Here is a 60,948-nt window from a genome sequence, read left to right as displayed (position 1 = left end):
TATTCTGTTTGTATTCAGTCAATAAAGATTTCACAATGTAGTGAGTGTGTAGGTCTTCCTTTTAGAACAATAACGAGTGTTTCTTTTTTACACGCAAACTCGTAGAATTATCCTTTTCAACAGCAATACATGAATATTCGCAAATTTATCTGCAGGAGGTTTTAAGACACGCGAAGCGTGTGCAACGTGTACTGAGGCTTTTCACTTAATTGATTTAATAATGGTGCGGCAGTGTTGCATTGAAATATCGCTTATCATGTACATTATTATTACAGCGGAATTATCATTAATTCTTGCCATGACATTATGGTGTTATTCTTTATTTTAACCAGTACTAGTAATCTATTCATTGTACTCTAGCCACTAAAGGATGTAGTTGTTTTTTTTTAATGCGATGATTGTTATTGCCAATACCTGATTGAATGCCAATAGTGTGTTTATCATTTTCGATAATATGATGCAGTGTCCTGCAGCAAGGCGAAATTTAGTAGTAAGTACTTTTGATGTAGCGTGTGGAATAAAACATGCAGGAGTCGCGTTGTCAAACTTGGTGGGTACGTTTTATTAAAATGACAATACCGAATGCCTTGACGGGTTTGTACCATCTTGAATAATCATGTTTTATGTATAAATCATAAATATTTATCAATCCGCCTTGCTTTGATATGATTTTTGCATTTTTTTAATCCTCCGTAAATTCAGTGTGTTTGCACTCCCCCTGGCCTGCGTTATTATAATTATTATTTTTTCTTTCGTTTTCCATGACTGCACTTCGTAATTTTCTTTTTTTATGTTCACCTGTTCTTTTCTCTTTTGCTCATTGTGTATTGGTCTTAGCTCTTGTGTTATCTCATGAGGTACTGAACTTAATACTATATTCCCGATAGTACTCGATAGACTTTTACGAAGCTCAGGGAAAAAGAAAAATGCAATGTCCGAGTCATGGAGGTGTTTTTCAATGTTAACTCACTTGTCGTTCATCGTACGAACAAGCGCGGATTGTGGCGTACAAGGCGTCTATACTTAATCAACTGTGTTTGCGTAGTATGAGATATTATTCGTTTGCTTGCTATTGTATTATGCTTGAGACTTTTTATTAGCGCGCCAAATCCAGTGCTGGTTCATGAAAAGAGCGACAAAATGAAACTCGGTGCTTATTTCACCCTCTTTCAAATGGGATGTTGCGCACTGGCTGCTCAGCAAAATAGCTATTTTTGTTTCACCAATTCGCCGTCAAAAATGCAGACTGTAATTATTGTTCCTCGCGGATCTGGAGGAAGCATGAAGCGGATGAACTTTCTACGTCAGTGCATAATATTGTGACGTCATCCTATCATTTCGTCCAATCCTTTCATGAACATTTGGATGTGCGTTGTTGAATTCAGAGGATTTGTCTCCTGCCACATCCATATTGAAACATCCACGGACCCGTACCTTCTGCAATTTTCTTGTCTGGTGTAATGAGAGAAGGACACCATGTTCAAGTTGCTGGCAATAGATATAAGGAAAATTAGACACGAGGATAGAAGTTCCATCATAATCAGACTTAATAATAAAGGTATAGGTTTCTAACAAACGTCTCTGTTGACACATGTTTTCACGAGGCTTTGCTATTGCACAAAGTTTCACTAAAAAACAACAACAAGCAGATTCCTTGTTGCAATGAAAGCACTATCTCCTTCTTGAATAAACGGCTTTTCACATTTTCCTCTTTCATTCATCAAAGACAGGCTAATATAATAATTGGGCCTACGAGGAAACCCACACAGGACGGTGCTATCCTTTTATGTGAACATTGACTTAGTCTTCGTCACTGACCCTCTAGCGCTACTAGATGCCCGGAAAAAAAAAGTAGGATCAAGCCACCAGTAACCATGCCCGCAGAAATTACCAAAATTGCTACCAATTAAAAGGCTTTGTCCATAATACTGACACTCATGCACCTAAACATTTCGCACTGGCTGTTCACTCGCGAATCCTGCGCTTCCATGAGTGAGAGTGATTATAAAAACGGACATTTGCCATTACTGGATTATTCAGTATATAAGAGTGGAGCACCTGTTATTTTTTTTTTTCTGGCTCATAAAGAGTAATTACGTACGCGTCACGTCGCTCACGATAATGAGAGCCAAACTTTAGAAAGACCAAAGAATGACGTAATCTGCCGTACTGGACAACTGCTGAGGTGTGGTGGCGCTGTCACCCAACCTCAAGCAGAGTCCCTTTAAAGGTAGAGTCCCTTTAGGACGTCAGAGTTCCGTAAAAAGAGACTCTCACCTCAAGATTTTTGACGCTGCAGAGGCAAACATTTTAAGAATTCGCGAAAGAAGGATTTTACTGTAAAAGTTGTGAAATTTCTGGAGATCGTAATGCTCGGTGGTACAGGCTTAGGTGTACTGAATCTGATATGTTCCATTGTAAATCATTTTAAATCTACCAATTCATGATCAAGGATTGAAAAGTCCTCTTTAAAGTTCATGGTGAATGAGTTAAGAGAAGAAAAGGAACAAAGTGTAATTATAATTGTACAGACATTAGTTGCAGCAATAAGATCTATAGTAATAGTGGATGTATATAGGAATTTTATCGATAATGCAATAGTAATATTGCTAGGACTTTTTGTATGTCGCAATCTATTCAAGGATGATTCGCAATGTTCAACCCGCTGCAGAGGAAAGGTAAAGAACAAGATACAAGGTTTAAACGATTATTCTCCAAAATAGATCACACATTACACTTGTACTCGGAGCACGTATTTTGGAACTGCGGTAACTATTTATAAATGGATGAAGTCGCCTGACTATACATGACTATTGTGTAAACGTTGAAGATTTGTGGACTTTTGAAACATCAGATTGATGTCATTTGATATGAACCTTTAGATGGGATTGCCATTTTCATAATTATTATCATTATTTTTGTTATTATTATTATTGTTGTTGTTGTTATTATTATTGTTGTTATTATTGTTTTTTATTGCAAATGATGTCAAATTGCCCTTCGTCGACGTAAATAAGCACCGATTATTCAGTGTTTTCGTAGTACCCTCGATTAAAAAAAAAAAAAAAAAAATCTAGGCATAATCATACTCGGATGGTCAGACAGACGTCGTATCGACAGATATACCGAGCTTTCGCCCGGCAGCCAGTGCCGGTTCTTATCCCTTATCAACTGCCAATCAGTTGCAGTAAAAAAAACAACTCGACGAAAGAATTTATTGATTCAAATAAAGTGTTGTTGGTATCAATATTACTGATATTGATAATGTATTTTTAGATATCATGCTTTGAAGGCCTTTCTGCTGGCTCAGAAAAAAAAAAAAACATTTTCCCCCTGCTATTGAAAGGTTATCGCCCAACTATATATATAAATGTCACGATGATGATGTAACAGCCTGAAAGACCAGCGACCAGTGACAAATAAGATCATTTTAAAACCTCTCCATTATTCACTCTCTGTTTTCTGCCTTTCTCCCTCTCTTATATATAATCGTTAGTTTGAGGCTTCTTTAACCCTTTCTCGTATTTGTAGTCATATTGAGTGTTTATTTTGCTGCAACTCAAGATTGAATTTCGAAAGCTCATGATTATTGTGATAATTATTATGGTATTGAGACTTAACATGACTGGTTTAATTTGCTGGCGGGGCTTATAGAGGAAGACAGTCAAAAATGCGGTGTCACACTACAAATAAACTTAGCTTTGCTGTGCGGTTATATTCGCGCTAGAGACCTCGGTACTCTCTGATTAATTACCATTTTTTTTTTTGTGCTCAGATAATAATCATTTCTTTCCCAACGCAGACATGTTCTTCCTTTTGGTATTGATAATGGGCCCTACATGCTGCGACGTCGCCTCCATACGCATGAACAATAAACGCTTATAATTATTTCAAGTGATGGGAACAGTGAAATCGTGTCACGTCCTTTGGATTTCTTGTGAGTTAGCACACAGGTATGAATTACGTACCCGAATCGGGAGGTTGATTTGTGTGTTTGTAACAAAAGGACTTACTTCTTTGAAAATGTGAAAATCTGTCGCTTGAAGATGTACCCAGCGGCGTGCAATTTATCAACTGTGAATGATATACATGTACGGTCACCTCTGCTGTAGAGTCAATAGTATACTACATACTGATGGATGTGAAGCTCTGTTTTTGTCTGTTTAGGTGATGATCTTGATGATATACTTTCTCCACTGTTGTAATATGTAAAATTTTGCGTACGTTAAAGCGTGAGTGAAATGTTTTGTATGTCTAGATGTGTCTTGTGAATAGGTTATTATGGTGGTACAGGGCGCCCTCAGTTGTAGAGATCGGAAAGGAATGTTGCATATTAAGTATTACGACTATATTGTATCTCAAAGTATAAAAGTTTATCACAAGTGTGGTACTATTTTTTGATACGATCCTGTAGTGCTATAACCCATGTGGTTCTCTGTAGAGTAATGCCGTAAGTTCATTGCAGATGATGTTATATGGTGAAATAAATGCAATGTTCCAAGTACTGTTTATTCAAGCGTTTTTCAGGTTCCCTTTCTAATGTGTTTTATCTCCAACACTAACAGCATGCAGGGGCGGATCCAGAAATTCCGTAAAGGGGAGGCGCCTTTGCATAATTAAAGGGGGGGGGGGGGTGGGCGCACACACCCCCATTTCCCCCTTTTTATTTCTTCTGTTTTAACCAGAAATAAAGAGGGGTCGCACGGCCGGTGCGCCCCCTCTGGATCCGCCACTGGCATGTAATGACATGACATTCCTTTTTTGTCTTCTTAAAAAACAAAAACTATATCAGGGGCCTGATACTAAAAACTTTCATCGGCTGGGGATGATGATAAATTAAATGACTGAGCTTCAACCAACCTTGAATTGTAGAGGGCAAGCTCTCAACAGAGACTCGGGCTATACCCTTTCACCAATCTATGGTCCAGTGATTAACAAAGACAGGCAACGGCAGCAAGACAACACTCCACTGCATAAGGCTTGAGAAAGTCCTCAGGAGCAGGACGAAAGCTTGTCCTCTACAATTCAAGGTTGGTTGGAGCTCAGTCATTTAATTTATCAGGGGCCTGTTTCACAAAGAGTTGCGATTGATCTTACGCTCGATTTACTGAGCGTAACTCGGTGAATCGAGCGTAAGTTCAAAATTGAGCGTAAATCATGTTTCATAAAGACACTGACGCTTGGTTAAAATAAAAAATCAGGCGTAGCTTACAGTAGATTGAGCGCTATTTCCGATCAATCACGAAGTTACATGAAACGGAATTTTCGATTTATTGCAACTTACGCTCCATCTTTATGAAACAGGCACCAGATCTTTCATTATCTTGGTGCGTGCCTGTATTGAGGGAGCATGATGATTACGTTCTGAGGTAAGTGCTAGTGTTTAAAGTGTCTTAGCCACGAAGGCGAGGAAGACCGAAGAGGGCGTCGAAGTCCGAGACAAACCGAGATGGAGTACTGTATACGCTATAATTTTCGCGTACATAAATTTTCGCGAATTGCCGCTGTCACACATTTTCGCGAGTGGTTAAATTCGCGATTGGGGGACCAGAGAAAATACGAAGTGGCAAAGAAAGTGTGAATTTTCAACTTACTAGCAAATGAGAATGATACTAGTTATACACTGCATGAAAAAAACTTACCAAACTCTGCGAACTAGTAAGTTAGAATTCAACATTTTTGAAGTGGTTAAGTCCATCGCGCTAGATTTCTGACGAGTGGTCCCCTTGCGATAATGGATTGGCTCTCTACAGTATTCGTAAGTAGACGTAGACGTGCGTAAACAAGCTTAGCCAGTATGGTCTGTTCGGTAAGCCGTGACATGGTATACTAGTAACTGAAATGTTCGTATCATCAAGGCAAGGGATTCATTTTGGAAGGTAATATTTTCGCGTGTTGTTAATTTCGCGAATAGCTCCCGACTCGCGAAATTCGCGAAAATAAAATCCCCGCGAAATATATAGCGTATACAGTAGCTTGGAATGTTTGCTTGAGGAAGGAGGGCGCCCCCAATCGTGCGAGATGGAGGGAAGGTGTGAGAGAGGTTGATACAGTGTACCACTGATCTCCCCTCTAAAGAGGGAAGATCAGTGGTTGATACTGTAGTAAGGCAAATCCGGCCACCGCCGTTATATCGGGGCCCGACATATCTGTTATACAGTACCTATAAATATAATATATACAATGTACTTTATTTGCTCGGTTAGGCCTATAACAAAATGTCGATCCCGGCGACTGATCGTTAAACAGGGAGTTGCCAGACACCATGTATGTAGGCCCTATGAATGTATGTATGCATGTGTGTGTGTGTGTGTGTGTGTATGTGTGTGTGTGTGCGTGCGTGTGTGTATGTGTGTGTGTATGTATGTATGTATGTATGTATGCATCTACATATCTATGTGTCTATCTGTCCGTCTGTGCTTTCTTTTAATATGGATAAGCAAGATGGTCCCGGTTCGCCAGGAAGCAATCTTGGCATTTCAGTTACCGAGGAGGGATTCTTTCGATATTGCATGCATCAATGACTGTTCTGCTATCGATACACGAATGTTTATGCCTCGGGGAACTTGCCCTTGAGTACATGTCTGTAAATACAACGCGGAATTGCTAGTGTTCCCATTAGCCCAAAATAGACTAATCAATCTCTTTCATACATACCGAGGGCTAAGGAATCGCACACAGGATACAATACAAAACATAGCAAAAGGGTATGATTTAACATAAAACTCACTTTACTGTGAATCACAGAAATTTTGATAAACTTGACAAGTTCTCACAAATATAATCCAGACGTGAAACAGTTTAAATTTTGTAGCACATTAAACAGTGTTCTCACATACATGAAGTCATGACTTCAAACATCATTACACACGGCTTTGAACAATACATCACTTTTTCATCATACAGACGGTAAATAATATGCTCACCGGCGTGCAATACACATATACATGTATTTTAAAACACTCCTCCGTAACCCTGTTTTTAACATGATTTTTAAAGAATTTAAAACATTCCTTTAACGAGACATAAAGCACTCGGTCAAGCATGGCAATGTTGAATGAACTGGCAATGCGTTTGACATTAAGATGGATATGCAGTAAGGTGGCTATAACACAATACATGTTACAATTTATAATCAATACCTTCCAAACGGCAACTTCATGCAAATGTATAAAATAGGCAGTTGCTGACAATACAGCAAAATGCTGACAAAACAATTTTATCTTCTTTTTTTTAAAAGTGACCCGGACACATAATGTCATCCCTCATTTAGATTATGCTAATTGCAATATATTGTATTATACACAAAAATATAATCACTGGTACAGTATAAAAGAATTAGCATCTTGTGCTCTGTTTCAAAACATGATTTTGGGAATTTAGTTATACACCCACCATGGAACACAGAAAAACTTGGCAGGTAAGACGGATGAAGCGACGATTTAAAATGGCAATGCATTTAACAGTAAGTTAGAGCTGCAGAAAGGTAGCCAAAATGCAGTGCTACAATTATCAGTGCCTTCTTAACACAATGACAACTTAAAATTGTAACTGGCAGTTACTGATAGAAAAAAAAAAGACAGTTGCTGATGAAACGACATAAAAGATAAAACTTCTTTTTTTTGGTAAACCCTATAGAGCAATTGTTTACAAAATTATTTTAGCTTATGATAATCATAATGGCTGTGTGTTAAGGATGTGATGAAAGATGTTTCCATATGATATATATATTTTTGTGTTTTCATGGTAGATGTTTTCAGATGAAGTAGATGATCAGTAACATTTGGCAGGAACACTAGATTTTTAAGATGAAAATTTTCAGGCAGCATTTCAACAAATATGATAACTTAATCATTTGTATCATAAAGCAATAATACTTGGGCTATGTATCATGATATTCAACCCTTCAAATTGAAGAAAATTAAAACAACAGCAACAAACAATCAATTTGACATGTCAACAGTCGCTATCAAGAACAAACACACACACACACATATGTATTATATATAGACACACACACACATATAAAGAACCCTTACAAAAAAACAACAACAAACAAACTAACAATGAAACAATGTCTCTGGCACATTTGCTGCAGACTTTTGGAGTCCCCTCTGGGATGGTTAATACACTGTAGTTTTATCAGAGGAGGTTTGTACACTACGCTAACTAGTATCTCAGAAACTCCAACCCCAAGCACCTTCTGATCTGGAGATTCTCCCGCCTGATACCCCAAGCAAACGGGAGACTCCAACTTGATGTGCCTGAAGCGCACATGACGAGCACAAAGTTCCTTGTGGTCTAGGGTTCTAGATGCTCTCTCGTGCTATCTAAGGCTTATTTTTCAACATACAATGAAATTAAGTAAGAAATCATTTCAAGCGGGAGAACGGGAGATTCTGCAAAAAATGGGATTTTGACGGGAGATCTCCCATCGAAAGCAGGAGAGTTGGAGTCTGTGGTATCTCGTCATGGGAGTAGAGGTTTTTTCCTTCTTTTTTTTTTCTCATTTATTGTGTGGGTCAAGAATCTAATAAACAATAGAGGGCAGTAAACATAATATTTTGTTCCTTCCAAGGCACTGAGTGATATACATATGTATTGAGTATATCAGTGAAGATAAGTGATTTTTGTCAACTTTCTTGCAAGTCCATCCTGTATCTAAAGTTATACAGGTCTTTGAAAAGCGAATGGACATTGAAGAGGACTTGTCATAATTCCCCTGCAGAAAGTGGCTTTACAAAACAATAATATGAACCTCTAAAACTGCTGGACTTTATAATAATGCATATGACCAGCAAATGTATAGTATTACTTCTCAACAAAAGGGCATCAAATACTGAATAAAACTTTGCCAGAATGATACAGGTAATAGCTAAAAATTGCAAGACGTGATAACATTTCACTTTCATTTGCCTACATACAGTGTCTCACCATAGTACAGATCACATAATATCATACATAAATATTGGGATTTTGATTCATTTAACATGAGAACAAGCGTGCATGTAACAAGAACTATGGAAATAAACTTGGCTTCATTGTTATTATAACCAAAATGTAACAAGCAGAGTACGGGATCTCAGCAGTTTTCTGAAAAAAATCTGAGATTCCTGTAGCCTTCATGCCTTCCTCTAGGTCAAGGTAAAAATCAGGGAAATAATATAAAGAGATAAAAAGACACAAAGTGAAATGTTGTAAAATTTGAAAGACAATGTATAACAATTCCATACATGTACACATGTTAGTTAGACAATGTGAGAATCAAACAATATGCCAATCAAACAATATGAGAATCCAAAATTTGGACAATTCCAACACATTTGAGAATATTTACTCCTGTAGTTGAACATGTTCATATTCTATTCTGCCTCAGTTCCACTTGTTCTGCATTCTTAATCCTGATTTACATAATCAATGAGCAAGATATACAAAGAAGATACCAAAAACACTTTCTTTACAAATACACTCTCTTGCCTGAAAAGGTACGATTAATTGCTTTTACCCAGGCACTGGATTTTGGAGTACAATTTCCTGTGATTCCTCAGAGTCTGGTTACTTGGCTACCAGACTTCTAAAATGACAGATATCTACTGATTTTGGTGATGCAACAGAGTCTGAATGAACACATCATTGAGACTACCACTCACGGACTTGATCTAGAGAACATAATGATCTCACATTAGGCAAGCACAGATCATGGATATTCCTTTCTTACACCCCCTCCCCCCCCCCCCCCCCCCACATACATTCACACACACACAAAGTCTTGATGTTTACAAAATATCCTACAATTCTGTAAGAATTCATCACAATATTGTTTCAATTGTGCAGAAACTTCTTTAAAGGGAAGGTAAACCCAAAGAGCAATGTGGATTGAGCGAAAGCAGTAACATTCAAGTAGAACACATCAGTGAAAGTTTGAGGAAAATTGGGCAATCAATGCAAAAGTTATGAATTTTTAAAGTTTTGGTGTTGGAACTGCTGGGTAAGGAGACTACTAGAGGTTATGACGTATTAGTGGACTACAACATGAAGAAAATATAAAGGGAATTCAATAGAAATCCATTTTTCATGAAAATTACACATTCAATCAACTTGATACTGACATATGTTAGGGGTAGCACTTATTCCCCCTGCTTTCTGAAAGCGGTTAGTCAAGTACTCTTTCATTTTGCTATAAAAGTGATTTTTTTTTGGAATTCCTTTTATATTTTCTTTATATTGTTGTCCACTCATACGTCATAACCTCTAGTAGTCTCCTCATCCAGCAGTTCCAACACCAAAACTTTAAACGTTCATAACTTTTGCATCGATTGTCCGATTTTCCTCAAACTTTTACCGATGTGTTCTATTAATGTTAATACTTTTACTTAATCCACATTGCTCTTTGGGTTTACGTTCCCTTTAATGGACAAAGTTCTATAAGTTTGATTGGCCTCCACTTACATTGTGGGTGATCATCTATTCATTCTTCATGGCTATATAAAATAGTTGCTTATGGTATGAATCTTCTTATATAATAAAAACACGTGTTATGCATCAAACTTGACCCTCTCTATTGCAGCATTACGAGTGTACATTATACAGGTATACTGAACTTCCATTTTGGTTTCTTGACTACTAATCAGGAAAGAAGAAAAAAGCCCTGGTAGTTCAACATTTTCACTTGCCTGAGCATTCAAGCACCCTCATATACCTGTGCTGCGATCAGTGGTATTTACGCTGACAAAATAAACTGAGTAGCTTATTGAAACTATGCTAATCTCAATAACTGTTTTCTTTAAGATCAAACATCTTGCCATTAAAAAAAACCAAAAAAAAAACCCCCAAAACTAAAAAGGAATAAAAATGAAATCAATTCATAAAGAGCAAGTAGTATTACCTCATAATTTTTGAATGAGTGATATATTGATCTTTGATTTCAGAAAGTACAACCTAACCAGGTCCTGTTGTATGAAAAAAAAGATACTGCTGTACATTGTTCAGGAGCACTCATGTTTTCCAAACACAAAATGAACTGCTGTTCAGTTGTATCACCCCGCAGAGCAGCAGTACAAAGACTTTAGTTCAGACTAAAGGATTAGACTTTGGTAAGAATGATGTGATATGCCATTAATTATGCGGTGCTTCCATTTTGACGATAAGTTTTGGTTTTCAGACCTATGTCATCGGAAGATAGAAAGCTCATGAAAAAAAAAATATATATATTGCTTCCTGTGGCAGAAATGCACTGTATGATTGTGTATATGGTTGAAAAAGGCTGACTTTTCTCTTGAAAAGGTATAATTTCTAAATCTCACTCTCTTGCTGTGCTTCTCTTGAGTACAAATTCAACCACATGTTAAAATGCCTTTCAAGTCTCAATTCACAAATACTGCTCTCAAGAAATTACGACATAAATACAGTCAAGGAATACCACTTTAATACCAAACTCTACAATCTATGGTTGCTCTGTGCGATAAAGCGACCACATATTTGCACTCTTTTCTTAATCTCAATGGAAAAAAGACCTGAAAATCTGAACATAATACTCCATCAAAGCAGCCTCCTTTTCCACAATTCTTTGTTGAAATTCACAATTTATCACTGTTATCGCCTACTCTGAAAATTTAGTAAGGATGAAATGCAGGCCAACTTTGGGAAAGAGCTACAAATCATGTTCGACCACCAAAGTATAAATGGGTACATAGATTTTGAAATATGATTATGTTGTGCCATAAACACAGGTTTCTTCATTGCTCCTTAACTACTGGTAATTTAAAATTCATTAATGATTATTCCCTCTGAAAGACCCTGAAATCTCAGACAAAAGAAAGATGAAATACACATCTATTTTGAAAAGAAGCTAGAAATCATTTTCAGGGGTCAGACATGATTATACCTGATGTCCAAAAGTGGGCGGATGATAAATCGTCGAGGCTTGTTCGCATAGTCCTTGCATAGAAGCTCAACCTGAGGCGCTGCTAATGACCGTCTGTGCAGTGAGGGGCCACCTTCCCAATAACTCACCATCACATGATCTACACCACCACATAGTGCTGCATATTATGAGGAATCTGTGTCAACATCCCGGTTGCTTCAGATAACGAAAAAAAAAAAGTGAAGAAACAAACAAAACAAAACAAAAAAACACAACAAATCAAACAATCGGCAAAATTCTCACATGCACATTTAGAAAGAGCTGGTGAATTCCCACCTGGACAACTTTTTTTATCTAATTTGTTGGCAGAACACTTTCGGTTTATCTGTCAAAAGTCTCATGTCCAATTTTGATGAAGCTTTTTTCAAACTGTTGCTTAAATTCAATCTGTCTACTTTGAGAAAATTTACCTTAAATATAGCAATTAAGTGAATGCAGTGGATATGTTATTCTATAAGCACAAAAAAGTTTGAGGAAAATTTGATAATTCCTCCAAAAGTTATAGATTTCAACACTAATGAGAAAATGTGTGTCATCATTGCGAGACAAGATTAAGGCTAAGGTATATAATGATGAATATGATGTCACAGTGATGAAACAAGGAAAAGTAGAAATTACGCGGTGCGTAATATATGTCCCCGCCGGAAGTAGCATTTTGTAGCAAAATGTACAATACAGGTCAAAAAATCAAGGTCAAAGGTCAAAGAAGTCAAAGGTCAAAATTCTGTGTAGCAGTGTTGAAGCCCTCACCTAGTGCCATCACATAAAGCAAACGGAATCGAAATTGGGTTAGAAATGGCGAAGGAGTACACTTTGTAGCAAAATGTACAATATAGGTCAAACTAGAAATGTCGCTATGGCGACTGATGCCTCCGCCATAATGCATGATTCTCCCAATAGGTGTATAGTACAATGTCTTCACAATGTGTGATGAGAGTTTCACATAACTGGCAAAATATTGAAGTGACAGGTTTGTCAGAAATATCTTGAATGTTCTTTCCTTGAACTGGGTTTGCTATAATTGTCTAAGACTAAGAGTGCAGGTACACATATTTGGGGAATTGAGAATTTTTACTTGACTTCTGACCGACCCTTTTATAAGTTTATGCATTGAGTAATTTCCAAGGTATGAAGAAAGAGTGTAATTACAGTACAAAATAGATTTTTTGGGGAGACATTGAAACCTGGCCTTTGACCCTAAACCTTTGACCTTTGACCTTCTGGCTGGAAATTTCCCAGAGAATCTCCATTAGGTAATTCATGTATATATTAAGTTTTAAAACTAATAATGCAAGCATTGCATACACTATACAAGTATATGAGGGAAATAGTAAAATTTTGAGGAGTTGACCTTGACCTTTGACCCCCTGACTATTGACCCATGACCCCTAAATTCCCTAGATAATCCCTGCCAGTCAGTACATGCGTATGTACCAAGTTCCATGAAGATACATTGAAACATTTGCGAGAAAAGTGATATTGCAACATTTTCACCCAACCTTTGACCTTTTGACCTTTGACCTTATGACATGAAACTCTCTCTCTTGAGAATCTTTACGAAGTAGTACATGTCTACACTAAGTTTCAAGAAAATACCTTTGGGCACTGCATAGATATGGGGGGAAATAGCAAAATTTTTAGCATTTGACCTTGACCTTTTGACCTTTGACCTCTTGCCGATGTCACTACAATCTACTCAACTAATTGCCCCATCATACATCATCCTTGGACCAAGTTTGGTGAAAGCTGCTTCATCCAGTTTTGAGTTATCACGTAAACAGATAAGTTTTAGGATTTGACCTTGATCTTTGACCTTTGACCTCTGTCCGATTTCACTAAAAAACTAATCAAGTAATTGTCCTAGCATACATCATCCTCCGACAAAGTTTGGTGAAATTTGCTCGATCCAGTCTTGAGTTATCGCGTAAACGGATACAATTTCATGATTTGACCTTGACCTTTGGCCTTCGGCCGATTTCACCCAAAATCTAATCAAGTAATTGCCCCATCATACTTTATACTTGGACCAAGTTTGGTAAAATTCCAGTCAATATCACTCAAGTTATCGCGTAAACGAAAGCGGACAGACGTACGTACGGACGTACGTACAGACGTACTGACGTACGGACGGACGGACGGACAACCCGAAAACATAATGCCTCCGGCACCACTTCGTGGCGGAGGCATAAAAATCAAGGTCAAAGGTCAAAAAAGTCAAAGGTCAAAATTCTGTGTAGAAGTTTTGAAGCCCTCACCTAGTGCCATCACATAAAGCAAACGGAATCGAAATCGGGTTAGAAATGGCGAAGGAGTAGCATTTTGTAGCCAAATGTACAATACAGGTCAAAAATCAAGGTCAAAGGTCAAAGAAGTCAAAGGTCAAAATTCTGTGTAGAAGTTTTGAAGCCCTCACCTAGTGCCATCACATAAAGCAAACAGAATCGAAATCGGGTTAGAAATGGCGAAGGAGTAGCATTTTGTAGCAAAATGTACAATATAGGTCAAAGGTCAAGGTCAAAGGTCACGACTGAAATTCTGTGTAGAAGTTTCAAAGCTCCCATGTAGTGCTATCATATAAAGCAAACAGAATCAAAATTGGCTCATAAATGACAGAGAAGTAGCAAATTGAAGATTTTGATCACACACGGACGCACACATGGACGGACACACGGACGGACGGACGGACGGACGGACGGACGGACGGACGGACACACGGACACACACACGTACGGAGCCCATTTCATAGTCCCCTGCTCGAACTCGTTCGGCGGGGACAATAATGTACAGAAAACATATAGAGCACTCCAAATATTTTCAGTCTAGACGAATGAAAAACAACTCAACTTGATACCTCCATCAGAAAGTGCAATCACGTCACATGCCAGCAACATGTCTAGTTAATGTGTATTTATCATAGAAATATGGAATTCTCTTTATATTATAAACCTATTCTTGCATTGATGACACACACACCTTTAACCAAAACTTTCATTACTGGTGGCTCCTGTTATAACAAAGTCCTTGGGACTTTCAGCTTTCTTTCCATTTTTCAAACTGTTGTTGTAGCCAAGAAAGTAAGTACATAAAGATATTTTAGACTTTGGGACTTGAATTTTTACATCATTGTAACAACATTTTGTTTTAGCTATGATCTTTGTACCAGAAGTGCAGCATATTCATAACTAAAGAATAACTCATCCAAATTTTCTCAAAATTAAATGAAGGTGTGTTCTACTGACTTTTCAGCATTTAATGAAATCAGAAAGTACATCTGGAAGTGGGAAAGTGGACTCTAAGACTTGGATGTCACTCACTGGTAGCAGTATTCCGCAATCCCCCATCCCTTCTTGCCGTTCACGACGACATGAACAAAACCCTCAAAGAGCTTTGCCTCTCGATTCTTTCCCATGTAGAAGACTGGGGCCGTCTGGACCTCCACCTCACAGTCAAACCTCTCTTTGCCTGGCATAGCAAAACAAAATCAAAATTGAAACAAAACAAAAAGAACATCAGAGAGACGAGATAGCACAAGTTTTATGCTTCACACTTTATTCTCCAAAATATTTCAGGAAATACTGCTGATTACACTAAGCCCCCCCCCCCCCCCAAAAAAAAAAAACCAAAAACAAAACAAAACAAACACCGATTTGTTGTCATTTGTCATTTGTCATTTGAAGTATTATAGCATTCATTATCTTTCACTCTTGCATTCATTTAATAATGCATGAAAACTTTAATGACTTGAGACCTCTAAACAGTACCGATTCCAAAAATCCATCTCTCAATGGATCTTCTGGGTGTATGATTCGGAACTTCTTGTACTAAACTTATTGCCACATGGATGGAAATCATTCAAAAGAAAATACATAAAATGTCAGCCTATGTAGCCCACTTGGTTCCCATACACATTGCAGATGACTAAAAAAAAAGAATCAATTAATGTTGCAACCACCACCACCAAAAAAATTATGATAATAATTATAGCCTTGTCTTTGAAATGATGCATAACTCAATCAAAATGGACTCTTCTAACCCATCTAAATATAGAAAAGAATGCACACACTCTGGAAAAGAGTGAACTGAGAAAAGAGGCTCTGAACTATAGGGTCTATTCAAGGACATTTACTAATCTTTACCAAGCCATGCTAGCTGTGTGATTAATGGGACAAAAGAAGTACCTGAGCAACAACAATGAAGGGATTATCAGATTAAGCTGAAAATTGAGCATGCTTTTTTAACAATACTGTCCATGATTAATGTCAACTTTCTCAAGTTATTAGAGCTGAAAAGGAAGAGTGTGTTCTTTTGGGACAATGATTCTGTGGGGCATGACATTTATGTGGGAAGGATTATAACCCACGCAAATATTCATAAAAATAAACACACACACACTACACATACAAGTGAGAAATGGTGTACATTCATTCTCCTATTAAGCTCTTGAGTGATCAACTCTGCCTGGAACCGGCCGCTTACCACAGATAAAGCTAAACTTGTACTTGTCTGGAATGGCCCACTCTTTTTCCCCCGTGGTCACCATGTCAAAGGTGCTGTGGGTCAGCGTGGCTTTGTAGTCCCCTGGACGCATCACATAGCCCGTCGTCAGACTTTTGATAGAGAGAGAGAGAGAGAGGGAAAAAATAAATGGGATTATTCTCACTATTTCAAAGAAAATTCATCTACTTGGGTCTGTGATTAACAAAGGGAGCTGAGTGACATTGGATATTAAAGTAGACAGTCAATATTCTGAATGTGGAAAACAATACATGGGACTACCTTTGATATTATGCATAAATGCCCAGACCTATGTATTGGAAATGATGTTGGGTATTAACCCGTTGAGGATGAGCTGATTTTGCTAGTAACATACTCACATGTTTTTTATATGAGTCTAGGGCAATTACCCGGACCCTTCCAATGACCCTTATCCTAATCCTGAACCTAATCCTAACCCTAACCCAAACTCTAACCCTAAACTTAAACCTAATCCTTACTCTAACCTTGTCACTCACCAGCATTTAGCCAGGGAGTAATTGCCCTGATACGTTCACATAGACACCTGCCCAAGTATACTCGGGACTAGTCTTCAACGGGTTAAACAAAGATGGACATTGCTCATGACTAATTGCTAAAATGCTTGTTATCATGGTATCTCTTCTGAAATAAGAAACAGAGCACCCTAACATCAGAGATGATGTTGGCCAAAATGGCAGCATGTCTGCATTATGAAGCAAAGAGAAAGCTTGTGACATGAGGTCTCACAATGGCAAACAATATATGGGACTACCCTTGATATGTATAATTGCCTGGACCCATGTATTGGAAACGATGTTGGGTATCAAACAAAGATGAACAATGCTTATCTCATTATCACTGCCTTAACATGGTGGCTCTCCTAACAAACAGAGCACTCTAATGTCAGAGATGATGTTGGCCAAATCCAAGAAAATGGCGGCACATCTGCATTTTGTTGCAAAGAGAAGAATTGTGACACAAAGTCTCACCATGAAAGTCGGCGAGGATAGCAGATCTTTCCGGCGTGTATACACGTCCCATCCTCTAGGTGTAGCATGTGGATGGCGTAGCGGTGCAACTCGCTCCAGTCTCGATAATTCCCTGCCACATTGAGAGACAGACTGTGTAAATTTTGCGTGCGATTTGCAACTTTCAGACTTTGAGCTTTGACCTCTAACCTTTCCATACATCATCCCACATTAACATACAAGATTATAACCTACCCTTTTATACTATGTCTACATTCCTTATTTGGGAAATCATGTCAAATGCTTCTGAAATGCTGATTAGAAAGAAAAGTTAGAATTTGATGTTGGCCTTTACCAGGTTTTCCATTGCATCTATGGATATCACTGTGGTATCATATTTCAATATCAATTTGATAAATTTGTTGTAGCTGGAAGCTGATCTTTTCCATAAACACAAATAATATCAATGATATTACACAAAATGACACAAACTATCGCATCATATGTGGATGAAACCAATATAATCATTATCAACAAAAAACATCTGATACTTCATATAATTTCCATACTGCATATGTCACATTTTTAGCGAGTCTAATTTTTTACACATAAGGATTTCCTGACAATTCCACAAGTGACTAAATTTTGTGATCATGGAGTACAGAAACGAATAGAGAAATGTACACATTCACATTATATTCATATCAGGATCACAGTTAACATTTTTGCGTGTTACAGAGCACCCGCCTATTGAACTTCGCAAAAATCATAATGTATGCTGTGCACAGTGACTTTCTATTTTATGTCAGAATTTGATAATACACCTGTCATTCTCTTTGCCTTCTTTCCTTCAAATTCACCAATGTCCCCTTGAACTCTACATGAAATTGCACCTACAACTGTAAATCCTTTGTTTGCTATGAGTGCTACTGGCATAGAAACCCTATAGATCTGCACACACTGTCATTAGTCCTTTGCACAGAAGAGTGTAAGGACTAGACAAAGGGAAACTGAACATCCCCCCACAAATGCAAGCAGATGAAAATATTCCACAGGCAGGGTATTATTAAAACACTTTACAGTCAGAGAAACCTTGATTTTGCCCCCTCCTATTTTTCTGGTTGTGGGTGAAAGGAGCTTACCATATGAATGATCTCGCATGCCAACCAACGTCACCTCACGCTTGTTGTGACCTTCGACCTCTATCGTGCCCTGGAGCTTTCCAAACTGTTCATGGTGAGTCTGGTGAGATCTGTCATGCAGAGAGAGATAAATAAGAGTTTGAATACCTGAAAGAACCTTTCATTCCTACAATATCATCTGCTGAATTGAAAAAGAGAAGGACTGCCGGGTAGAAAACAGGTAAAGGAGTATGGCTGAAAACAATGTAAAACTGAATCTATACGATTGATCATTTTTGTGAAAATCACAGAGACTCCAACCCCAAGCACCTTCTGATCTGGAGATTCTCCCGCCTAAAACCCCTAGCAAATGGGAGACTCCAAGTTTATGTGTGCAAAGCGCGAAGTTCCTAGGTTATAGATGCTCTCTGGTGCTATCTAAGGCTTATTTTTGCAACATACGATAGCAATAAGTAAGAAATCCTTTCCAATGGGAGACATTGAGCCAGGGCGGGAGAAATTAAATCTCAAACGGGAGAACGGGAGATTTTGCAAAAATGGGTTTTCGGCGGGAGATCTCCCGTCGAAAACGGGAGAGTTGGAGTCTCTGAAATCATGGAAAATAAAGTTTTGTGACTTTCACTAGTTTTTTCTTCAGCCATTTGGAGCTGAAGAAGTGACAAGTCCTGAAACTGAACTCTCCAAGAGTTTTCACAAGTAAGTTCTATGGAAAACAATCACATGTTATTTAAATTCATGAAATTCTTCTGTCGAGATGCTTTCATTGCAACTGACTGACAAATTGCCCTGCATTGACGTAAATAAGCACTGAATTGATCAGTGTTTTAGTAGTAGCCATGATAAAAATCATGGGCGTACATACTCGAGCGGAATCACATGTTGTATATATACGTACAGCATGGATGTATCAAAATCAACATTGGTATGGCTGATATCCAACTTCAGCATGAAAGGTCTCTGCACAATTTTTATTGCTAGAAAAGTGTTCTTCTAAAGATATATTAAAGCAAAAAAACAAACTCTCAGAGGAAAGCAAGGGAAGAGACAACTACACAATGTACTGCAAACCTCATAAACCAAATATCTTGTGAGGTTTTCACTGTCACGAATTTCGCGAGTCAGGTGCTATTTGCGAAATTAAAGACACGTGAAAATAATGACTCTGATAATGATATGAATGCGATGCACACGCATATATTTCTCAAATCAGTAGAGCACTTTACGATCGCCTTTTGTTATGGCATCAACCCTCAGCTGCTTGGCGCGCCTCGCCCTAGCACAAACTAGAGCACGCACTGTAGTGCGCGTATGAATACCTCAAACATGCGCAGCTTGAACTCTCAAGGTCATTGACCCTATCATAAAAACCATAGACATTTCCGCATCACTATCAAAATCTAATTATCTGTTTCTTATGTCATTTTCAACCTTTCCGGCAAGTTTCATCCAAATCCGTTGGCAACGTTTTGAGTTACTGTGCACACGGACAAACAAACAAAACAAGGGTAATGAAAACATAACCTCCTCCCTTGGCGGAGGTTTTAAAGGACAAGTTCACCTTCATAGACATGTGGGTTGAGTGAATGCAGCAATATTAATAGAACACATCAGTGAGAGTTTGAGCAAAATCGGACATTCCGTTCAAATGTTATGAATTTTGGAAGTTTCTGCTCAGTCACGGCTGGATAAAAAGACTACTATAGCTTGTGATGTCACATGTGCACAACGATTTAAAGAAAGAATAAAGAAAAATCAACATATTTCCATTTTTCTCGCATAACAAAAGAACTCTCGACTTCTCTCTTTCAGAAGGCAGGGGGAATAATATTACCCTTCACATACGTCAGTAACAAGTTGAAGAAATGTGCACTTTATTAAAAAAGTAAAGTTTTGTGAAATTCTCTTTTTATTTTCCTTATATCGTTGTACGCATGTGACATCATACACTAGTAGTCTTCTCATCCAGCAGTGACTGGGCAGATACTTAACAAATTCTTAACTTTTGAAAGGATTGTCCGATTTTCCTCAAACTTTCACTGATGTGTTCTACTGATATTGCTGCATTCTCACAATCCTTATGTATACGAAGGTGGACTTGTCCTTTAATGACTTTTGTGCCAGCGCTGTCACTCTAATGGGACTCCCTAAAGGAAATCTTTCCTCGACTGCCAAGGACAACTACTAGTCTCTTGAGAAACCTGCTTTCTTCACCTCTTCAGCTCCTCAAAGAACTGCCTGGACCATTTTTCCCTGGCGATGGTGTCGGCCATCAGCGAGGCATCCAGGTCAGTGTCAAAGTCGAAGTATGTGGTCAAAGCCGTCCACCTGATAGGGGAAGACAATGGGGAGAGGGGACAAATGTAACATGGAGACATGAATTGCTGCTACTTACTGCAAGCTGGAATTGTGAGCCCTCTACACCACAGGAAAGATTTTACAACTGAATTTGATTACGTAACAAACTATCATCTGAAAGAACACAACATCCAAAATACATTAAAACTGTCCATAATCATCATACTTTATTGCACGGTGATGTGATATCACAGAAAACAAAATAAAATAAAGGGTACCTATAATTTCAACCACAAAAATCAGGGTATGTCAAACTGTTTGGATAACTTTTTTTTCCCCAGTGTATGCACAATCTGATTGACTGAATATGTGCTTTCAATTCCACTAGTACCCCTACTAATCAATTCATTACCAGCTTATGAAATCCTCACGGACAATCAGGGCCCCCATTTCATAAAAGTTGATATGATAGGAAATCCTGCTGGAATGGCAACTTCACATAGCAGCAGCCAATCAGGAAGCTGGATTCTTGTGATTACCACAACAATTGCCATTCCAGCAAGAGTTGCTATCATATCAAGGTTTTTTGAAATGGAGCCCAGATCCACCATGGTCCTACTTGCAAGGGGGCATACCTGAATTCCATTGACACATCCAGGAGCTCTCCTTCTGTCCAATTTTTCTTCTTGGCATCAACAAGTCTGGAAAATAGAAGAAGTCTGGTCAAACACTACATAAGAAAAGACACACATGCACTTGCAAAGTGTATACTCTCACACAACATTTATTACTATTGGAGTACCATCATAAAAAATGGTGATGGCTGGTACACCTGTAACAGTAAGGAAAGGAACACAAAGGAAAAAGGAAGATAAGAGAAGGGAGGAGTAAGCGGAGAAGGAGGAAGAGGAGGAGGAGGAGGAGGAGGAGGAGGAGGAGGAGGAGGAGGAGTTACAATGTGTATAAATATACTCTCATACAATTGTTATTTACTACTGGAGTACCATTACGAATATGGTGATGACAGGTACAACTGCAGAAAAAGGAACATACAGGTGTATGTGGAAGAGGAAGAGGGGAGTAGGAGGAAGGGAAGGTGAAGTGTCACAATGTGACCAGTTTTACCCCCCCCCCCCCTTCCTCTCATTTGCTTTAGGATCATGCTCACATCTAAGTTTTATATTGAATTCACCAGGTAGGGATTATTCAAAGGAACGGGATAAGTTACCAGTCTGCCTAGCAAGTCAATAACACATAGCCCAGGGTTTTGGCATATTTCACACAGGTGGGTTTAATTGTGTAGGATGCAAAATTCTTTTGTGTTTGTGTATGCAAGTGAGTATGAGAGTGCCAAGATATGAGAGAGAAAAGTGTGAGAGTGAACAGATGACACCCAGAACTTTCTTGCAGAAGTATGTGAGGCTGAGGAGCTACGACCCAGGCTCCTATGTGTGTGTGTGATAGGGATTTGGAGGCACTGAGGCTGAGGCACACGCCCAAACTTGCAAATTGGTTGTGCATGGCTGGCAGAACCAGAGCACTGCAGGCAGCGTGACTTCTGGCAGCACAGGCCAGGAGAAGCCCCCATTTCCCCTAGCTTGACGCACCCCTCCGTGAACTGTAAGTTGTCATACTAATTGTATTTTGTTATGTATTTTTGCATATAGCCTTTATCAAAGTGGAGGAAAATTCTTATTGCTTGTAAAACATTATTTGAGTAAAGTATTTTCTCCTGGAAAGTGTGAAAAGCTGTAATATTCCGAAGAGTTGTAATATTTTGAGCCGAAAGCAGTGTAATCAATTTATACATATATTTCATATAGAATCTGAATTCCAAGAAGGAAGACACCTATAACGTAATGAATACAATTATGATACGAGAATGATTGTTATGCTTCGCTTATTGCATTAAAATTATTGTTTGCAGTATTCTTGAGGAGTATACTTATATATCACTTCAGAGTAAGAATAATAAAAGTAAAAGGCGGTTTGAACGTGAGGAAACTATCAATTTAACAGGGCAATTATTGGTTTATGAAGTTGCAGTGTATAGAAGTTATAATATGAACAATTAAGAGGATGATTTGTTACAATAGATAAGAAAGTAATTGAATAGACTATACAGATACATACCTTTTGTTGATAAGATGAATGTGGCAGACAAGTGGCAGACAAATGGCAGAGGGAAGCTTAAAGGTAGGAATGATAGAATCACCCCCTCATTTTTGAAACCCAATGTTTTAATTACCTCAGGGATGAGCTGGGCTCAGGACAAACGTTCAGCCCGCATCGCTATAACGTGACATCCAGCAGGCATCGATCCCGAGTTGCTATTTTGCACGCAACTCCATCAGCACTCAACAGACATTATACGCCACTCTTTAAAACCCCATCATTATTTGGCATCGGTCTGCGTCGTTTTGTCGCTGGTCGGGTCTCGGAGTCTCGCCTTCGGAACTACTCGCCATTCTCGTCCTACAGGGTGACGCGCCTGCCCATCTTTTTCCACAGGTAAGACCCGGGGACACCCCAACTTTGCAAACTTCACAAGAGTGATCTAAAGGACTCGATAGCTTGATCTGCTCACACCCCCCTCCCAGGTGCTACTTAACCATTAATTAAGTCCTACGTATGCGTTTATGTCTGCCACAACATTGACTTTCAGTATGATAATATTGTCTTGAAGCAATATTGTGTTGGAATACTACCTTCTATAATAATGTATTATATCAATTTGTCAATTTATGCACTCATTGATTTTATTTCATTTTGATGAGCACCAAGCTTCGTCCCTAACAAACAATTCATTTCAGGGTACATGTACACACCCCCCTCCTTTGTAGTTCGTGTACCATCGTACCACTGTAACAGGACTTAATCTATCGTCAGCCAGACTACTCAGAGCCAAGAGCTGACATGGAGGCAGAGCAGAAAGAGTCAAAGGAGGAGGAGAAGGAATAGGGGTACTTTGGAATGGAAACCTATAGTTAGTATCTAACCTCAATTTGCCCTTGTAAGATATCTTCCACTCCTTCATAGCCTGAACGCTCTCGATGGTTAGTCCAGCGATGGAGTGTTTGTCTGGATGGCAGTCTTCCAGGGTTGTGCCTGGATGATCAGGAAGCTGCAGAACACCGACATCTGGCAGGACCAGGTACGTTAGAACGTTTGCCAGCTGGTTCTGCCGGCGGGCGATTGCCGTGACAACGTAGACACCATCTTTGTTTGAACCGTTGAAGTACACTGCATCCACAGCCTATTTACAAGGGATGTAATCGATGGACTGATCGTCATATAATAATTGTAGATTATGAAGAGAAGGATACTTCTTCCACATCTGGAGGGTCAAGAAATCTGCTTTCATCACTTCTTGCAACATTTTCCAATAAAAGTAGTCACATTGTATGCATGAAATATCTCGACAAACTTTGAAGCTCGACTTGTCAGGGCAAAGGGAAGCTGCTTACATGTCATAGCACTTTGTGAATAAAAAAAGCGTCTCGGAATGATCATTGAAAAAGTGAATGTCTGACCTTTGGGAAGAAATATGCTGGAGGTAAAGGCTGTGCCTTATCCATGTCCTGGACGTTGTCGTAGAGCTTGACCCCGTAGCCCGCTTCTGAGGCCTTCATGCCGGGACGACCAGCAGCACCCCGCCTCTTTCGCAGCCTCATCATGAAGTAGAACAGCCAGTACTTGAGGCCGAACCAGCGCCCTCGCTGGGAGTAGATGCCCAGGACTGGTTCAGGGTCAGAGGTCAGGAGAGAGTTGAGGATGTAGAGAATTGGCGGTGCCAGGACTAGGACAGTCACCACCGACAGGAATCCCATGGTGCTACTTTTTTACGCACGCAATAGCTAAAAGAAAGAAAGAAAAAAAAGGACAACAATAATCAATAATCAATTCGCAAATCCCTTGAAATGAAGTGAGAATTCAAAAATTCCATACTAACTGTTGACTAACTATTACGGTGTTCTACGTGTATGTATAACACACAGACACTGAACCTGCAAGTTTAACATCACAACGCACTCATCAGATAGAAATCGATCAAAATGTCAAATGATGACATGAGCCATATAACCATTTGCAATGATATGTTACTGTACCGGTACCTCTTCTCAGAATTCAGTTTAAAAGCACTAGAAGCACAAGTTGCCGTTCACTCCAAAGCACACAAAACCAGGGTACTGTAGAACTACAAATTGTAGTTCTATAATTACCATACAAATACACCTGTAGGTATTGTATGTTATCATCTGCCACACTTTACACTGAGAAATTTCCACCAAGATCCATCTTATCTACACACAAGTGTGTTTGTGTGTGTGTGTGTGTGGGGGGGGGGGGGGGACACACTCTGAACCGCTAAATATAGCTGTCAGAAGAGTTTGCTCACCTCAGTACATGGTAATTTGTGGAGATACTGAGGGAGATAGGGTGTGTCCCAGAATTTGATTCCAAAAGTAACCAATATAGTCCCAGGTTCTGTATTTCTGCAGTCTGATTAACTGTATCTTGATATATGCCATATATTTAGCAAGTCTTAATTTTTGGGAATTTGGACTTTCCGACAATTTTGTGAGTGGTTAAATTCGCGGTCGTGGAGTACCATACTGAATGGAATAATGTGAACTTGTGCGTCACATTCATGATCTGGAGCAGAGTCAATTTTTTTTTTTCCGCATGTCTTTAATTTGGCTAATAGCACCCGACTCACAAAATCTAACGAAATATTTGGCATATACTGTATATGCAGTATTTCAATTAAACTATTCATTCATTTGTTAAAATTTCATAGGGTAGTCCAGATACACTTCTTCTTTTTTCCCCCTTCATTTGGACCCTTCTTGCTCTGGATAATTGACTGTAGACAAAATTTTCAATTGCTGTTATCTTTTTAATTCTCAAATTGACAACACATTTCAGAATTCATCTAAAAGTTTCAGCATATATTTTCTCAAAAGACTTCCAGATTAAAAAAATAAAAAATAAATTAAACCATTCCAATCTAATCTTCTGTGATAGCCCGTTGAGGAATGGACTGATTTTGCTATGTACAACACATATTTCCCATATTAGACACCTTCCCGGAGTACGTTATATACTCAGGATTTGTCCTCAATGGGTTAAGCTCAGGGTTGCCAATTTAATGAAGAAGGAAATCATTTCTGAGGGCTGCAAAAATTTCCCAGGAAGATGACAGGGAACAACTCTTCAGAGTTACAATGTCAGTCATGTGCTGTGCATGTGAGAAAAATATGAGAAAGAGATTATAATCATATATGCATTGTAGGTTTTAAAGTGTATGGGTCAAAGGTTTACCCAAGGCTGCAAAATGGAAATCGTGACCTCAGATGTTGAGTTTGACTTTTGAGCCTCAGCAGCCTAGTTAACAAGATAAAAGGAAATACTCAAGTGCCCATAATGAAGGACGGAGAGAGCATCAACTAATGACACATCCCTCCAAAATCACAAGAAAACAACAACTACTAAAAAGAAATCTTAAAAAAAAAATGACTGTGATACATTGTAACAACTCCAGATGACCACTGGTTATGTTCTCCCACAATTTAGACATTTAAAAACAACCAAAATGAAACATATGAAAACAAGACACAACAAAATTAACTTGTTTCCTTTCGGTGCCCAACATAAAATTTACATTGTACGTTTAAGTTATACGCGATACATTTTTTAAGTACACTTGGTACCTCCAAATAGAGTTGTAATTCCACATACACTTGTAGGGTTAACATTTGGCACATCTGATATCAAATGAAGGTATTAGAAAATAGAATGTGTTGTTTGTTTGAAATGTCTGCTGATATCTCCTCCTTTCTTTTTGTCATATCTTTTTGTCATATCTGATTCATTTTGACTTTAATCAATAGCCATGGACGTTTGTTTTGAGGGTCACTGAATAGCCATTGACACGTACATCCAAACTGAAAGACGGTTTGTCTTTCGATGTTGATCAAAGTTTTGTTTGCTCTCTATCTGTCAAAGCCCATGAACCACAATTGTGCTCGTTATGGACTTTGAGCTGTCGGTGACACCGGTCGACCAACCTGCAGAGCAATACTAATAGCCCTCTGCCACGCCATGGGGTATCTCTACTGTATACTATTGTATTTCTATGGTAACACTAATATCGGCTTGAGAGTGACAGTGACAGGTTGTAATTACTGCACAGTCTGGAATAGCAACTGACATACAAGTTGTTTTGTTTTCCCTTTTTGTCTCTTTGTTTGTGTTTTGTTTCAGGTTGTGGTGTGTGCAAGGAGGGTCAATCCTAAGTAGACTAAAATCAAATTATGTGGAGAGCTTAACTAATTCTTAACAACTGGGCGATTCAAAAAATGGAAAAATATTGCGTCAGCTACCCTAACAGCGTGACTAGGCATTTGAATTGATGGCATAAGCACAGTGTATTGATACATCACCTGATGGTCTACTACTACTACACATATAAATATGGATATAAAACTGTCTGATAAAAAAACAATATCAAATCAAACAGAGAGAAAGGAAAAAAATCTAAGCCTGCTCTAATTGCATGGCATTCAATTTCCCCCTAAAAACCCTCTCTTTGCAATACCTGGAAAGCTTTTTGATCTTTGCAATCTAGGTGAGTACCGTACTGCCTTTGTACTCAGCAACACCATATCTAATGGTAGTGGAAACATACATTGCACAATATATGTACATTGTACATGTATGACATTGTTGTGAGTGACTTAAAGGGAAGATAAACCCCAAGAGCAATGTGGATTGAGTGAAAGCAACAGCATTAGTAGAACACATCAGTGAAAGTTTGAACAAAATCGGACAATCGATGCAAAAGTTATGAATTTTTAAAGTTTTGGTGTTGGAACCGCTGGATGAGGAGACTACTAGAGGTTATGACGTATGAGTGGACAACAATACCAAGAAAATATAAAGAAAATACTACAAAAATCCATTTTTCATGAAAATTACAAATCCCATCAACTTGATATTTACATATGTTAAGGGTAGCAATTATTCCCCCTACTTTCTGAAAGCGGTTGGTCCATTGCTCTTTCATAATTCTAGAAAAGTGAATTTTTGTTGAATTTCCTTTATATTTTCTTTGTATTGTTGTCCACTCATACGTCATATCCTCTAGTAGTCTCCTCATCCAGCGGTTCCAACACCAAAACTTTAAAAATTCATAACTTTTGCATCGATTGTCCGATTTTCCTCAAACTTTCACGGATGTGTTCTTTGCTGCTTTCACTCAATCCACATTGCTCTTTGGGTTTACCTTCCCTTTAATCTCGAAGCATAAAGTAAGATTCAAATCAACCAAATTTTCAGTTTTTATAAGTTTTCATTTTCCATTTTCTGATACACATCATTGTGATTTTTAAATTAACTTTTCAAGCATTTTTTCAATTTACTTCTATTCTCTGAGTCTTACCTGTCTTAAAAAGAAAATCTACAATAACTTAATGTACACATGTATGATATTAATGCAAGCACATCTGTACTTTATCTTTTCTATTTTCATCAAATTAATTCATTTGATCATTAGCCAATCCATTTTTCACCATTTGATATCAGAATAATCGCAAGACACTAAATATCAGTTTTTAATTTTCAATTCTGAGTGTGCATACCTTACAAATTGGCCATGTGAATTTCAACCTACAGTTGTAGGCCTATTGTGCCAAATCAGTATGATTTCACAACAATGACATTTGCAAAATTCAGAATTTAGAATCTACCCTCTCTCAGAAAGTTAGTACCGTATAAATAATGTATGATCGTATGAGCTGTTCTACTATATTTGTGCCATTTTAGACACCGCACTGATTCATGATACTGTTTGTAGTACCTTGAGGTACTGGTAATCGCAATACCCTATTTCAGTGAATACAAACTAGTGCATTTTTAAAGTAGCAAAATTTGTCCAAATCAATTTCGTACAGCATCATCTTCATATTCTGTAAAGCTACAATGTACATGTACCTGCACGAACTGTGAGGTACAGTGTATGTAATGCACAAAAATTGAAATCCATGCAAACACTGAAGAAACTGTTACAATTAAAGCCGATATATCCTGAAAGACATTTTGTAGGGTACCGTACATTATCTTGAAACATTTCAAACTGACAATCTTTTCCACGAATCCTACAATTGGCAATTAAAGTTTTATAAGGAAACAACAAAATATATTAAACATCTTAGACCATACAGCTGTGACAGCTCAAAGTTTCTAATTTTTTTCCCCCTCACTGGGATATTTACAATGTATTATTCTCTTTCATTTATACACATATTACAACATATTTCAAATAACATCATGCTTTTTTTTTCGAATTCAATACAATATACATCAAGAAACTAGATATATCACTACGGCTACTGATATGCCTCCGCCATAATGCATGGTTCTCCTAATAGGTCTATAGTACAATGTCTTGACAATGTGTGATGACAGTTTCACACAATTGGCAAAATATTAAAATGACAGGTTTGACACAAATGTGCTGAATGTTCACTTTTTCTAGAACTAGGTTCAATTGGATGAATGATTAAAATGTCAGAGTGCAGGTATTTGGGGAACTGATGATTTTTACTTGACTTTTGACCCTTTTATAAGTCTATGCATTGAGTAATTTTCAAGGTATTGAGAAAAAGCATAATTTCAGTACCAAATGGGAAAATAGCATTATCTAAACCTGGCCTTTGACCTTTGATCTCACAGTTCCAAAGAGAATCACTGTTAGGTTGAACATGCATAAATATGTAAGTTTCATGACGATACCTTGAGTTACTTTCGAGATATGGAGGAAAAAGTGCAATTTAGCACTTTCACTTGACCTTTTACCTTTTGACCTTTGACCTTTTGGCAAGAAACTTCCCCAAAAATATATATTGGGTAATACATGCCATACATCAAGTTTGAAAAAAAAAAAACCTTCAGGCATATTGCATTTTAAGGAAAGTAGTGATATTTTGAGGAGTTGACCTTGACCTTTGACCCCCTGACCTTTGACCCATGACCCCAACTTCCCTAGATAATCACTGCCCATCGGTACAAGCATATATACTAAGTTCCATGAAGATACCTTGAACCATTTGCGAGATATGGAGAAAAACATGAAATTTCAAATTTTTTTTTACAAAATAACCTGTGGGGCAAGTCCAAGATAACACGCGCGTTACGTATGGGACATTCAGAGACTTTTATGACCTGAAAAATAGTGTTAATGGCCTTTGATCATATTGAACTTTATCATGGTGATGGATATCTAGGAGAAGTATAATCATGTAAAAAATTGAGAAAAATGACCTTGACAATTATATTCTAGAAGAGAAAATATGTGCCGTTACGTATGGGACCAGAAAAATTTTGTTTTTTTGAACATTTTTTTCAACCTCAAAACTCTCTGAAAGTATTTCATTCTACAACTTGTAACTCACTGTGATGAAAGTCACAACACTCAAGATTATCACAGGTAAGTTTCATGTCATTAGGCAAAAAGCTCTAATTACAGGTTCTAATTAAAGACAGACATGACGTGTTACGTATGGGACAGTTACGTATGGGACACTTTGTCCCCCATTCATTTAGTGTGTGGAGAACCATGTTTATGGGTATTTTGCATAATTATTGAAGTAAAATCAGTTGAAACTACTCAAAAACTGATCCAGATTGTCAAGGAAACAATATTCCCCAAATATTCACCATCATAGTCATATTCAATCATATTTTCATATTTTTATGACCGATCTGAGTATGCATGCCCTTTGTCCCCCATTCGTTTAGTGTGTGGAGAACCATGTTTATGGGTATTTTGCAAAATAATTCTGCAAAATACCCATAAACAATTTTTGCATAATTATTGAGGTGGAATCAGTTGAAATTACTCAAATACTGATCCAGATTGTCAAGGGAACAATATCCCCCAAATATCTACCATCATAATCATATTCAATCATATTCTATATTTTTCATGACTAACCTGAGTATGTATGCCCTATTTTTTTATCAGGATAGTTACTACTAAAAAATTGAATAGTTTAAAGTGTTTACTTCCATTGAAGAAGGGCAGTTTGCCATTTAGTTTCAATAAAAAACAACTTGACACAAGAAATATTAATTTCAATAGATAAGCAATACCTGCTGCGTGGAATTCCAGTAATCGAGTAGATGTATGATGTCTGTCTAGCAGTCAGGTCATTGATTTGATTCACACCTCAGTATGTATGTACCCATTAATTTTGTTGTGGCTGCTATTGAAAACTGAATAAGGACAATTTGTGTATCACTTGCAATTAAAAAAAAATCATTTTACTTTATTTTTTTTTTTTTGATATCACAACCGTTTCAATTTGGATCTCCATCAAATTAACTTTGAATTCCTATAGTCTTACAATTGTATGCTCTTTAGTAATTCATATTATTGGTTTCCAGTCATCTCATAAAATGTTGAAAACTGAATCCCCATTTCTACAAAAACTATACCATCCCTTTAAAGCTGATTTTCATTGTGTTTTTTGACATCTTCCCCTCCCCCTTTCTGAAAATTGTTCAGTCAAGTTCATGTATTGTTTCAAGTGTCTATAACTCAAAAAGTAGCTACAAAGTTGGGATGCTTTCTTCAGGATGATTGACCATTTGTGTACAGAGAGACCTTCCCAGCTAGCTACATGCATTCACATGCAATATATATGAGGATGTCCCATACGTAACCCATTTGTCCCATACGTAACATTATTTCAATGCCTTATAAAAAAAAAATTCTTTTACTGTTTTTTCTTTTTTCTATGGTATTTAATTTCTCTAAACAATAAATTAGAACTTTCCAAAAGGGCATTCAAATAACCTTAGCAATTTCAGAAAAAAACCTAAAAAAATGGCCTCATTTTGTTACGTATGGGACATCTTATGATAGGACACGAGCTAATTTGCATAATCATTTGCATAATCCCTAAATTTTCATACCAAGTTAAACTATTTGATGAACTTCTTATGTCCACATATTAATCAAATATCATTTGCTTTCCTTTGGATAAATATGAATTTTTATAAATGTCCCATACGTAACGCTGTGTTTTACATTTATGCAAATGAAGCCCTTGAAATTTGCATAAATTTACGTAATATAATTTTTTCCTCCATGGAAATCAAAACTTCAACTCATAAGCTTCAAAATGATACCAAATATGTCAATATTGAGCAAAGATGAAATTTTGCCTTCTGAGGGGACCTTATCTTGGACTTGCCCTGTGACCTTTGACCTTTGACCCTGTGACCTTAAAATCCACACAAAGTATCATCCCCCAAGGATATACCCTCATACCAAGTTTGATGTAAAACCACCACACGGTTCTTGAGATATCGACAAAAACAAAACGGGACGTACGGACGTACGGACGGACGGACGGACGGACGGACGGACGACCCGAAAACATAATGCCTCCGGCCACTTCGTTGCGGAGGCATAAAAAGGTGTCTAAAAAGACACCATTTTTTCTGAAACACTTGCAACTTATGATTATTTCTTGCGATAAATTTCTCTCTATCATACGATGTAATATACCCAACGGTTATACTATATTTACATAAATCAAAAAATTAAATAAATCAAAGTTTCTAAAATGCTTCTTAGTGTGCCATACATGAATTTTAGATAATAATTATAATGATAAATAAAATATAATCATGTTCCAGAAAGCAAAGAAACAAACAACCAAACAACCAAACAACCAAACACACAAAAAACTAAAAAATATACAAACAGACAAACAAACAAAATAAACACAAACATTGCAAAACAAGAACTAACTGAAAAATTAAGAGTGGACAGAAGAGTTAAGGTCCTGGAATCTAAGAATAGTCCCTTGAAAAAATTAAAAACAATGTGAAATACAATTTAAGACAGCGAGTCATACACAACACTACAAATACAGTACAATGTAGATCTCCAAATGTACACCACCTAGTGTGTACCTCCTTGAAATATAAATGTACCCCTCTCTAATATATATTAAATTGTTTTGTGTCTCAAGCCTGTTTTCACAGTTTTGAAGATAAAAAAAAATGAGCCCTTTTCTACAATCTACACAGAAACACTTGTATTTGACTGTGTTTACATACAGGTTGTAGATGTGCATACAAAACAAAATATGTACAAGTATATGTATGCATCTCTTTGAATTTTGCTTTATTCCCTTTAATCTATTGTTATTAATTTTCATGAAGTCACCTATCTTTATCATGGTTACTATTCTACAATTAGGCCCTATTTGATGTTTTGTAACTTGCATTTGTTGGTTGACTAGACTCTCACTTTGATTTTGTTGCTTCTTCTTGGGACACCATGCCAGGGTAGGGCTCACTGCTTGCTCAGCTCCCCCCTTTAGTTTCAATATCAACTGCTTAATTGCTATTCATTCACTCTTTTCCTGTTCTTTATCCCTCTGTTGTTCCTTTATCTCATGTTTGATGTTGCCTCCCTATTCATTCTTAATTTTAATATCCTCCACAGATTGCCCTCTTTGATTCTTGGGATCATGACTGACCCACCTCTGCCCTTTGTTTGTCCAACTTCCTGCTTTCAATAACCCCCCTCCCCTATGACTTTGCCCATGACTTCCAACCGCAACCCGTACCTTTTGTTTTCTTTGTTCTGTGTCCCTAGCGCTAGCCCTCCCCTGACTGTTCTTGTTTTGTGTAGTGTAGTCCCAGACATACTGTATGATGTATGTGACTGCTTTCCCCTGCCCGTTTGTCATTTTGCCTCTGACAAAGATTCTGCTAGGATCTTAAAGTTCAGGCTCATGATATTAACTCCACTTTTGCAGATCCGTACTTTTACTCACTTGCTCTCCATTTATTTACAGTAAATTAGTGTTGAATTGCCTCTCTTTATTCAAGCACAACTGCTCTGTGTACACTCTATTACGCTACAGCAATGACAACAGTATTAAGCATTGATACTTAATTATGATAGACCTCGCAGCTCAGTCAGGCGCTCGCTTGTTGGCTAGCTCGGCTGCAACTCGGGTTGTACAAAACAAACCCCGAGTAGCTCTACCACTACTGAGTACCACTACTAACATGATCGCGTGTCCGCGTATCGTATTATTAGTCAAAGAGAATACCCGGTAAAGCGGTAGCTATCCTAGCTAGAATTGTACACTATTATAGCGAACAAGTTTAACTGAATTATCTAGAAGAAAGGTCCAGCTGGGTTACCTTGTTGTTCACAGTGCAGTACCAGCTACCATCGGAACAAGATGAGTTTTTTGATTCGATTTAGGCCTAACGACACACCACACCAATCGCACTCTGTTGCGTAAAGCGGTCACGTGAGCAGAAGCAACTGTCAGGTGGTTTATTGCGTGTTGGCGCATGGCCTGCTTGTGTGTACATTTTGTCATTGTACTACATCGCATGCATCAGGGAGGTGAGCGTTCGTAGCGTGCGTGTGTTCGATACTACGAGACCAGAATTCAGAGCAGTGACGGCAGTGTTCAACGTGTGTCATCCCCTCCTTGGCCTTGAATCTTTCTTGGGGCAATGCCGGGAGATAGATGCTGCAAGTTCAGGGTTCAGGGTAGGCCTACCTGATGCTAAATAAAATGGCTGGATGTCTTGGCAACCGAGAGAGAGTTTTCCAGCAAAAAGTGAACAGATTAGTTGGTGATCTGAGCAAATTAGAGCGGAACCAAAGGACCCTGTTTGAACTCAGCATTACGTGTGACGTGATGCCATCACGAATGGTCCAAAGATTCAGCTATCTACGTCGCGATGTTTCTACCACTGGCACTACTTCCACTGAAAGTCCGTCCGACGGAAAACTGCTCTTCAAGCCCGCCAGTGATCCCCCAGTTCCGATGAAAGGGCGACAGACCTATCGCATGTGGAAAGCTATGGTTCAACTCGATGCTTCACCATTCACCAAATCGCGACTTACAACAAATCCGAAAATTCTTCACTTCGTACCTCTTGAGGAGTTCGATGTCGGCAACTTCTGCATGGAGGGGGTTGATTCTTTGGCACATTTTTTAGTGACCTTCTTGGAGGCATTCTTTCCAGGGTTAGAGGTCACACTAGAACAGTGCTTTGACATTAGCAAAATTAATCCTGTCAGCAGGTTCCACAAAGTGACAAAGAAGAAGCAGCTTCTGGTGACGGACATCTACACCAGACTGCACCAAGAGATGAGGATTGACCGCAAGGAGTACATCCTTGGCTTGACCTGGACTGACCTCTATCCATCCGAGGACTTGAACTTTGCACTTGGGGAAGCACTGTACAGTCACCGCTGTGCCATCTTCAGTTTTGGTCGTTTCGAACCAAGGACGTTCAAACAAGACAGCATTGATGGCAGACGGAAAAATGATGATAGAGTACCCTGTATGACAAAATCAGATTCAAATGCCCATGAATCTGTAAAAAGTAATATTGTTTCTGGACATGATGATGCATATCTTTTGACAGGAAAGGATACAGTGACTGAGAGTGCGCAGAAAGAGATTGGCAACTGTGGGTGTGCAACTGTGAGAGTGGCCAATGACTACTGTGACAAGACAACTCACAAAGGGACTGTAATACAAGAAGTAGATGAGGGACATCTTAAAAAAGAAGACTCCAGTATGAAGTTTAAAAGAAGTGAGACTGGTGAGAGATCAGAGACTGCTGTCGACAGACTGGAGATAACGGGAAATCTCCTGTGGAAGTTGATGAGGGTACATTGTACAATAATGTTGTTTACACTACAATATACAGCTGAAGAGTCTCGGGAGCCACATTCCTGTACATTGTAGTTTAATGCTCTTAAAATCTTTTTATTTCATGTTATTTAGTATCCATTGTTTATGTTTTGTTTAGGTAGTGTTAAGAGTTTGTTTTCTTTGTTCCCTCTCTTCATAGTAAAAGTGTAAAAGTGAGCTTGTGTTTAACGTTGCAGAATCAGAAGTTTATCAAATTACAGTGGATTACAATTGCTAAATTTACGACTGATTCTTTAATGGGCAAGATTTTAAAAAAAAAAATTAATTAAATGAAAGTCCCTGTTATCAGACTCGCACAGTGAAAATCAGATGGACTAGTACATTTATCTGACAAAAAGGTAATTATTTCTACGACCAAATTACCACAGGATTTTCATCTTGCAGCAAGTGTTTTTCATCAGTAAGCCCAGGGTGGTAGCCCTTTATTGTATACGACATTTATTTTGATCCACTATGAGACAAGAGATTAAAACTACATATATTGTAGTACACAAATGTACATGTACTTGTACACACTAAATGTTGCTCGCTCTTAGGGTCATACACTGATAACCTTGTTTTTTTTTATAGTTTGCTCGTTTGTTGTTTGTTTTTAAATGCAGGTTTCCAGTCACGAACTGTGCCACCTCTTTGGTTTGTCCCACTGTGTTTTCTTCTCCTGTGCCATGAACGAGAGCAAGTCAGCGGAGGAGGCGCTCACTCAGCCCCTGTCTCTATGCCCCATCTGTCTGAGGAAGGTCCAGAAATTCCTGAACTTTGACCTCCGCTCCAGGTACCGTGCCCTGCTGGACTTGTGCAGAAGGGTGGAGAGGTCGTATCCCCACGAGAGGTTGGCCGAGATGGTGAGGTGGTATGCAGGGGTGCTTGATTTCCTGTCGGAGGATGGTGGCAAATTATGACATGTGTGTATACATGGCATATTTTCATACCCTGTGTTTGTTTTCAAAAAATTTGCAAAAATAGTACCTTGTACAAATATTGTCTCCACAAATGCAAATGTGGTATGTGTTATTATTGTCAAAGTGGGAGATACCTAACTTTTTTCTTGTGATAATGAATTTTAGCAATTGCTCATACTATCACTTTAATTCTGAATTGCAAAGATTCACGTACCTGCTCACAATTTTTATTTCTATTTATTTTTTTTACAAGTCCAAAGTGAAATACAGTGTGTTATACAAGTACATGCTGAAACATAATATATTGCAAGATAATGCATGTGACGTGTTTGAAAGTGTGATGGACTTTTCGCATCTTACAGTGTACCTGTGAGGGTTGTGATGATACGAAGCGAGGAATTATCAAAGGTACAACTGTAGTTACAATACAATCATTTGTAAGTCATGTTTGCAGTCTGTGCAAAGACAAGCAGACATTACTGTTAAAGATTTGCTGATCAATACAAGTTGTAACTGAATGGCAGTATTCTAATATCAAGTTCCAGAGTTACTGATCAATTCATATGGTCTTGACTCTACGGTTAACACTTTTTGTGATGTGGCCACAATTGCTTTTAACATTCTTCAGTCCAAAGAACAGATCAAGAATGTGGTGGTCTTTAAGATACAATTTTTTTCCCTTTTCATTTTTTTTTCCTAATGAAAATTACATATTAAAATCATTGATATTGGCCATGAATTTTGTTTACTTTTTATTCTTTTATATTATTTTCATTACCATCCTGATGGTACCCTCCTTATTATCGTTGTTTTAATTCTTCTTGTTAACCAAAGTAGTGGCAGCGAAAAAGTGTCAAGGTACTGTGTCTGCAAGGTTTCCTGTAAGTCTGTCCTTTGTGCAAAGCTCCCTCTAGAGAGCAAATGAGACACAATGAGACTTACTACCTGTACTGACACTTGTTCAACACAGTTCGGTGTGATCACTGATACATTTACTATACTACAGTGTATATAAGTGGTTATTTTCGCGAGGGATTAATTTATCGTGAATTTCGTGAATCACAGTTGGATCGCAAATTTAACAACATGCAAAAATGTTGCCATACACTAAAGTAACAATACATGCGGGATAGTGTTGGTGTCAGTTCATGAAATCAACATCTCGCAAAAATGTCTGTCACCTTCGAATTCGCAAAAATATCTGTACGCAAAAATAAAAGCTAATATACAATGTACAGTAGTTGGTCTTATCTTGGAAACCAACAAAGAGTGACAGACTGACAACCCACTGTGTAACATTCCTTGGACACTAAATTAACAGTGTAACTCATCGTTAGATAGATGTTGTACAGTACATCCAGTGCATTTCTACCTTGTGCCTGTTACTTAAGATCTACTGGATATTTGCTATGTAAGGGAAATGAAATCATCTCTAGATCTATTGATTGGAGTACCGTAGTCATGTTAGGCCTTCAATTAGCTTTAATGGCTGCTCTTTCGGTTTTCACTGACTTTCAGCAGTTGTTAATGCAGAAAATTATACTATAGTATAGTATAATTTTCTGCGATACCATACTGTGATGGCTGCATCACTGCTACACTTCCCTTGTGCTCATTTTCTGTGGTCTTTCACAATACAAGCCTGACACATCTCAGAGAGGAGGTTGCACAAAACAGATGAACTTCATCCTCTTTCCTCCTTTCAATATGATGCAGGATTCTCTTCCCCTCTAGAGACTCTCTGGTACATTACTTTTGGCACCTTTACTTGAATAGCCTGTATAGCAAGTGAGAATGAATTAATGAGTTAATGAATGGTTCCTCCCTGTAGACAGTGGAAGAGGAAATTAGTGCATCTTCAGGATGTTTTTATTTGGGAGTCTCTATCAGTTGTGTTTCTGGAAGAGTGGAACAAAGGAGGATACCAACACACTAAGTTAATGAGTGGTTCCTTTTGGTAAACAATGGAAGAGGTAATGAATGAATCCTTGGGATGTTTGGATTGGAAAGTCTCTATCATTTTCTTTGTTGAGGAGTACTGTCGAACAAAGGAGGACACCAACAAAAATATCAATGATACCCCTGGATGCACATGACAAAATGCGTCTCCCTTTTTTTTTTCTGATGATGCTAAATACTTCTCTAGTCCAATTTGGACGACACCCCTCATCAAATGCTCGTTTGGCTTTACTAATGGAAACACAATCTCCCACTTTATGCCATTTTTTTTTCAGTCATCTTCTCAAGACTCTCTTCCAATGTACAAGGTTTTTCAAAATGTCTTCTTTATTGTCTTTTGTCATGGGTTTGGGTTTGGTTTGGATCATAATAGTCAGAAGGAGTGATTGTATAAAATATTAAGGTTATACAGTTCAGTCACTGATGTTTTGATGGTATTGTGGATCATGTAAAAAGGTTTATCCCCTTTTTCTTCAGAAATTACTGCAAATTCTGTTGACCAGTACTTTTGGTCCCATTATAGATTCATCGAGATGTACATTTTATGTGTATTGCCTTTTTTTTGGATAAATTTGGATAAGGGTCTGTATTTGTCAAAAGGTACTTGTACTCTTGAGTGGTGTCGTGATCAATAAACAATCCATATATCGATCAAAGTTTCTGCAACACGAAAAAGCAGAAAGAAAAGAAAATAATACCATATTTCCAGACAACAAATTCCTTTAATATTTCACTCATTATTTCATTCAATAGTTTAGCATTTCAAAAAAGAAAAGAAATAACAATTTTTATTCAAAATTTGGTATGAATACATAATGTACTAATAAAGTATTCACTGTGAAAGGGGGGGGGGGGATAGGGTATAATTGTCTGTCATTATCATTCCCAAAGTTTTGGCTTATGATGTTTTAACACCTTGTCCTCTTTTATGTGAAAGTGGAAGGACTCAACTGCCTCTCCCATAGTTAAGTCCTGCTCACCATCAAACATTTCCTTGACCTAGTAGACAGTATCGAAGAAGAAAAGAAAATCGCCTAACGCACTGTGGGGATGAGGGGTGGGGTATATTGTCAAGCATCGTTCAAAAAGTTTTTGCTTCAGGTGTTTTAGCACTTTGTCCTCTTTCATGTTAAAGTGGAAGGACTCAACTGCCTCCCCCATAGCCAAGTCTGCTCACCATCAAACATTTCCTTGACCATGAAGACAGCATCGAAGGAGACGAGAAAATCTCGTGTACTGTGGGGATGAGGGATGGGGGTAAATTGTCGATCATCGTTAAAGTTTTTGCTTCAGGTGTTTTAGTACTTTGTCCTCTTTCATGTTAAAGTGGAAGGACTCAACTGCCTCCCCCATAGCCAAGTCTGCTCACCATCAAACATTTCATTAAACTTGTAGACAGCATCGAAGAAGCTGAAGTATCTTCTTCCTTCATCTTGCCCACTGCTTTCTGAAATAAGATCTGTTCACTTTCTTCTCCCACGACAACAGCAAGCAGTCTGGATGGTCCATCTGGCCTCCATATTAGTAGTCCATAATGCACCCTGTGCAGTGTGTGGACAGCACGATTGTGCATGTTGGATGACGACGCCCTCAGTGGCATCAGGATATGAGCAGCTGGGAGTGAGGTACTGATGTCTTCCTCCTCCTTCAGCACAGGTTTGTCCAACTATCCGTCCTTGATAGTGATAACAGGCAGCTTTCCCTCCTCCATCTTCCCAGCCTCATTTATGACTGGCTGCTGCTGCAGCTGAGAGTGAGGCACTAATGTCATTCCCCTCCTCTGGTAAGAGTTCTTTTTGTAACCGCCCCCCCCCCCCCCCCCCCCTTAAAATTGAAAAAAAAAAATAAACAATAGAAATTTGATATTATACCATGTAAAACTGTAATAGTGATGAGAAAGTTTTAAAAATGTGAATCATTTGTGTATTACACACATTACCTCCTTATGGCCGGGCAAAGTTTTCTGTTTTCTATGCAAATAATGCGCTACTCCTGTGATTCGGGTTGGCGCGACTCGTGTGATTAGGGATATCTGTGATTAGGGTTGGCGTGACTCCTGTGATTAGGGTACGCGGACTCCTGTGATTAGGGTAAGGGTAAGGATAAGGGTATAGGGTAAGGGTTTTAAGGGTATAGGGTTTAGAGTTACCTATTTTGCAGGATTGTACAGTTCAGCTGCATCTTTGAAGAAAACTTGAAATAGGTCCTCTTGAATATGTGCATGTCTCCACATGTACTCACAGAGATGGCTTGTCAAGTTGCTTTGGCGGGTATGTGTCTCAGGTAGTTGTCTTTTCACCTGCCACCACAAGTTCTCAATATTGTTTTTGTGGGCTCCAGTGGTACAAATGTAGGATCTACAAAATTGTGTAAGTGTGGCAGACTGTTAAATGTTCAAATCCAAGTGTGCCCAAGTTATCGTAAGACTTCCAGCAATTGCTAATGATTACTAAGTAGACCCTGGTTTAATATGTTGAAGAATAATGGGTTCCAAGGTATCCCAGTCGCACTTATTATCGGGAAGGGCAACTAGGAATATCTTGCGAGTCTCCCGGCAAATACCATCGAACACCCACTGGCCTTCTACAAAACGTTCACGTCCATACTACGGTTTTCCCAAACTTTGACTTGTCGATTTCAACAGTTAAGCCGGGTCCTTCTATTAGTTGATTGCTGTGCAATTTATTCTCTACTGACCACTGGCAAGTTTCTCAACAATAACTAAAAAAGTCAGCAATGGTTTCTCGACTAGTTGTCAGCACATTGCCATAGTCAGACTCACTGTCAGCAGATGAAATGCTTGTCTTGTGAACAGTCTGTTTGTATTGTAATTTTTGCAGAAAACAATAAACTATAAGTAAACTCTTCCGCAATGAAATGTTGCTTCTACTAAACCAAGTTGCCTTTCTGATTGATATTTGATTTCGCGATTTGTCCTTACCCTTTTTCCTGTTGCATTGAAATATGCGCTCTGCTCGGTCCCTGCCAGCGCGCTTCACAGTGTAGATTTTATCTAACTTCGTTTTTCACGGACACGAAATTTTCCTTGCAATGAGGCCTAGTTCTTGACAGAAATTAACAGTTGACTCTTCACTGGTTTTTTTTTGTGATAGTCTGTAAAAAATAAATCAATTTTTTTTTTCCTCTTCTCCGCGATGTAGATGCAGCTGTCTTGTCAGACATCTTGAACCAGACTGAAATTTGACTGAGCATGTGCGCACAGTACACGTGTACGTTTAGACTACTAAATGTACAGTGAACGGTATGCTGGCTATGTACTCTGCATTGTAATAGCGCCACCTACGACAAAAATATATAGTTATCAAACTATTAGGAGAACCCTCGCTGGCAACTCTTCTTCGCAGGTACATCGATTATATAGCACTACACTGCAGACCAGAATGAGCTCGGTTCGATTCCCACTCGAGGCACTACTCATAGTTTTTCATTTCATTCTTTCTCTCAACATGAAACTTGTAGACAGCATCAAAGAAGATGCAATCTTGTTCCTTCATCTTGTCTACTGCTTTCCTAATCTGTTCACTCTCTCCTTCCACAGCAACAGCAAGCATTCTGGATGGTCCATCTGGCCTCCATACTAGTAGTCCATAGTGCACTCTGTGCAGTGTGTGGACAGCAAGATTGTGCATATTGGATGGCAATGCCCTCATTGACATCACGATATGAGCAGCTGGGAGTGAGGCACTGATGTCTTCCTCCTCCTTCAGCACAGGTTTGTCCAACTTTCCACAATTGATAGTGATGACAGGCAGCTTTCCCTCCTCCATCTTCCCAGCCTCATTTATGACTGGCTGCTGCAGCTGCTGTTGCTGCTTCACGTCATCTTTGTCGTAATTGGAGGTCATCCTCACAGGGTCTAGTTCAATGTAGCTCAGCCATTGGTCCATCAGACTATGGGTTCCCAAGTGTTGGCTTTAGGTGGTAAAGCATCCAGGGTGGGGTACTTTTCATCCAACTCTCATACAAGATGTGAGATGGCAGACTAGTGATGGTATGAATACAGCAGGGATATTTATGTCAAATAGTGTCAAATAGTCAAGATTTTCGTTTTCTTTTTAACAAGTGTGTGTATTATGGAATTTAGTTCTCTGTAGTTCTTGTCTGTTCTTGAATGACCTTGAATTGGGATTTGCTCCACTTTATTGAAATAAACACTCACCAGTATTCATAATGGTCTGATGCGCCTGATGCTGACCAATTTTTAGACAGATTTTTTTTTCCATCCACCTCAGGGGGGTGTAAAATTGTCTGTCGTTATCATCCCAAAAGTTTTTGCCTTGGGTGTTTTAGCTCCTTGTCTTCTTTCAATTGAAAGTGGAAGGACTCTGCCTCCCCCATAGCCAAGTCCTGCTCACCATCAAGCATTTCATTAAACTTGTAGACAGCATCGAAGAAGCTGAAGTATCTTCTTCCTTCATCTTGCCCACTGCTTTCTGAAATGAGATCTGTTCACTTTCTTCTCCCACGACAACAGCAAGCAGTCTGGATGGTCCATCTGGCCTCCATACTAGTAGTCCATAGTGCACCCTGTGCAGTGTGTGGACAGCACGATTGTGCATGTTGGATGATGACGCCCTCAGTGCCATCACGATATGAGCAGCTGGGAGTGAGGTACTGATGTCTTCCTCCTCCTTCAGCCCAGGTTTGTCCAACTATCCATCCCTGATAGTGATGACAGGCAGCTTTCCCTCCTCCATCTTCCCAGCCTCATTTATGACTGGCTGCTGCTGCAGCTGCTGTTGCTGCTCCAAATCATCCTTGTCATAATGGGTCATCCTCACAGGGTCCAGTTCAGCTGACGGTCCATCCGACGATGATGGTCCCAGGTGCTGGTTTTAGTTGCTAAGGCATCCAGGGTGGGATACTTTTCATCCAACTCTTGTTCCAGTTACAAGATGGCAGACTAGAAATGGTATATTTTCAAAAGCAGGCTGGGACAGTCTGAGTGTTAAATAGTCAAACTTTTGTGGGTGTTTTTATGTGTGTATTATGGGACTTAGTTCTCTGTAGTTCTTGTAAACTACAATGTACACTTTATATGTTCTTGAATCACCTGTAAGGGGGAGCATTTTCCTTGGCTACATCTTTAGTATGGACAACATCGCTGATAGCCGTAAGAGATCTGGCCTAATTCCACCACTGATCCAGTGTTAAATTGACTCCCCTAACTGGGCAGCGTCCTATTGTCCCCTTTTTTGGTCTGTCTGTAGTATTCACATACAACTGTATGGCAATGGATTGTCGTTTTTCTGTAATTTTTAACCATCACAGAAATGATCCTTACCCAAATTGAAAGGTTTTGAACCTGATTCAAATTCACATTTTTCCAGACTCTTGTGAGAACTACATGTAAAAATGTGAATATCATGTGTGTACAATGATGAAGGGTACAAATTGTCAACCTTGGTCTTTCATAGATATAGGGGGCCTATAGGCCTATGTAAGCATATCCACAAACAAACACACACACACACACACACCCACACACACATAGAAACACACAACAAAGAGAAATAAAATACAACCTCACTGACATACTCTCATTCACAGACCTGGTGGAGTCATTGAACCAAAGCAAAACAAACTAACTTACACAGGTTCCATGATTCATTTAAACTTACTGGTTTAATAATATGGTGAACTATTTACACATGTACAAAAACCAAGTCAAACAATCAGTGCGATCATTATCTCTCCCATTCCTGCGCATGCGATTGTGACGTCCATCCAAGCTTTCACCGCCCCGTTCGCTCTTCTTAACGTACTGTTGTCCTGCTCTCTGCTCTTTCCTCCTCTTCATCCGCAGGTACTGCGATCGCCCATCGCTGGCCTCCACCGCTGCGCGCCACACCATGTTCCGCTGGCACCTCGGAGCAGGACATACTCTGAAGAAGGCCTCCTGTAGCACCAGGACATGCGCAGGGTCGAACTGCCTCCCCTTGAGGCCGCTCACACATACATTGTCCTAGCGCTCTTTATCTGTGAAGAGCGCCGCCGCCAGTCTCCTCACCACCACACGCGCGTTGTGAGCCACAGACCGTAGTTGGGCGAGGAGGTCCTCTGTTACCCCCTCTGGTTGGTCAATTCCTGCTGCGGTGGCACCGCGCTTGCTGACTATAGGCGTCCTAGGCGGTCCGCTGCCTGCAAATGATATCGGCGAAGGCGATGCTGGGGAGACAGATGGCGTTGCTCGGGGGGTAGCTGGAGTGGTGCTGTAGCTCTCCAACCTTGTGAAGTCCTCGTACTGCAATAGAAAGTAAGAAAGAAAAGGAAAGGAAGGAATGCAAATGGAAAGTAATAAGACGAACACGAAATTAAGTTATTGAACTTAACACTCATTTCTGTAGAGATCAATGCATGTATTCTTCAATTTAGTCTGTACAAATTTCAATAATGACACCCTGCCTCTATGGAAGTTACATCCTGCACAACAGTACAAAGAAAGATTCTACAAAGAAATATACATGTATAAAATGCAGTCTTCAGTGAGCATTTCATCACTTGCTTTGCTGCATGCTTGGTAGCTTGGCGTACAATTTCTCTCGAGAAATGTCTACCCTTGTGAAGAATTCCTTTTAACTACAGCTTCAATGGTATCTACACTCAAAGTGCATCTCTTCTTTTATGACATTGTGAGTCTTGGCAGTGACTTGTGGCATTTTTGGAAAGAAAATTCTAGTTCAAACAAGTGTTCATTTGCAAACTTCTTCTTATAGATTTATTTTTTTTTTATGACTGTCAAGTGGTGTTGCTTGTGTAGCTCCAAAGCCTTTGTTTATCTCTTCTAATTCTTATTCTAATGAGTCTTTTTTTTTTGAAGGACATGTTTGATGGAAGTTTGTCCATTTAGGGACAACTTCTTTTGATCCTTGGCTTAGTCATATAAAAAGGAAATTGTTTCAACTCCCCAAAAGAGTCTACGATTGCATCATATTTGCCTGTTATCTTAGTTTCTTTGCTTCATGCTTTTTAAAAAGTAAAAGAATGCAGTATTGTGGCAAAAAAAAAAATTAATAATATACAGCTGTAAGAGATTCATTGTACATGTACTCAGTACCACAATATGCCAAAATGCCAAGATGTTCCCTGGCAAGGCAGTGTACTGCAGGCAGTGATGGGTTCTCAGCAACACATGGAGGTGCAGAGTTCATACATATGTGCCTACCTGGAAGGATCCAAAGTCATCGTTAGGAATTCTCCATACACAAGGTGTATTCAATGGTGCTGACGACATACAGTAGTAGGAGGCTCATATTCGAAAGATGATGTGGCCATCACATGCCAAGTTGGTAGTAACGCTGGTGCAAGCACTGGTCATTTGCACTAAGTATTACAATGAAATATGAGGTTGAACTCCTCCCACTATAAAAGTCACACACACCCCATCCCCTCTCCTCCAATCAGAACCATCTAGCATTCTGACTGACATCTTGCCCATCCTCATTTCTCATGGGATGTACATTCTGATGCATATCAGACAGCTGGTACTGGTGTGATTAACATAGAAGGCATCTTGAGGATTCAGTGGAATGGGGTTGGAGAAGCTGTGTTTGATTTGTTCAGGAATGGACTCTTCAATATTTGCCCATTTGCACTAACCCATTTACTTCCAGTTCTTCTAATAGTATGTTTTTAACATACTTTTTTTGTGTTTTAGCGTATCCAACTACTGCTCCCCATTGTCTTCTTGATGCCTGGCCTACCACCATCTGTCTTGTTGGCATAGCATTTGAGGCATCCATGCCAGTGATACGAATTGAACTCATACAAGAGTTTGTTTTCCCAGCAATAGCCATCCATAAAGTATCTGCCCACTTTCACTTGGAATGCCTTCATTGCCAGCATAGTTAATGAAGACACTATAATTCTATTTGGTGACATGTGCCAACCACCCCAAGCCTTGTTTAGAGTAGACTGAATGTCTTTGGGTGTCAAGTTTCAAGGTAGAATGGTGACCTGATAGTTTCTTTTGTGAGGAAATTCCTCCAGAATTTTAGGAGATGACAGGCAGCTGTGCTGGTGATGCAGTTCGATAGCATGTCAATTCCCTCATCCTCCCAGTAGGCTTTTATTATCTCTCAAAACAAGTTTCTGAATTTCAAACAACATCTCCTAAATATGTCCACATCACTCATGCAATAAGCATCATTCTTCTTCCATTACAAATTTTCTTTCCCAAGCAACCTCTTTCTCATTGAAGAGGGTTCTCACCAGGATTGTCTTATTACTTATTCATTACTTTGATTCATTGTTTTTTCGAAGCCACAAAATGATCAACAAGAAACTACCTCCCCATATGAATATCTCCCCATATGAATATCTCGTGTTGATGCTATGGGGACAGAACTCTTTGAGTGTGTTGCCACTTGGTATATTTACATTTGTAAAAGGTTTGTGAAATTTCACAATAAAAAAGCAACATTCTCACAAAGGTGTTGAAGCGATCATCCGTGAACATTGCTGCAATCGGCAATGTTGCCATCCAGGCATGGAGATCGGACATGTTGGGACCATGGACACCCCTACATCTCGTTTCAAGATTTGAGATGGTGGCCGTCACCTGGGGAGATGTTGAGGTGAAGTCAATATCCTGTTTCTGTTGTAAAATAAAAATGGTCATGGTACAGATTCTGATCCTTGAACTTTGTCTTTAGGTGTCAAGCCTTGAGGTGGAATGATGCGGATGGTGTCTCTTGTGAGGAAATTCCTCCAGAATTTGAGGAGATGACAGGCAGCTGTGTAGGTGATGCAGTTGGATAGCACGTCACCTCCCCCTCATCCTCCCAGTAGGCAATCGTTATCTCTCGAAACAAGTTTCTGAATTTCAAACAACATCGCCTCAATATGTCCACATCACTCATGCAATAGGCATGGCATTCTTGTTCCATTACAAATTTTCTTCCCGAAGCAACCTCTTTCTTATTGAACAGGGTTCTCGCCAGGATTGTCTTATTACTTTTTCGTTACTTTGATTCATTGTTGTTGTTTCTTTTTGTAGCCAGAAAATGATCAACAAGAAACTACCTGCCCACATGAATTTGAGTCGATGCTATGGGGACAGAACTCTTTGAGTGTGTAGTGCACTTCGCATGAGAAAACATGTCATTATGTGTATTGCCACTTTGTAGATTTACACTTGTAAAAGGTTTGTCCTTACGAAAGAGAAATTTCACAATAAAAAAGAAACATTCTCACGAAGGTGTTGAAGCGGTCATCCGTGAACATTGCTGCAATCGGCAATGTCGCCATCCAGGCATGGAGATCGGACATGTTGGGACCATGGCCACCCCTACGGTATCTCGTTTCAAGATTTGAGATGGTGGCCGTCACCTGGGGAGATGTCAGGTGAAGTCAATATCCTGTTTCTGTTGTAAAATAAGAATGGACATGAAAGTTACAAACAGATTTTGATCCGTGAACTTTGTCTTTTGTGTCAAGCCTTGAGGTGGATTAATGCAGATGGTGTCTTTTGTGAGGAAATTCCTCCAGAATGTTGAAGGAGATGACAGGCAACTGTAGACATGGTGGTGCAGTTGGATAGCAGGTCAAAACCCTCATTCTCCCCCAATCTTTTGTTATCTTTCGAAACAAGTTTCTGAATTTCAAACAACATCGCCTTAATATGTCCACATCACTCATGCAATAGGCATGACTTTCTTCTTCCCTTGCAATTTTTTTCCCCAAAGCAACCCCTTTCTCATTGAACATGGTTCTCACGAGGATTGTCTTCTTACTTATTTGTTACTTATTGTTTTTATGTAGCCACAAAGTTATTGACAAGAAACTTCCTGCCTCTATGAATTTCTCATGTCGATGCTTTGGGGACAAAACTTGTTTGAGCACGTGTAGTGCACTTCACTTGAGAAAACATGTCATTATTTGTGTTGCCACTTGGTAGATTTACACTTGTAAATGGTTTGCCCTTACAAAAGTCAAATTTCACAATAAAAAAAAAAGCACCGTTCTCACGGAGGTGTTGAAGCTGTCATTCGTGAACGTCGCTGCAATCAGCAATGTCACCATCCAGTGTCGTATCTGGCAATACAATGTATGTCAGCCATCATAGCAATCGTCGCTGCAAAGTTGAATGTTTTCTTGAAGAATGCTAGACCTTTGGCCTGTGCGTCTCCGTGATCCAGAGCTTCGTGCTCCATGCTGGCGTTGATGGTAGGCAGACATCTCTTGACTGCAAGTATTGCTCCATGATGACTGAGCCACCACACTTCTTTCTCTTCCTCGACTTATCACTGCAGGCTCATTCAAGACGCGCTGTTTAGAGAAAAACAAAGAGTAAGCCATACAATGTATTTTCTTGAAATGTATGTATCAATCCGACATTACAATGAAATTAATTAGACACCAGGATATACAATGTAAGTTTGTTAATAGTTGACATACATACAGTTGTATATGTACGTGGCTGACGTCTTACCTGGATTTCTCTTAGTCCTGCTGCTCTTACAGGGCTGGCGTTGTAGATAAGAAAGAGTTGGCTGCAATAGCTTCTTGAATTTGACGATGTATGGGACTCCCCCAGCAGCCTGTGCTATGCCAAAGGCCAGGCGATGAGCCACACATTGGGTCTGCATAGAGTACCCTGAATACTGTCCTATGTCCAACCTCTATATAGGTTTAAGTCATGTTAATATCGCCAGAGGAGGCTGTCGTGACCTGGTCAACTTGTCTTTTGCCGTGAAACATGACAAAATAAATGGTTGGGCTGCATGGGGTGCAGCTTTCCATTTCTTTTTTTTTAAATGCAGGTTGTCGTTGATCACGTCCGCAGCAGTGTGATCTATGTCGTAGGTCAGATCGTTCTCTACTACTAGAGTTTCGTCCGCGTCTCTAGTCAGTCCCATAGTGACGTCGGTCATAGCTGTCACCCCTCGTGTATTTCTGATTGCGACTGCGACTAGCGCTACGGCTCGCACTCCGGTCAGAGTCGGGTCGAGTTGTTAGCCTATGTCGATGTCGACTTCGTCCGCGTGAGTCAGTCTAGTCCTGTTTCAGTTTCAACGTCATCAGTTCGTCACTCAGGAGGTTGAGGTTGTCCTGTGTCGCAAAACTAACCTCTTTACTTGTTGTCGGTTCCGTCTTAAGGTCCGTAAAAAGTTGGGCCTTCGTGTTTCGTGGCAATCTCGTCCAACGTCAAATTCGATGTTGGGGACGCCATGAGTATGGCAGCGCGACAGTCTGGGGTCATCGCTGCAAGCGGTCGGTCCTTAATTTGTTTCTCGCCGTAGTTTATATGTGACGCCGTCTGTCATAGTCGTTGGAGAAATGTCTTCAAATTCTCCCCGTCTGTCATTGTCATATTGTTGAAGTCCGTCACCCTCGCGTATTTCGATTTAGCTGGGCTAACCCGTCGCAAGAAGGCCCTCCGGAGCTCGTCATAAGTTGAGAATGTCAAATTTTTGATCCATAGTCGGGCTTGTCCTGTCAAAGTCCGTTTAAAGGTCTTGAGAATGGTCGTCATATTGTCAGTTTTGGTGGAGTCAATGTCATGGGCGTCCAGGTAGTCGTCAAAGTTCAAGAGATGAGCTGTGCAGTCATCCCGGTTAAGTCGGTAGACATTATCAAAATGTCCTAAATACACATTACACTACCATGAGACCGGTTGGTAGACTAGACGAAGGATGTATTAACATGGTAGCAAGGGCTTCCTTCTACACGTGTGAATGAAATCTTGCATTCCAATGTCCATGTGATCGGCTTGTCGCCGCATTTGGGATGGTCAGCCAATGCACCTGTGAGTGGTGTTAAGCATTCTGGCTGCACTCGGGATGAAGCGTGGATAGAAGTTGTTGAGCCCGAGGAATTGAAGTAGCTGTTTGATGGATGTAGAGTGTAAGAAGTCATGGATGACCTTCACTGTCTCAGGCAATGGACTGATGCCGTGCTTTTCCATATGATGTCCGAGGAAGTCCAGCTCGTTCACTCCGAATATGCATTTGATGGTCACTCCGTATTCGGTCAACTGTGCAAACAGAGCGTGGAGGTGATGTTCGTGCTGCTCGGGTGTCTCACTGGTGATGAGTAGATCGTCTATGTCTGCAAAGACGAAAGGCAGACCACGAGTTACCTCGTCCATGAATTGCTAGAATGACTGGGCTGCATTCCGGAGACCAAAGGGCATGCATGTGAATTCGAACATCCCAAATGGTGTTGTGATGGTGGTCTTTGGGTTATCGTCAGGATGAACTGGTATCTGATGATATGCATATGTACTAAGTCGATCTTTGTAAAAACTGACTTGCTTTGAAGTTGCGCTGTGAAGTCTTGCAAGTGTGGTATGGGATACTGGTCTGGTACTGTCTTTGCATTGAGGGAGTGATAATCATCACATGGTCGCCAGTCTCCCGTTGTCTTTTTGGGGACCATGTGAAGTGGGGACGACCATTACTGCTAAAGGGGCGAATGATACCAAGTTCTAACATATGTTCCAATTCAGCTTTGGCAATGTTGAGACGGTCTGCTCCCAAGCGACTTGGGCTGGTTGCCACAGGTGGTCCACAGGTAACTACAATGTATGTGGTGAGTTACCGAATGTTTCGCGGCCTTCTGATCATAGGTAGGGTGGGAGATGGGATACTCTTGAACGATAGTATCATACCTAGAATCGTCCGGCAGAGAAAACATCGAGCTCATGATGGAGGGAGAGTTGTGGTTTTACTGAACAGACTGCCATGTGCAGGTACTTGCTTGCCAAGAGCTAAGTCAAGGATTACATGAGTTTTCTTATTTTCTATATAAATCATAGATATATTTCGACTTCTTCAGTACAGTTGTTGTTGTTGGGGTTTGTGTTTTTTTTTTTACTCTCCTACACCTCGATGTGTAACCAGATTGTTCTAAGCACGCATGTACTCCAAAATGCAAAAATTGTAATGTGGTGATAACTTAACTGTCTCCCTCGCCTAATGACTGTAACCATGGTCGATTTTTCTTCCACTTCTCGTCCAGTTTGCGACTTGTCTTTTGTTTGCATTTTTTGGGCAGGGCATGCAAACATTATGCACCAATGTCTTGCTTCGTTGTCACGATCATTGTCGACATTTGGACGCTTCCGAACCAGCCATTTATCCATAAAATTCGACATCGTGCTTGCAGACTATCAAACTTGTTGACTACTGACCAAGGTTTCATTTTTGCTGACCACACTCCACTCTTTCTGTCAGATCACCCCATAGTAGTTGATGAAATTCTAGAAATTTCCCTTAAAAGTAGATTTTTTTCTATAGAAGATGCAAGCTCATAGAAGGCCTTCGTGGATTCGAGTTTGGTGATTCTGGGCAGCAGTGCGCACTGTTGGCCTATTACATTTTAAGCATTTTTCATGCATGATGTCACCCTTGTCGGCAATTGCTTCTTCAAAGCTCATGCTTGTCTGGGCCGACAAGGGTCCCGGAGAAAGAATTCTTCCAGTTCCCTCTTTTTCGGCTACATGCCAGATGGATGGTAATACTTTGCATCTGGCATAGGTCCTCGATAATGAGTATTGGTCGTTGTATATTGATAAAGTGTTGGGATGAAAAAAAAAATCAATTCCTGCACTCTAGTCATAGTCAATAAGGCAGAAAGAGGCATGACCAGAAAGTTCAGAGTCAATGAACTTGATGCGGTAAAAAGAAACGTCCATATTCATAGAATTTTCCCTCCAGTATAGAACGAGTTTGGGGATGATGTAGTTCATATACATACAGTCTTGAATAAAACCGTCAGTCCCCCTGAAATTATGAGTGTTGAAGCAAGTGCGTGAATTCATATTAAATACGAAAATCCACATCCTGAATTAACGTTTTTTTTTGTCAGGTCCTCTAAAAAGCACTTGTTTCTCCTCCGACTTTCTGCAGTACTTGTGCTCTTCTTCGAACATTGTTTTTTTTTTTTTTGGTGCACAAGTCTTTGTATATGCCCTTTGAGCCACGCAGAAGTTGAACATACATTACTTATTTAAATAATGCTTAAAAATGCATTTCCTGGGTGCGTTAAAAGTTAACATACTCTTTGAGATTTCTTAGACCTGTGGATTTATTGCCAGAGTCCTTGTCATCGTTTCATAATAAAACGTCTGATAACGTTTGACGCTGTAAACATTGAAAGTACATTTCACCTATCCCATCTTGCTTGTGATTTACCAAGCACTATTGATTCTCAAAGTTTATGATGACAATCATTACATCGTTCGTATGAGTTGGATTCACCAGCGGCGGGGCAATTTATTTCTCTTCAGAGTTTGCTCAAGTGACTGCACGCAGGCAGCTCGTGTGCCAGTCTGCCATTATATCCTTTCAAACACTTCTCACTAAAATGTGAATTATTGTACAGAAAGCACTTATTGAGGTTATGAGATCAAAGTGATTGTCATGGACAGAGAGGTAAATACATGTAGTATGTTGCCCTTTCTTCAGGGCCAGTATGTGATGAAATTCAAGTGTTTCCTGGAAAAGCAAGCACCAAAGTGCTCTGTAATACATGTACAGTAAGCCCTGTATTCTCACAGACTTTCATCTCTTCGATACTACATCTGGTATTGACAAGAATCTCAGCCTGATGGAATTCCAATATGGGTGTTCTTCGATACAAGCGATGCCCATCACTATGACCGTTGGAAAACACATGTCTGTGTTTTCGTATAATAAAACTTCTTTTTCTGAACAACATGTTGTCGATTGATTAACACCTCATTGGTGAACCATAAAACCATTTGGCGTTGACATTTTTGCAATTGATGTGAAATGAGACATTTTCATCTAAGGTTAACTTGTCATTAGACGGAATGGTATTCTTAAGTTTTGTTGCAAATGCCTTGTGGTTCAATTGATTCCTCCTCATGAAGGGCATACTTTCAGACCTACAAGTACATGCGGCAGATTTTAATACAAGTATACACGTACATGACAAAGTCCCTGTCATTCACCCTTGAAGCATCTCTTCTTTTATAGGTTGTCGGATATGGTCACTATGTCGATGACTTTGTAGCATGCTGGATGAGGGCACCTGTATGTAGCAACTATTGCGTGGATTGTACACTGGGTGGTCGTCCAATTGTATCCTTGGGGGGTGTCCTTGGCTTTACAATTGTAGTTTTCACCAAAGTCCATGCACATAACAATGGTCTCATACTTGTGGGATGTTGTTTGTTATGTCCTTGCATTGGTCATACTGTACTGCCATTTTGTATGGAGGCTGACTGGTTATGACAAGACGATTGGTGAACAATATCCTTAATTTTGCTCCTTCCATTAACATTTTACTGTACAATATTCATCATATATCCTGCATAGTGCGGATAGATGTAGTTTGTGGTGCACAGAAATCAGTGTTTCTTCACTATCTCGATGTATCCCTCCATTGTTCGGTCACGTTCGTTTGGCTGCATTGATTTTTTTATATAACCTACCTTTCTGCAGCTGCCTAGACACGCGGTGTGCATAGTCCCACTAATGCATTTTGGTGTGTGGTGTTATTTCGATAGTGAATGATTGTTTTCTGCCTTTTAAAAGTCGTCGTAGTACACTGTGGAGTGGATAGGGCGGGAAGGAATTTGTAGGGTAAGCTTGGCAAATTGATATGCATACACTTTCGTTAATATCGGTAACTAATGATGATAATATGATAAAACTCGAATCTGGATCCTTGTCATTACCATCCAATGGGTGTTAAAGACGACTAGAATCTAGAACTAGGGGGTGTAGAAATATTGAGGGTGCAGTGTACACTCTCTGGTGCAGCTACCTCCCTGTAGAAACCAACCGGGCATTTGGATCCACTGCATGATATCAAATAAGCTGTTGAGGGAAAGCTACAAAATGCAAACGGAGCGTACGGTTTCCTCGTCAGATCCGAGAATCGAATCTATATCGGCTTCCAAAATGTAGTCGTCGCGTGACGAATGTGCCATTATAGAGTAGAAGAAAGTACGAGAATTATGGAGTAGGGAAAAGTACGAGAATAATAGAGTGGTGGAAAGTACGAATCGAGATCGAGAACAATAAATGCAGTAGCAGCTAGCGTGCAGTAGAGCAAATAGGCTATGTACGATCAGGGAGGTCTCACCTCCTTGGCCTGGTACGATACGATACTATACTCTATGTACACAGCAATAGCAGGTGAGCGGTGTGCGAAAACCCAAACATATCCTACAATGCACCGCACGTGTGAGAGTTTCCGGCCAAGCGACACACATTGCGCATGCGCCTTGCGATCTTATTTACGAGCTGGAACTGCCAAGCGGCAGTAATCTGATTTGGGGGAATAGAATGTAGTGAGAGTTAGTAAGGTTTGCGGAACAGCGGCATATTTCAAGATTGTTTTTTTTTTTGTCTTGGGTATAAGAAATAATGCATTTGCGTTCAAAGTTGGATTTACGTAAAAAGTCAAGAAAGCTTTAAAAAATTAATTGTATCAGGGGGGGGGGGAAATACTTAAATGTAATTGGAACTGTTGTGGCACTTAATAGAGCTGTTGAAATTGGCTAAAATTAAAACTCAAAACTATAATTTTAACAGTCTGAGAGTAGGACAAGTCAGTGCTGGGGTGGAGGACGTGAAGGGTTACACATGCAAACGCATTTTTCGGTGGGCTATAAAATCTTTATTTTTACCTTTCCTATTCATTTTCTTCATACAAATGTAGTTGCATATATGGGCATTTCCACGGTAACTCACGTTACATTTTGAACTCAAAATTAGGTCGTTGAGATCAATATCCTTAAAACCAAATTAGTGATATGAGTTACTATATGTGAATGAGTATCATGCACCTCCATCCTACCTCACAGCAACATTACATCCACAGACTCTTATGAGAACTATGAGAAAAAACGCTACAAATGTCGGTAACTCACGTTACATAATTTGGACATGCAAAAATTTGGCATGTCTTATATTCAAAAGTTTCCTCAAACAAGAAAAAGAGAGACTTTAAAGTCTATTGTGTCAAAGTCATGGACTAACAACATACATCACCGAGTATGGTAAAAATTCAAATTGTCTTACATTCTCCAGCTATCGTCATGTGAAGCGGTAACTCACGTTACGGTAACTCACGTTACAGTTTGTCCACATGATCAAAAGACGATTTTTTGTCTTAATAATCCAAAGAAAACTTATCAAGACAACTTTTTTTCACAAACAAACTCCATAAATAAAGAATCTAAATTGATTTGAACATTGATCTGACAGTAATTAATCCCATTTTATCCATGAGATTACCAAAAGGCAGGAAACTTTACATTTAGAATATCAACTTGAAGATAAATGTCATTTTTAATTGAGTCGTTTTCCAAGCTTTCATTTGTACTGAGACAAAAATTGTATTCAACAAAATGATATGAAACAGAGTCTATTTCATTAAATTACACTCTTTTCCAGTTAACAAATGCATCAGAAATTGAGGATTTACTTGAGAATTTGATTTGATTGTTTTTTTATTTTACTAGATTTAAATGGATTTCAGGCTATCTAGATAAAAGAAGTCATCCATAAACTATTCCATTTAATACACTGAGTCACAAGACTAGAGACCTGTACATGTAGTCTGTGGAGAGTTTAAAGGTTCAGAAATGAATATTTCAATAAATCTTTTAACTTTTAAACAATGCAATTTATATTCCAATTATTTGATAATTGTTTGAATTACTCAATAATCAATTGTTTGTATGTTTGATTTGTTTACAAATTCTTATACTCAACTGGTACAGAAATTAGACTTGAATTACAGAAACTGCAGACAAATTTTAGTTATTTGCTACCAGTATTGATCAGTTTAATAAAACATGTTCATACATTTTTAAGCCTTAAAAAACAATGGCTTTGGTCTATGTAATGTCAAGCAGCCATTATTTAAATTGTACATGTATACATGTAAAAAGTATACCAGTATTTTCTAGAGTAATCAAGCAGACTGAAGCAGCAAATCCCAATGAAAAACATGAATAGTAAATATTTTGTGATCAGGAGGCTAACTATTAATATCACAAAATGTTGATAGTTTGCTTTAAGGTACATGACTGTCCAGCTCTTAAAGTCTGATAATGAGGTTCATATTCAACAAGTTTTGGGTAATAGATCAGCATGTAAAGTAAATTATAGTAAACATGGTAAAAGTTTCATTGTAGGATTTTGCAACAACATAGCTAAAACCTCAGAGTAGAATAGTATAAAACACATAAGCGTGTCAAATTCACAATGTTCAGTTCTCAAAAATCTCTGAAAAAACAGCAGGAAGCGAGCTCCAATCTTAAAATTCTGTTCACATGTAAATGTTTCAGCCTCATAAACAATGGCTTTGGTCTATACAGGTAGGTATAAACTATGAAATGTCAAATAGTAATTACTTGAATTACAAAAACAAGAACCTTTCAAGAGTAATCATGCAGTGATTATTCCAATCAGAAGGCTATTAATAGTTATCACAAAATTTTGATAATTTGCTGGAACAAGGTCCATGCAGCTTTAGAGGAAATGTCTTTTAACAACTTTCGTAACAGATAAGTATACATGCACTGTAATATTAAATAGTATGGAACCTGTTGAAGCACATGTGATGAACATGTGTAATTAATACATTGTACATGTAGACCAGTTGGTTTGGTGATAGAGAGAGAGACCAAGAGAATAACAATCTACTGGAAATAGAATCTTAATACAAGAGTTCAGTAATCATGTACTCATTGGTTACTTACAATCACAACCTTCATATCATTTCTTGGTATTAAAGAAAAATCATGTCGGTAACTCACGTTACATTGTGGTAACTCACGTTACACGGTAACTCACGTTACAATTTTAAGACCTCTGTTATGAGAATTTGAAGCAAAGACTATAAGTCCCATCATATTTCTTGGATGTGTGCTGCATAGTTATTTGATAATCCAAAATACCATGTCTCAGTTGGGCATAGTAAAATTGCTAGGTTAAAAAGTTCATGTTTCGGTAACTCACGTTACAGCAGCTTCTCGAGCTATGTAAGAGCACGCTGATGTCCGAAGTACATATCTTATATCGAGGTCTCCACTTTATTTACTGCTAGATTAATATATTTTTGATTTGTAAAACCAAACAAAGTTTGATTTGAGCCTCAAATATAAAAAATAAACACAAAGAGCAACAAAAATGCATTTTTAGGGATTTTTAGGTCAAAAAATGCTTTCTGGTTTCAAAAGGTATAAAAATGCACAAAAGGGAACTTTTCTTAAAGGTAAAGTTGGTTTCACACACTTCAAACTATGGCCAACAAAGTAAGATTATCAGTTGTCCTGAAATATGCGGGTAAAATTTTGGTGGTCATGTCGCACAACTCACGGAAATGCCCATATATAGGCATAGTGTAGTAATATACTGTATTCATGGAGCACTATGCATACTAACAATATACATCGATTTTATTATCAATTTTTAGGCATGAATCTCAGAAGTGTGACTTATCATGTTGAACAAATCTTGCCCTGATAATGAACATCTTCAACTGTTGGGCTCTGTGGGGTTCGTTTGGAGACTCTGCAGGCATCCACCATATTATGCCATTTGCCTCCATGAACAAAGCCGCATATCTACTTAAGTGTGTTTTGGATCATTGTCCATCATCAATCTAGCTCCTTCTTGCATATGAAAGGTACATGTAGAAGGAAGTCCTGGAGCAGCACATCCTTGAAGAATTCCTTTCGCGTTATTCCTTCAAAAATTGTAGCTTGGTGGCACCACTCCCTGAAACGCCTGCCTATACATGAACCTTTGCCGGGTGTTTGGGCTTCCCCTTCTTGACGTTCTTTGTCCCAACGCGGCGCCAATACCCAGCGTGATACAGTATACAAGAGTGTGTCCAAACTAATCTCTGTCGAATTCGGCTGATGGTCGTGATGCTTACACCTTTCCCGAATTGTGTGTGCACCTTTTCTTTCAGTTCCACTCTTGTAGGTATCAGCCTCAATCGGCTGATCACTAAACTGTTCTCCTCCTCACTCAGATGTCGAGGAAAAAACTTGGCATCTGCAATACTTGTGATTGTTGTTTGGACTGCCAGTTTCACTTTCATCTTCTGCTTGGAACTGTCATTTTATACAGAAAGTATGTGCACATTTAAATAGCATATTACTTTGGCCTTTAAATTATTTAGAGTATGTAGTACCTTAGACAAGGACTGTAACTCTGACAAAGTTTGAATATTTTACTATCACTAGTCTTTCTTCCATTAGCTTTAGAATAATTGTACATTTCTTACCATAGACCTATAGAAAACGCCTTGAAACAAGACTTCGGAAATTAAATTCAAGTATAAAGTACATTATGTCCGTTATGTTTGGAAAATTTAAAAATGGCTGGAGCGAAAACAACTTGAATATAAAGATCTCAAAATTTACATTTATACTTATCTTCATAAGGCCTATCACATATTGCAATATCAACCCTTACCTCAAACTTTTGACTTATGTTTTTCTCCATAACTCTAACCCTAACCCTAACCCTAACTCTAGCCCAAAGAGGGCCAGCGATCCCTTCACTCTCTGCCTGGCAAAATTGGTGCATATGTTGATTAATCTCCCTTTATGGGCCCAGTCCACTTGTGGTTATGAGGCAGGAGAGGCCCAGTCCTTGCACCATCTTGGCATCTTGAACGAGAGGGGGGCCTCGGGTTCATGACTGCAGGGTACTACACCCGGATGGTTTTGATGCCATCCACTCCTGTACATATTGTAGCTGCTACAGTCTGCATATAGGAAAAGGAGAATGGAAAAGAAAGAATCAAGATTCATATTATTCAGCCAGATTTTCGCCTTTACTATTAAGAATAATAATTTACTTGCCAGTAAAGAACCCTCTTGGGCTGACCAGAACGTTCCTGTCAGGCCCACTTGATCTGCCATTGGTTGGAAGACATAGCCCTGTCGCTGTAGCTTGAGCCACTTCAGTCCACAGAGGCAGACTCTTGAGCCATGATACGTGAGATCGGTGCCAAGATGGACCGCAGTGTGCTTGATCTAAAATATGAAAATAAACACAAAAAATTGTAATTCTTTGGAGTTATGGATAAGAAGCAGTAAATACAGTACATGTGGTTTTACATGAAAACTGCAATGGTAAATTACCTCCTCTTTTTTATTTTATTTTCAGGCATGAGTGAACAAATCTTGCCCTGAGAATAAACATCTTCATGTGACCCCAAATATGCTCTATTGGGTTCATGTCTGAAAACTCTGCATGCATCCTCCACCATGTTATTCCGTTTGCTTCCATGAATGAATTTGTGTATCCACTGATGTGTTTTACATTGTTATCCATTATTAGTCAAGCCCCTTCCGGGTACTTTGCTTGTATGAAGGGTAAAAGAATGTTCTTTAGCATCACATCAGTGAAGAATTCTTTTCACATAATAAACTCGAAAATTGCTAGCTTGGTGGCACCACTCCCTGAAATGCCTGCCCATACGTGAACCTTTGCCGGGTGTTTGGGCTTCCCCTTCTTGACGTTCTTTGTCCCAACGCGGCGGTAGTAATACCCAGCGTGATTCTCGACCATGAAAGTACTTTCACCTCTGAAGATTACATCATGAAAATCCTCACATGTTTTTCAGCATCCTGAGACCGAAAGCGAGCCGTGCAGCATGGTTGTCTTGTCGGATGAGTTGCCCATACAGTACTCGAGTGGGTGTCCAACCCAATCTCTGTCGAATTCGGCTGATGGTCATGATGTTTACACCTTTTCCCGAATCGTAGGCGCACCTTTTCTTTCAGTTCCATGCTTGATACTTCAGTATCAGCCTCAGTCAGCTGATAAATAAACTGTTCTCCTCCTCACTCAGACGTCGAGGCTGTCCAATACGATCGCCATCTGAGACCAATTGTTGCAATAGAATCATGAAATATGCTCATCTTGTCTTGTGTTATGCAGTTCCCTTTGACTCTTTCAATTTCATGCCAAACAGGCATATTTATGATGTCAAGAATTCTCAGAATTTTACAGTAAGAAGATTGTAATTGCTACCTAAGGATGATTACCTAGCACGGAAGAAAATTTCCAGATGGTCCTGACTCATCTTGTATGTGAGGAAATATTTCAGTATGGGCTGATCTGCTGCAGCTGACTTCTTGCACATACATATTCTGTACATTCTTTATACCCCCCTAGAAGCCGATGACCGGGGTCTTTCATGGAGTGGGGAACGTTTTCCTCCTGCCAGCACACAGCTTGTCAATGTACTCGTACATATCTCTAGGCATCTGACATGAACGGTTGTCAAACATAATTTGATTGTCTGAGGAGTCCCATCAAACCTTGTGCTTTGGGGTTCGGTGAATTCAGAATACCAAGTAAGCCAGCAACTTTTTTTGGATGAATATTTGACAGTGGTGTCACAATCTTAAAATTGCTGAAGCCCTTGATTTTGCAAAAACTTGGCATCTGCAACACTTGTGATGGTTGTTTGGAGTGCCAGTTTCACTTTGCAAAC

At 39.1% G+C, this 60,948-nt stretch overlaps 2 protein-coding genes across 2 annotated transcripts; one reads left to right on the top strand and one right to left on the bottom strand.

The window, feature by feature from the left end:
- Positions 1 to 11,601: 11,601 nt before the first annotated feature.
- On the bottom strand, positions 11,602 to 34,129 carry LOC139710640 (uncharacterized). The gene is made up of 10 exons (XM_071622565.1): positions 34,080 to 34,129; positions 24,377 to 24,700; positions 23,843 to 24,099; positions 21,479 to 21,544; positions 20,760 to 20,873; positions 18,549 to 18,658; positions 17,428 to 17,539; positions 16,400 to 16,530; positions 15,238 to 15,385; positions 11,602 to 12,079 (listed from the first exon to the last, which is right to left on the bottom strand). Exons 2-10 carry the CDS (start codon positions 24,671 to 24,673, stop codon positions 12,049 to 12,051), a joined length of 1,266 nt encoding a protein of 421 aa, XP_071478666.1. The 5' UTR covers positions 24,674 to 24,700; positions 34,080 to 34,129; the 3' UTR covers positions 11,602 to 12,048.
- Positions 34,130 to 34,465: 336 nt separating this feature from the next.
- LOC139710876 (archaemetzincin-2-like) lies at positions 34,466 to 36,519 on the top strand. The gene is made up of 3 exons (XM_071622802.1): positions 34,466 to 35,236; positions 35,522 to 35,575; positions 36,223 to 36,519. The coding sequence occupies exons 1-3, from the start codon at positions 34,466 to 34,468 to the stop codon at positions 36,517 to 36,519; spliced, it is 1,122 nt and encodes a 373-aa protein (XP_071478903.1).
- Positions 36,520 to 60,948: the final 24,429 nt, after the last annotated feature.

This window comes from Diadema antillarum, unplaced genomic scaffold (genome assembly GCF_040938485.1).
Source record: "Diadema antillarum isolate AM-2024a unplaced genomic scaffold, OU_Dant_1.0 scf00000039, whole genome shotgun sequence".
Lineage (NCBI taxonomy): Eukaryota > Metazoa > Echinodermata > Echinoidea > Diadematoida > Diadematidae > Diadema > Diadema antillarum.
This window is presented reverse-complemented; position numbering and strand designations above follow the sequence as displayed.

What these genes read in the sequence shown, in the direction of transcription:
- LOC139710640 (XM_071622565.1), bottom strand. Translation starts at nt 24,673, where the DNA reads ATGGGATTCCTGTCGGTGGTGACTGTCCTAGTCCTGGCACCGCCAATT. An exon ending in CATGCGAGATCATTCATATG is followed by an intron (nt 17,540 to 18,548) that starts GTAAGCTCCTTT and finishes TCAATGTGGCAG; the next exon opens with GGAATTATCGAGACTGGAGC. An exon ending in CAAGTTTAGCTTTATCTGTG is followed by an intron (nt 15,386 to 16,399) that starts GTAAGCGGCCGG and finishes TTGCTATGCCAG; the next exon opens with GCAAAGAGAGGTTTGACTGT.
- LOC139710876 (XM_071622802.1), top strand. Translation starts at nt 34,466, where the DNA reads ATGGCTGGATGTCTTGGCAACCGAGAGAGAGTTTTCCAGCAAAAAGTG. An exon ending in GACGGAAAAATGATGATAGA is followed by an intron (nt 35,237 to 35,521) that starts GTACCCTGTATG and finishes GAGAGATCAGAG; the next exon opens with ACTGCTGTCGACAGACTGGA. An exon ending in TCCTGTGGAAGTTGATGAGG is followed by an intron (nt 35,576 to 36,222) that starts GTACATTGTACA and finishes TTTTAAATGCAG; the next exon opens with GTTTCCAGTCACGAACTGTG.